The sequence below is a fragment of the Rana temporaria genome, chromosome 3 (genome assembly GCF_905171775.1).
Source record: "Rana temporaria chromosome 3, aRanTem1.1, whole genome shotgun sequence".
NCBI lineage: Eukaryota > Metazoa > Chordata > Amphibia > Anura > Ranidae > Rana > Rana temporaria.
Window position 1 is genome coordinate 349,538,823 of NC_053491.1, and position 72,089 is coordinate 349,610,911.

Genomic DNA, 72,089 nt, shown 5'->3' on the forward strand with positions numbered 1-72,089 from the left:
GTGTGAAAGGGGCCTTACTGCTTCTATTTTCCTCTTACAGAGTCTCTGCTTCTACTCCCTGCTCTCCTCCTACAGAAGTACTGCTCCTATTCTCTGCTCTTCACTTACAGAGTCACTGCTTCTACTCTCTGCTCTCCTTCAACAGAGTGACTGCTCCTATTCTCTGCTCTCCTCTTACAGAGTCGCTGCGCCTACTCTCTGCCCTCCTTCTATAAAGTGACTGCTGGTACTCCCAGCTTTTCTCTTACAGAGTCAATGCTTCTACTCACTGCTCTCCTCATACAGAGTCACTGCTCCTACTCTCTGCCCTCCTTCTACAGAGTCACTGCTCCTACTCTCTGCCCTCCTCATACAGAGTCACTGCTCCTACTCTCTGCCCTCCTTCTACAGAGTCACTGCTCCTACTCTCTGCCCTCCTTCTACAGAGTCACTGCTCTTACTCCCTGCTTTCCTCTTACAGAGTCACTGCTTCTACTCCCTGCTCTCCTCATACAGAGTCACTGCTCCTACTCCCTGCTCTCCTCTTACAGAGTCACTGCTCCTACTCCCTGCTCTCCTCTTACAGAGTCACTGCTCCTACTCCCTGCTCTCCTCTTACAGAGTCACTGCTCCTACTCCCTGCTCTCCTCATACAGAGTCACTGCTTCTACTCCCTGCTCTCCTCATACAGAGTCACTGCTCCTACTCCCTGCTCTCCTCTTACAGAGTCACTGCTCCTACTCCCTGCTCTCCTCTTACAGAGTCACTGCTCCTCACTCTCCTCATTCTCGTTCAACAGTCATTGCTCCAACTCCTTGCCCTCCTCCTACAGAGGCACTGCTCCTACCCCCCACTCTCTTCCTACAGAGGCGATGCTCCTACTCCCCACTCTCTTTCTACAGAGGCACTGCTCCTACTCACTGATGCTATCATTCCGTCAACTACTTTTGTTTGAAGTTTCTAAAAATTTAGTCCAGACCTGCTTCTTGAATGGATTCCCAGATGTAATAAACAGATTTAATTTACTGCTTATGAAATGAACAAAAGAATAATGCAAAGCAAAGATTATTTAAACTGATAAGTATATTGCATATTTAGACGCATGTACTTAGAAATCCAATTTTAATACACTACATAGAAAACTTTGATTGTATTGCTCTTATATATTTCATACATTCTTATACCATACATATTCATTTAAAAGACTAAATATTTGTATAAATATTCTGTATGTAAAAATTTCTAATTCTTGGTGACATTTTTACTAGCACATAACATAAAGCAGAGCTCAACATTTCAAGTTCGGAGCTACTAGCCAGGCCTTAAGGGTTACTCGTCACAAGTTTCCCTACCCAACCCCTACCCTGCCCCACCCCTAATTTCACCCTAAACACACCCTCATAAATTATCTCATGAAATGACAATTAACTGTTTTATGCAGAATTAAGTTAGAAAAATAAATATTAACAACAACTTTATCAGTGCCCATCAATGCAGCCTCACCTGTGCCCATCAGTGCAGCCTCACTTGTGCCCATCAGTGCAGCCTCACCTGTGCCCATCAGTGCAGCCTCACCTGTGCCCAACAATGCAGCCTCACCTGTGCTCATCAGTGCAGGCTCACCTGTGCTCATCAGTGCAGCCTCACCTGTGCGCATCAGTGCAGCCTCACCTGTGCTCATCAGTGCAGGCTCACCTGTGCTCATCAGTGCAGCCTCATCTGTGCTCATCAGTGCAGACTCACCTGTGCCCAACAATGCAGCCTCACCTGTGCTCATCAATGCAGCGGCCTCACCTGTCTCCATCAATGCCTCTTTACCTGTGCCCAACATTGCAGCTTCACCTGTGTCCATCAATACCAATTCACCAGTAGGGATGAGCTTTGTGTTCGAGTCGAACTCACGTTCAACTCGAACATCGTATCTTCGATCGTTCGTCGAATTACGACCGTTTTTGGCTGTACGCTCCAAATTCGAGTGGCGTGTCACCGCCCATAATTCACTGCGGTATCGCAGTGCATTGCTGGCTGATGATTGGCCAAGCATGCACTATGACCCGCATGCTTGGCCAATCACAGCGCGCAAAACACGGAGAGCCATAATTGACCAAAGCCAGGGTGGCTTTGGCCAATTATGGCTCAGGGGGTTTAGTACACTATATAAGGCTGCCTGGAAGTCGGTCTTGTGTAGTGTGTTGGTAGTTTACAGAGAGAGACAGAGAGAGAGAGTGTCATTTTTTGGAGTTAGATAGAGCAGGCAGGCAGGCAGGCTAGTCAGTTAGAGTTACAGTTACAGTGTGTAGAGGATATATATGCATCCCAGGTGTTGTATATATATTTATACACTGTATTGAGTTTATATAGATCCGCTCTTCCTAATATACTGACAGGCAAGCAGGTGATTGTGCTAGCTGCAGTATTTTCACGTGGTGTACTGTCTGTGTCCTCTGCACAGTGTGCATCTAAAGCTACGTCAATAGATTTGCTGGTGTTTCTCATATTAATTCCTAAAGGCAGGGATCTTCTCATATTAATACCACAGGCAGGGGATCATTCTGCAAGTTTTTTTTTTTACGTGGTGTGTTGTGTCCTCTGCACAGTGTGCACCTAAAGCTACGTCAATAGATTTGATGGTGTTTCTCATATTAATTCCTAAAGGCAGGGATCTTCTCATATTAATACCACAGGCAGGGGATCATTCTGCAAGTACTTTCACGTGGTGTACTGTGTCCTCGGCACAGTGTACACCCAAAGCCACGTGATTACAAATGCTGTTGTTGTCATATTAATATCACAGGCAATGGCTGATCAGCAAGTATTTTCACTGTGCCCATTCCTGCCCGCACCAAGACTAACTGTGAGGGCTTACAGTGTTGTGGCAACACCAACACCTAGGGCCCAAATTTCTGCTGAGTATATAGACGGCAGGCCCCTACTTTCAAACATCCAACTTACAAACGACTCCTACTTGCAAACGGAAGGAGACAACAGGAAGTGAGAGGAAATCTACCCCTAGGAAGGGAAATTCTCTTCTGTAAGAGGTGTCTCCTGTCCACTGATGCTTTATCACCAATCCTTGTTTCACTAAAAAACCCAAATTTTCAAAAAAAATTGTCATTGGGACAGAAAGTGAATTGCAATCTTCTGAACAGATGTGCACAGACAGCAAAACAAATGTTACAGGGGTGATAACCCTTCTCTATGTTTTCAGAAAAGCTTAAAATTAGATTTTTTGGCTGGAGCTACACTATAAAAAAGTACCAGTCCCTGTCTTGTTTGCACCGCCTGTAAACTGCTGTTCAAAGTATATAGTGCCAAAGGGGCTGGTAATGACCTGGGGGGAGGGGGGCGAGGAAACCCATGCTATTTTTCTCAGTGATTTTCATCCATATTGCAGGGACAAGACATTACATTAAAGCCGCAAGCAGTTTTAAATGACTTTTTTCCTATAGTAATCTCATTTTGTGCAGGGACAGTTCTAAACACGTGCCACCTCACAGGCATACTATAGACACCCAGCAGGTACGATATTTAAAGGAATTTTAAAAAAAAAATCACTTTAAGCATCATTAAAATCACTGCTCCCAAAAAAACGACCGTTTTTAAAACTTTTTTTTCCATTGATACATGTTCCCTGGGGCAAGACCAGGGTTCTCAAACCCATTTTACGACAATAACTTGCATATTAGCCTTTAAAATGAGCATGTTTGAATTCAAACGTTCGAGTCCCATAGACTTCAATGGGGTTCTAAAGTTTGCGTGAACGTTCGATCCGTTCGAAGGTTCTGGTGCGAACTGAACGGGGGGGTGTTCGGCTCATCCCTATTCACCAGGTGTTCAACAATGCAGCCTACACGTGTCCATCAATGCCACTTCACTTGTACCCAACAATGCAGCCTACCCATGTCCATCAATGCCACTTCACTTGTACCCAACAATGCAGCCTACCTGTGTCTTTTAATGCCACTTCACCTGTGCCAAACAATGCATCCTACCTGGGTCCATCAATGCTCTTCACCTGTACCCAACAATGCAGCCTACCAGTGTTCATCAATGCTCTTTACCTGTGTCCATCAATGCCACTTCACCTGTGCAGGGGAAAAGAGGAGAGAAAGAGGATTGCCAGCCAGATCATCGGAACATCACTGTAGCAGCTTTTATTTGAATTGCCGAGTGTTCTCCGTGCTTGCCGCAAAATACAGACCAGCTTCCTGGCAGGGGTGGACTGACAACTCATGGGGCCCCCGGGCAACAGAAGATTATGGGGCCCCCGGGCTTACAGATGACCACCAAGCCAGGAGGCATTACAGAGGCAGCTAAAATCTCAGGATTTTCACATCAAAAGCATGTCGGTTTTGGACATATCAGGGACAGATGTAAAAAAAAAAACACCTATTTTTTCATGCTGTCCCTGGTTTTAATGAGCCTGGCAACCCTGGTGGGGCCCCCTAGTGGCATGGGGCCCTCGGGCAGTGCCCGAGTGCCTCAATGGTCAGTCCGCCCCTGCTTCCTGGGTATCTGGAGACTGACGGTTCTAGGATTGATTGCCACAAACAAGTGATTTTTTCAGGCTTTCATTCATCATATGTTTGTGAGTAGTTTTTTAACTGTTTTTTAATAATAAATTACCTTGGGATAATGCACAAGGCTGGTGGGCCCTTTTCTTTTTATCTTTTCTGTGACCACTAAGATATCCCCTATTCAGGAGGGCAGCCAGGCTAAAGACACTACCCCTTCAGTCATTGATCACCTGGTCATCACATTAATGCACAGGAGTGTTTTCTTTGCTATCCTTAGGCCCCACCTAATGGCCTGGGTACTTTGATATATGTTACACGTCCCGGGATTAGACGGGTGTTCTGTCCATCAAAGTACCCGGGCCAGGAGACGGGGGTGTATGTGACGGCGAATGTGGGGAACACTCAGCAATTCAAATGAAAGCTGCTGCAGCAATGTTCTCCTCTCTCTAATGATCCCACCACCTGCTCCCCTCTCTCTTCCCCTCGGTGATCGCTGGGAGAATGGCTCCCTTTCAACCCTGCCTGTTGGCGGTGCTCGCCCCCCTGCTCCCAGGCAGCTTGCGCTCGCCAGCCATCATTTTACACATGCAAAATGCGAGTGGAAATTTTGAGGGCTGACATAAAGTACGTGTTTCCTGAATAAGAATCACACTAACAGAGTTTTGTTAGTTCAGATAAGGAACAAGAAATCATTTCCATCTTAATCGTAATTTTTTTTTTCTTGTCACTGCAGGCAAGAACAATCATCAGTTTCGAATTACATTCTAATAAAGTATAGCCAGCTTTAACCACTTGCTTACTGGGCACATAAACCCCCTTCGTGCCCAGGTGAAATTTCAGCTTCCGGCACTGCGTCGTTTTAACTGACATTCGTGCGACGTGGCTCCCAAACAAAATTGACGTCCTTTTTTCCCCACAAATAGAGCTTTCTTTTGTTGGTATTTGATCACCTCTGCGGTTTTTAAACAAAAAAAGAGCGACAATTTAAAAAAAATATATATATATTTTTTCCTTTTTCTATAATAAATATCCCAATTTTTTTTTTTTATATTTTTTTTCTCAGTTAAGGCCGATACGTATTTTTGTAAAAAAAAATAAAAAATCGCAATAAGTGACTGGTTTGCGCAAAAGTTATAGCACCTACAAAATAGGGGACAGAATTATGATTTTTTTTATTATTTTTTTTTTTACTAGTAATGGCGGCGATCTGCTATTTTTATTGGGACTGCGATATTGCGGCGGACATATACATTTAGACAGCGATCAGTGCTATAAAAATGCACTAATTACTGTATAAATGTGACTGGCAGGGAAGGGGTTAACACTAGGGGGTGAGGAAGGGGTTAAATGTGTATCCTGGGTGTGTTCTAACTGTGTGGGGGGAGGGGGGTGACTGGGGGAGGTAACCGATGCTGTGTCCCTATGTACAAGGGACACAGATCGGTCTCCTCTTCTCTGACAGCACGTGGAGCTCTGTGTTTACACACAGAGCTCCACGTCCCTGCTGTCACCTGCTGTGTTCCCGCCGATCGCTTGTACCCGGCGGACATCGCGGCCGCCAGGTACACGCATCGGCTCTTCAGCGATGCGCCGGGACAGTGTTTACCTGCTGCGCGCCACCGAGTGGTGCTGGCGGGTAATGCACTTAAAAAGGAGTGAGCCCGGAACTGTGCCCCTATAGCAAGCGGCTTGCTATGGAGGCACACTCAGGAGGGGAAGAGTGGACAGCACTGGCAGAAGACCCTAGAAGAGGAGGTTCGGGGCCAGTCTGTGCAATACAATTGCACAGAGCAGGTAAGTATAAGTATAAAAGAAACAGCCTTTACAACCACTTTAAATCATTCAACCATTTATGAAAATACATATGTTCTTCACAAACTCTTTATTGTCAATGTAACAGCACTTAAAGGGTTAATTCACCTTTTCAGAAAAAATGAGAAGGTGAACTAACAACGTACACCCTCCCCATCCCTGTAGTCCCTACTGTACTTACCTGTGGGTTGATCATCCTGATTGGTCAATGAAGGCACAGAGAATCACAGAGAAAAACTGGAGGCTGGTGTTGAGGGTGTAGCAAAGAAACAGACCCAAAGCATGTTTCCACCTTCGTGCTTGACTGTAGGGATGATGGGCCAGATTCACATACAGATACGTTACGCTGCGGCGGCGTAACGTATCCCATTTACGTTACACCGCCGCAAGTTTACAGCGTAAGTGCCTAATTCACAAAGCACTTACCTGTAAACTTGCGGCGGTGTAACGTAAATCCGCTCGGCGCAAGCCCGCCTAATTCAAATGGGGCGGGCACCATTTAAATTAGGCACGTTCCCCGCGCCGAACGTACTGCGCATGCTCCGTCCGTAAAATTACCCGACGTGCATTGCGCAAAATGACGTCGCAAGGACGTCATTGGTTTCGACGTTAACGTAAATGGCGTCCAGCGCCATTCACGGATGACTTACGCAAACGACGTGAAATTTAAAATTTCGACGCGGGAACGACGGCCATACTTAACATTGGCTAGGCCACCTAGAGGGCACCCTTAGTTTTACGCCGCGTATCTCTACGGAAATGACGTAAATTTAGAGCGACGGGCAAAGCGGACGTTCGCGAATCGGCGTAACTAGTCATTTGCATATTCTACGCCGACCGCAATGGAATCGCCACCTAGCGGCTGGCCTAGAATTGCAGCCTAAGATCCGACGGTATTAGTCAATTACACCTGTCGGATCTTAGGGCTATCTATGCGTAACTGATTCTATGAATCAGCCGCATAGATACGACAATCGTATCTCAGACATACGACGGTGTATCAGGAGACACACCGTCGTATCTCTTTTGTGAATCTGGCCCGATGTTCTTAGGGTCATAGTCAGCAGTTTTCTTCCCAGTCGAGTCGAGTTAATGCCAAAAAAACTTAAAGGGGAGGTTCACCCTAAAAAACAGTTTCTCTAATTACACTGGCCCCCCACATTACAATACGATTATGCCCGTTATGTTTTTTTTGATGCTGTACATACCTTCGTACAGCTATTCACCCGTGGCTTCAGGGTTGCGAGTCCCGCGGGAGTGGGCGTTCCTTACATGCTGGTGATTGACGTTTTGACAAAAAACCAGCTCCCCCCCGTCGCGTAAGCTGCGTCACGACTGGCGAAAGGAGCCAAACGGCGAGTTGGCGCTATACTGCGCCTGCGCATCGCCGTTCGGCTCCTTTCGCCAATTGTGACGCGGCTTACGCGATGGGGGGAGCTGTTTTTTTGTCAAAACGTCAATCACCAGCATGTAAGGAACGCCCACTCCCGCGGGACTCGCAACCCCAAAGCCACGGGTGAATAGCTGTACGAAGGTATGTACAGCATCAAAAAAAACATAACAGGCATAATCGTATTGTAATGTGGGGGCCAGTGTAATTAGAGAAAGTGTTTTTTAGGGTGAACCTCCCCTTTAATTTTGGTCTTATCTGACCACAGCTCTTTCTCCCAATCCTTTTCTAAATCATTTAGATGTTCATTGGCAAACTTCAGACAGGCCTGTACATGAGGAGGGGGACCTTGCGGGCGCTGCAGAATTTCAATCCATGTGGCGTATTGTGCAACCAATGGTTTGTTTGGTGACTGTGGTCCCAACTGTCTTGAGGTCATTCACAAGCTCCTCCCACGTAGCTCTGGGCTGATCCCTCGCTTTTCTCATGATCATCCTTACCCCATGAGGTGAAATCTTGCATGGAGCTCCAGGCCAAAGACGATTGATGGTTATTTTGTATTTCTTCCATTTGTGAATACTCGCTCCAACAGTTGTCTCCTTCTCACCAAGCTTCTTGCTGATGTCCTTGTAGCCCATTCCAGCCTTGTGTACTTCTACAATCTTGTCCCTGGCGTCCTTTAATAGCTCTTTGGTCTTGCCCATGATGGTGAGGTTTGAGCCGGGCTGTGGGAATGAAGCCTTGCGAGTTCAGCTGAACGCGCATGATTTCACTCCCGCTTGTCAGTCCCGCTTTCGGCCGTGATTACAGAGACATCTGTACAGTTTTTGAAATTGCAAAAAGTAGTACAGTACAGTACAGAAACTACTTTTTGAAATTGCTTGGTGCTTCGATGAGGCTTTGGTGGGGCTTTGATGAGGCTTCGGTGGAGCTTTGATGGGGTTTCGGGGAGCTTCGATGGGGCTTCGTTAAAGCGGAGGTCCACCCGAATTTTTTTTTTAAAAGCCAGCAGCTACAAATACTGCAGTTGCTGACTTTTAAAAAATGGACACTTACCTGTCCAGCACGCCCGCAATGTCGGCAGCCGAGGCCGAGCAATCGCTCGTCTCTCGGCTGCCCCCGTCACCATCCTCGGTGAGGGAATCAGGAAGTGAAGCATTGTGGCTTCACTGCCCGGTTCCCTACTGCGCATGTGCGAGTAGTGCGGCATGCCCTCACTGGTCCCCGCTCTGTCCCGGGACCAGTGTGTTTTCCAGGAGACAATGGATGGGGTGGGGGGGGTAAGTGGCGTGACTCATGTGACACCGGAGGGGGGGAGGGTTCCGAAAAGCAAAAGTTCAATTTTTGGGTGGAACTCCACTTTAAGGCTTTTCGGGGCTTCAAAGAGGCTTCAGTGGGGCTTCAAGCAAGCTTTGCCTCAGACTTCTATAGAGGCTTTGAAGACACTTTGAAGCACCACTAAAGCTACATGGGGTATAATTTTTTAAAGCGGTGGTTCCCCCTTAAAAACAACTTTTTTTTATTCCACTGCCCCCCCACATTCCATCACGATTAAGGCTCTTATTATTTTTTTCCTGCTGTACATACCTTAGTACAGCATATTCACCCGTGCATCCGGGTTGCGAGTCCCGCGGGAGTGGGCGTTCCTCACATGCTGTTGATTGACGTTTTGCCCAAAAACGAGCTCCCCCCTGTCGCGTAAGCCGCGTCACGGTTGGCGAAAGGAGCCGAACGGCGAGTCGGCGCTATACTGCGCATGCGCATCGCCGTTCGGCTCCTTTCGCCAATCGTGACGCAACTTACGCGACGGGGGGAGAGCTCGTTTTTGGGCAAAACGTCAATCAACAGCATGTGAGGAACGCCCACTCCCGCGGGACTCGCAAACCGGATGCACGGGTGAATATGCTGTACTAAGGTATGTACAGCAGGAATAAAATAATAAGAGCCTTAATCGTGATGGAATGTGGGGGGGCAGTGGAATAAAAAAAAATTGTTTTTAAGGGGGAACCACCGCTTTAAGCAAAGCAAGGCAAAAGCAAGGTGTAAACAGGACTGTAAGCTGACCATTTTATTTAACAAAGCCTGTCCAAAGCCTTGTTTTGAAGCAAGTGTATACTAGCCGTTAGCCCTGGTTCACATTGATACTACTTTGAAATCGCGCTACTTCTCTTGAAGTAGCGTGATTTCAAAGTAGCAAGGTCAGCGCGATTTCAGATGCTACTTGATAGATGTCTGTGTGGTTTCATGCACAGATGTCTATTGAAATCGCACCTGAAATCGATAAAAGTAATGCAGGAGCTACTTTTGCAAATCATTGCGGCGCCGTAAAAACGTTATCGCACCGATTGGAACAGTGCCATTGCCGCCAATAGGCTGCGAATTGTCAAGCGATTTGACCTCTCAAATTGCATGACAAATCACTTCAACGTGAACCTAGGCTTAATGGGCCGGATTCAGATACATTGCAGTATCTACCGACGGGGCGTAACGTATGTTAGATACGGTACGCCGCCGTAACTTAGGGCGCAAGTTCCGTATGCAGAAAGGACTTGCGCCCTTAGTTACGGCGGCGTAGCGTATGTTGTGCGGCGTAAGCCCGCCTAATTCAAATGGGGATGATGTGGGCGTGTTTTATTTAAATCAACGGTGACCCCGCGTATTTGACGTATTTTTCGAACGCATGCGCCGTTCGTGAAAAAATCCCAGTGCGCATGCTCGAAATTACGCCGCAAGTCGTCATTGCTTTAGACGTGAGCGTAACTTACGTACAGTCATATTCGCGAACGACTTACGCAAACGACGTAAAATTTCCAAAACTCAATGCGGGAACGACGTCCATACTTAACATTAGCTACGCCTCATATAGCAGGGGTAACTGTACGCCGAAAAAAGCCTAACGTAAACGACGTAAAAAAAATGCGCCGGCCGGACGTACGTTTCTGAATCGGCGCAAATACCTAATTAGCATATTCATTGCGTAACTATACGGAAGCGCCACCTAGCGGCCAGCGTAAATATGCAGCCTAAAATACGACGGTGTAAGACACTTACACCGGTCGGATCTTAGGGAAATCTATGCGTAACTGATTCTATGAATCAGGCGCATAGATACGACAGCCCGCACGCCGTCGTATCTTGTTTCTGAATCCGGGCCAATGTGTTTTGAAGCCGAAGCAAGTGTAAATGAGCCCTAAATGCTGCCATGTGATTGGCTGATTAGCGATTTGTGTTACCAAGCAATTGGACAGGTGAACCTAATAAAGTAGCTGGTGAGTGTATACCTTCCATCTTTTTATGTACACAGCACTTCCACAATGCTTTATTATAATGTGAGGAGAGTTTATACACTAATGAACCATGTTTATGTTCCATATGCTGCCCTGGTAAGGCCCAGTCACCACATCATCTCCATCTTTTTAGGACACACACTGTACACAGCACTGTCTCTATGGAGAGTGACACGGACGGTGACGTCAGCAATCCCCCCTTCCTCGTCCCTCACGTCTCGCGTTTAACTATTGGCTGCAGACGATGTCAATCCAGGCGACACGAAGGCGGGATTAGCGCGGGGTGCTAGAGGGAAAAGGTGGCTGCAGGAGGAGGGGAGTGTGTGGTGCAGAGAGCAGACTGCCTCCCCAGCACAATAATAACATACACATCCATCCAGGGCAGCCCGCACATGCACACTCCAGGCTGTGTAAGAAGTAGAGAGGAGCTGTTGTGTGCAAGACGGAAGAGCTTCCCTAATATAGAGCCTGCAAGGGGAAGAGAGACAAGCTTGCTGCCCACCTGCCTTGACCTTTGGGAGAAGCCAGCACCTGCCTTGCTGGGTGAGTACTCGGTGCCTGCTCCTCTCATGGTGTCCTGTCTGAGGTACTCCTCTCATGGTGTCCTGTCTGAGGTACTCCTCTCATGGTGTCCTGTCTGAGGTACTCCTCTCATGGTGTCCTGTCTGAGGTACTCCTCTCATGGTGTCCTGTCTGAGGTACTCCTCTCATGGTGTCCTGTCTGAGGTACTCCTCTCATGGTGTCCTGTCTGAGGTACTCCTTCCTCTAAATAGGGTTCCCTTACTGTACACTCCTTCAATGGATATTTGTCTCCACAGCTTCTGCAATGCATTTTTTAGTTCAGTTTGCTCTAATTCCTGGCTAGATCTGCTATCTCATCTCATACAAGTGTTGACATGCTTTTTAAATATGCAGTTCCAATGAAAGGAACACCAGGTGACCATGCCTTGAAGGCCCTTCATAGGGTGACAACTGTAGCCTGGTTGCTTTTCTGCGTTGTCACTGTACCTCATGCACCCCTGGCAGAGGCTGTACTCCCACAAATTGCGTGGGTATGGTCCACTATCGCCGTTCAAGGGCAACGATGTGCTGCCGATGCTGGAGGGGATCAGCAGCATTAGGATGGGGGAGGTAAAAGTTGTATTAGCCCCTGTTCACTGGTCCCCTGGTGCGATTTGACATTGCAAATTTGCTGATTTCCGAAAGTAGTTTCTGCACTACTTTTGGTGACTCCAGGGGCGACTTTTCCATCGACATCTGTGCAAGAACCCGCACAGATGTCTTTCAAATCGCTCCCCGAAGTCGCACTGAAATGTGGGTTTGAAATCGTGCGATTTCAAAAGTGTGAAAGAGGGCTTATAGTACACAGTGGGAGATTTACTAAAACTGGAGCCCTCAGAATGTGGTGCAGCTGTGCGTGGTAGCCAATCAGCTTCCAACTTCAGCTTGTTGAATTTTAAGCTTTGACAATAAAACCTGGAAGCTGATTGGTTTCTATGCAGAGCTGAATGCTCCAGTTTTAGGCTGCATTCACACCTGAGCGAAAAAAAGCCTGAAGCGCGACGCTCAGATACGCCGGAGGGGAGAAATAACATTAATCTCTGTGGAGATGGTTCACATCTCCACGCCGATCGCGTGAAGCTCAAACAAGTCCCGGACCCTTTTTTGTCGCGCATATTCGGGCAGCGTCGGAATAGCCGACAATGACCTGTTAAAAACAACGCGTTTTGTCGCGGCAAACCGCGGTACAAAACGCCGCAATTTGTCGAGGTACAAAACGCCGCAAATCGCCTACGCAAAGGTGTGAATGCAGCCTAAGTAAATAACCCCCACAGTGCTTTAGCTAACTAAACGTTGTCTTCGGACACCTTAGGCGTTAGACCCCTTTCACGCAGAGGCGGTTTTCATGCGCTAGAAATGGCCTCTGAATAATGCTTGAAAGCCGTCTCCCATTCATTTCAGTGTGTCTTACAAAGTCCTACAAGTAAGGATGAGCTCTGGCGTGTTCGCACAGCCCATGTGCAGAGCCCGCCAGCAAGTCGGCACTGCGCTAATCACAGGCAGGGAGACATTTTCTGATCTCTGCAGCCAAACATCGGGAAATGTCTCCCTGCCTGTGATTAGCGCAGTGCGGTGCCAACTTCCTGGCGGGCTCTGCACATGGGCTGTGCGAACATCCCGGAGCTCATCCTTGCCTACAAGCAGCATCTTTGGGCGGGTTTGGGAGCGCTGTATACAGCACTCCCAAAACGCTCTTCACATTGAAATGAATGGGCAGCGCTTCCAAAGCACCTGAAAAGCAATTCGTAATTGATGCAACATGGGTGTCTTCAAGCGGCGCACAAGCGCTGCTTAAACGGCAATAAAGCGTCACTAAAACAAGCGTGTGAAAGGGGTCTTAGGCCCCATTTGCATCGTGTGTGGTTTTATTTTTTTTATGTATGCATGACAGCATAGGGAATAGGCTTTTCCTACGCGTGCCAAAGTTGCTTACATACTTTTTTTGGCAATGAGCTAAGCATGTTTTTACATTACACACTTTGCCGCCTTTTTTTTTTTTTTTTTTTTTTTTCATCAAAATACAGGACTGCTACTCATGTTTGGGGTGCTATTAAGAAAAAATGGCACCTTGAGTGAATTTCATGTTTGTTTGTTTTTTTGCTGGGATTATGGCTGGGTTCACATTGGTGCAATGATAGGCACTGCAGATCATATGCAATGTCTGTACAATGCAAATTCAGCCATACAGATTGAATTTGCATCGCATTCACACCAAAAGAGTGCAGGACCCTTTTTGTGGTCTGCACTGGAATCCGATCGCATGGGTGTTCAAACCCATGCGATCCAAATCCTGCACCATTTGGCAGTTCGCACTGCAATCTGCGGGTGCCGTTAACTTTGCATTGACACCTGCAGCGGTTCGAAAATGTCAGTGTGAACCGCTGGCAGCTGATATGCGATGCAGGAACCCCGCACTGGAATCACTCTGGTTCCCGCATCGCATATATGTGAATTGGGACTGACACATTTTTGAAAACGCAAGCAAAAAAAACACTTTTTTTCCCCCACTGTCTAAGTGTGAATGCAGCCTTAAGCTGGCCACCCATGATGCAATTTTCTTGTATGATTTACCTCCAACTTTGTAGTGCAAGGACCTGCCTGATTGGATACAAATTAAAAATGTTGTTTATAGGGTTTAACCTCATGGTATTTGGTAGATCTAACACAGAGCTTTCCCTCCTGTTTGTGTTTTTTATTTTTACATGTTAGTGGTTTTTTTTCTGCTGTTGAAGAAAATAGTCATAGGTGACAAAATGGTATAATCCAAAAATGTTTTTTGCCTAAAAACGGATGGTATTTGTTGCACAAAAAGGCAAGAGGATACAGACCTATTTTATTTATGCAGACATAAATGTTTGTGATATAAGCAGATGTATGTCCGTCAGAGCAGCCATCAGGAATTATGGGGCCCCTTACACAGCTTCAGGCATGGGCCCCCTGGAGCAGAGAACCGGGGGGGGGGGGGGGGGCTAAAAATTATTTTTTTTTTAATAAAAAAAAAAAGGGGAGTTGCCATCCGCGCCCCTTACAGGTGTACTGCCTGTACCCCCCTGATGGCGGCCCTGATGTCCGTTTACATCCGCCTGCCCATGGACATATTTTGTGAACCAGATGCAGACTCAAAGCCTGTGCGAAAAGTCCCTTTACAACGTATAAACCTGGCTATATCACACCAGTTGGCAGGTGTTACAGAAAAATGTCATGGAAGCAATCTAAGAAAACACATGGTATTATTAACCTGTTTTTCCATTATAGGCCAGTTTCAGACAGCCTTCGCCTTGTATAAGAGCAGTATGAACAGTAGCAGTATGAACAAGCTTTCACAAAGCTTTGTTGAAGCTTTTAAAGTACCATGCAGCTCCAGTTTAAAAAACGCAGATCCTAATGGAAGTGCTGATTGCCTTTTTAAACCAGTTGCTAGCAGGCTTTAGCACTTCTTGAGCCCCGGTCACACTGGTGCGACTTGTCATGCGATTTGACAGGTTCAAATTTCCATGACAAGTCGCACCCTATTGTCAACATTGGAAGCAGTCAAAGCAGTGTGACTCCGTCAGTCGCACAGATTTTGAAAAGGGTTCCTGCACTACTGTTTGCATGTTCAGGTGAGTCTTGCATAGACATTTGTGCATGAAGTCGCACAGATGTCTTCCAACTCGCACAAAAAGTAGCACTGATATGCTATTTTGAAATCATGCTACTTTAAGTGAAGTAGCAGGATTTCAATGTTGTGACCGGGGTGTGAAGCTTGTTGAAAAACTACTAGCAGCTGTTCAAAGCATTTTTGTAAACCGCTGGTTGGTTGGGTTTTTACTTTTTCCAGACCTACAAGGTAAAGGCATATTGTGCTAGCACACATTGTGAAACTTGCCTGAAAACGAAGCAGTGTCCATCTTCACCCGTCTGTCTTTCGGGTCCGTGGACTCCGGCTGTGTGATTGGCCGGAGCCGTGATGCTGTCACTCCCACGCATGTGCAGAGGAACCGTCATTCACAGTACAGGTTTCTGAAAGAATGGATGGCTTCAGAGCGCATGCGCCAATGAGGTAATCGGCTGCATATATAGTACGTGCGCCGTTTAGGAGATATTTACAGTACCTCTAGGTAAGCTTTATTATAGGCCTACCTATAGGTACAAACTATGCATGGGACTTTAATTCCTCTTTAAAGTGGCAATAAGCACTCCTATAAGGATCTGTGTATAACATTTCCAAACAGGAGTTTAAGGGCACTTTTAGGCTGGGTTCACACTTATGCAAATCTGATGCGGATTTTCCCCGCACCGCATCCAGTTCGCAAAGCAGGATATTGTGACCGGCTCTCTATGGAGCCTGTTCGCACATCCCTGCAGCAGCTCTGTGAATTGCACAGGAGCCCTGTGCGTCTTTTGGTCTATTTTAGGTCCGAATTCGGTCTAAAGTTGTACCTGGAACGGTGAATGGAAACGCACCGGACTCCTGCTGTGAGCCGCTGCATGTTGTAGTGTGAACCCAGCCTAAAGGCTTAGTGAATGCTGCATGATGCTTGGCAAAAACTTGCTGAAAGTTTTATGAAAATGTGATGTTCACACTTATGCAAGCTAAATCCCATGTGAAACAGGCCTTAGCCCTGGATGGGTTTCAAGATCTGCATTCTGTTTAGGCCAAACACGGACACTGTGGCCCACATAGCATAAATGGGATGTCTATTTGTGCAGCTTGAGCTGGCAATCTACGTTACTCTATAGAGACACAGCGACTGTACAGACACTCATCCTAATTTGACAGGTTTGCCGGGGTGGGTCTGCGTTCAAAGGCACTTGCACACCTATCAAATATAGGACATATGACTGTGTCCCCATAGAGTAACACAGGCTGCTTGCAGCTCCAGCTATATGAAAAAATGGCCACTCATGAGCCTGTCCTACAAGTTCCCAATTGTGAACAGAACTAGATGGGAAATCTCCCAATGGAAACATCTGTTCCAGTAACCTCTGTCTTAGACTTGATTTAACCACTTAAGCCCCGGACCTTTAGGCAGCTAAATGCCCAGGCCAGGTTTTGCGATTTGGCACTGCGTCGCTTTAACAGACAATTGCGCGGTCGTGCGACGTGGCTCCCAAACAAAATTGGCGTCCTTTTTCCCCCACAAATAGAGCTTTCTTTTGGTGGTATTTGATCACCTCTGCGGTTTTTATTTTTTGCGCTATAAACAAAAATAGAGCGACAATTTTGAAAAAAATTCAATATTTTTTTACTTTTTGCTATAATAAATATCCCCCAAAAACATCTAACATTTTTTTTGTCCTCAGTTTAGGCCGATACGTATTCTTCTACCTATTTTTGGTAAAAAAAATCGCAATAGGCGTTTATTGATTGGTTTGCGCAAAATTTATAGCGTTTACAAAATAGGGGATAGTTTTATTGCATTTTTATTAATTATTTTTTACTACTAATGGCGGCGATCAGCGTTTTTTTTTTTCCGTGACTGCGACATTATGGCGGACACTTCGAAAATGTTGACACATTTTTGGGACCGTTGTCATTTTCACAGCAAAAAATGCATTTAAATTGCATTGTTTATTGTGAAAATGACAGTTGCAGTTTGGGCGTTAACTACAGGGGGCGCTGTAGGAGTTAGTGTTCACTTAGTGTGTGTTTACAACTGTAGGGGGGTGTGGCTGTAGGATTGACGTCATCGATCGAGTCTCCCTTATATAAGGGATCACTCGATCGATGCAGCGCCATAGTGAAGCACGGGGAAGCTGTGTTTACATACGGCTCTCCCCGTTCTTCAGCTCCAGGGAGCGATTGCGACAGAGCGGCTATAAACGAATAGCCGTGCCGTCGTCCCGGATCGCTCCCCGCGGGAATCCGACCGCCGCATGTAGCAGGGGGGGTCTCGATCGGACCCCCCACCCGCTAGAAGGCAAGGACGTACCTGTACGCCCATTTGCCTGTACGTGCCATTCTGTGGACGTACATATACATGCAGCGGTCGGGAAGTGGTTAAACGAATGCATTTTTTGATGCTTTTTGCAGAAATGCAGGGATTTTTTTTTTAACATCAGTTCCTATGGAACACGTTAACATAAATGCTTTTTTGTGCCTCTGCATTTTTGGAAAGGGTCAGGGACTTTTTTTGTAATAGACTTCAATGGACCTGCATCCAAAACGCTGCTTTTTTACCGCAACTTTTGCCACTATTTGAGATTTGTCTTTTTTTTTTTTTCCACTCACTTTATATAGCTGGTTGCTTGGCAGCAGATGAGTCATCAGCTAAATGTAAGAAAAATAATACAATTGCCGGCTAAAAAAATCACAAAAAAAAAAACCGGCATATGGTCCCCCCACCCAGTCCATACCAGGCCTCAACATGGGGGGTGGGTGTTGCTGGGGACAAGGGCCTCTTCCCAATAACCATGGCCGGTGGTTGGCAGGGGTCTGCCCCCAGATCTTGCCCCCTCCTATGTGAATGGATATTGGGTGAAATGTTAAAAAAAAAGTCCTTTTAAAGAGAAATAGCTGTCTCCTGGTGGTGCTGTCTTCCTTGCTGCCGGTTACCCGCTAAAAACAAAAAGTCTGTTCTTGTCCTGATGCTGTCCGTTGTGACATCACAGGGGGCAGACTCTCGGGGGGTGATGTCATCGGATGGCCACGCCCCATGGCTACATAAGAGATGTTAGACAGCAGGGGATGCCACAACGGAGGAGGAATACAGCCTCCAGAGAAGACTGCTCAAGGAGAAGACGGAGCAATTTCTTTTGATAAAGGACTTGTCAAAAACGGGCTCTTTCTCTGCTTTTTTGGTGAATGGGTAGGGATACAATGTACCCGATTTACCCATTCACATAGGGGGGGGGGCTGGGGGCCCAAGATTGTGGGGGAAGAGGCCCTTGTCCTCAAAGTACCCCCCCATGTTGAGGGCTCGCTGTCTGGTATGGTTGAGGGGGGGGGGGGGCTTGTCTCCTCCCTTTTCTGACCTGCCGGGCTGCATGCTCGGATAAGGGTCTGCTCTTTTGAGGGCATGAGACACGAACAACTAGCACCCAGAAGCGATTCAGTTCGCATGCGCCGCGCTTTATAAGTTTTTCATTCATTCATTGTGTGTGTGTGTATATATATATATATATATGTATGTGTATATATATATATATATATATATATATATATATATATATATATATATATATATATATATATATATATATATATATATATATATATATATATATATATATATATATACATATATATATATATATATATATATATATATATATATATATATATATATATATATATATATATATATGTATGAATTTTTTATTTATTTTTTGCTGTGGGGTGTCCCCTCCAAATCCATACCAGACCGAAGGCTCAATGACTCACCCCCCCCCCCCCCCCTTTTTTTTTTTTTTTCTTCTTGATTTTAGTTTTTTAGCTGCCATTTTTTGACTTGGCTATTGCTAAAGACGTGGTGGCCGGCTTCCCGACCCGCTCCTTAACAACCAGCCATATACAGGGAATGTATTTAAAAAAACAAAAAGTAAAGGCGCATAAAGTACTGCAGAAATGCTCAAAAGCAACATACATAGATGTGAATCGAGCCTAAGGGATTATTTACTCATAAGGGGGGGGGGGGGGGAGAGAGTAAAACTAGGCAGTTAAGACACCTTTTATCGTTTCCCCTCCACCCTAATCTATATATGGTGCCAAACTCGACTTCTGTGCACATGCGTGGGAGTCGACCAATCATTTCATTTTGGATATAACTGACCTGGAACAAGTTTAGAAATGGAAGGCACTGTAATGTTTTTCTGACATTAGTATTTTGTAGACAAAAATTTTCATAAGCAGCATGTTTCCAGTAAGGATAACTAAATGAAAATTACCCCAAATGTTTGTCAATTGACAAACTATGACGGAAATCGAACAAAAATGTAGCAAATATTGGAGGGAGGGACATTTACCCACGTGAACTTCCCATTTCCTCTGAGCTCTGCCTGCAAAGCCTGTGAGTGTTTCCCCTCCCAGCAAGCAAGGTAGTGACCGTAGTATGCTTAGTGGTGTAGCGTGCTTGGCACTGTGTGCATTACAGTCCTCCTCAGACCGCAGTCTAGAGCACTGTGCAGCTCTTAAAGGTCTCCTAACCGTCTAGAGCACTGTGGAGCTTTTACAGGCCTTCTCGGATCACCGTCCAGAGCACTGTGCAACTTTACAGGCCATCTCAGTTCGCTGTCCAGAGCACTGTGCAGAATTTACAGGCCTTCTCAGACCGCCGTCCAGAGCACTGTGCAGCATTACAGGCCTTCTCAGACCGCCGTCCAGAGCACTGTGCAGCATTACAGGCCTTCTCAGACCGCCGTCCAGAGCACTGTGCAGCATTACAGGCCATCAGACTGTGCATTACAGGCCTCCTCAGACCCAGTGTTAATTTCGTAGAAAATATTATCGTTTACTAAAATAACACTTTTAGTTGACTAAAATATGACTAAAACTATTCAGATGACTAAAATGCAACAAAAACTAAATCGAAATTTGACATGAAAATAACATTGACACTGTTTCAACATGTATGTTCCAGATTTATGACTCAAAGTATATTGGACTAAACCAGGCAGCCCCCAGAGTCGCTTTACAATACAACATGGGGCAGATGACTCCCATAACTAGATGAGTTTTGTGTGTGTATCTGTGGGGCGAGAGATGTACACCAATTTTAATTTATCCTTTTCCTCCAGTTCTTGCCACCTCCTGATAGTCTGTTAATATTTGTTGGCAGTCAACTATTTAAAAATTCAAACAAGCTCATGATAAATGAATAAACATTTTGTTGTGTATAAAACCGTTCTGGTTGCCTGGGTAGCTTGTTTATACGAGCTTTGCCAACAGTTGTCCTTCGTCATTATTTTAAAAGCGTTGGCATGTGTGTGTGTGACGTTTTTCGATATGTGCCTAATGAAGAAGAGGCGGAAAGTATTATTTTTCGTGTCATCTTGGTGTCCAATGCATTTGTCACTTCCTTGCATTCACATCTGTGTCGGTCCCCCCCTCCTCCAGGGGCAGAACAGGAAGTCTGCGTGTCATGTTTATAATAGCTGGTTTAAACCTCGTTTGCTGCATCTTGTACATTCTGCAGGTGACAGATTGTTTTGGTGACGAACACTGTGTCCTGTCTACAAATTTGGCTTGTATATTGGGATTTTATGAGGATGGCTATTGAAACAGAACTTTTTCCTTTTTAATCACTTTCCCAATGTTTTTTAATCAAATTTAATTTTTTTATTTTTATTTGCCCTCTCTATACTCCAGTACTGTGTTCTGTGTCCTCCACTACCTCTCTCGACCCCCTTCTTGTAAGTCTCATTTACCCCCTTCCTGTAAGCCCAGGTTGTCATAGACACACCGATGTGCATCATCATGCTTGCCTGGCGTTGCAGTATGGCAATACTGAATTGGGCTCAGATGTCCTTATGTGAGCGCCCTTTTGTGCTGCAATGAGGAAAACCCACCCCAGTGTAGAAGAGGGAAGAACCTATGATGTTGCCATACCAGCCACAGGACAAAATGAAAGTACAGTATGTATTTAGGGAATTAAAAAAAGAGAGAGGGACGACTGTAGGGTTGGAGGTACTTTAGCTGTTACAACCAATGCATCTAATGCTGACGGTTATTGCCAATCCTTGCTAGTTATGGCTTTAAAAATGTCACTGCATGATGGTGCACATGCTTTGTCACAACATAATCGGGTCTGTGAATGTCGGTTTTACAATGCCTCATGGGACTTGTAGTTCTGCAACAGCTGGAGGGCCATAGTTTGAAGATCCCTGGCTTAAAGTGTCCATTGCTACACAAAATGTTTTCAAACTTGTAAAAGAACCGTGTACATGTCCAACCTGTAGCCTAAGACCACTATTAAAGGGGTTGTAAACCTTCAATGTTTTTTTCCTTCATGCACCCCCCCCCCCCCCTGTCAGAACATAACGGCTCAGTGGAGGAGATGGCTGCACTAACATCGGACTGTTGGTACAGCAGCTCTGTTCAGAGCTGTGAGGTCCCCCCCCCCCCCCCCCCCAAGACCATTCCTCTTCTTCCAATGTGGCCCAGGAAGGTCAAAGTGTTAGAAACCCCTCATGTACATCTTTTTCCACTGGCCAAGCCACCAAACATCTTGAGGCATTGTTTCCCTGTAAAACTTTTGGAAATGCTAATCTCCTGGGGGCCCCCTGCAGCTGGTTCTCCTTGGTGACTTCCACATCATTACAGGAATGAAGTGATTTGGGAAAATTAATAAACACGATATGGGCAAACATTTGTGGACACCTGACTATAACGCCTATAGGAGCTTGTCGGCCATCTCATTCCAGCTTCATGGAATTGGCCTCACCTTTGTGTTTATAACAACTTTTACTCTTCAGTACTGATGTTGGATGAGAAGACCTGGGATGCAATTTGCATTCAGTTTATTCCCAAAGGTGTTCAGTAGGGTTGAGATCAGGGCTGCAGGCCACACAAGTTTCTCCACACCAAATTCATCAAACCATGTCTTTATGCACAGGGCACAGTCCTCCTGGAGTGTGACTGTTACCACAAGGCTGGAAGTGCACGTTATTTAAAATGTCTGTATTATGTACAGTAAGCACTGCAATCTTCACTGGAAACACCTGTACATTTGGAGGAATATCCACATAATTTTCACTGTATTGCTAATAGTATACCAATGGTATTTTAACACAAAGTAACATACATTTTATGGTCACTGTTGTCTTAATCGTGCCCTGTTGTGTATGCAATTCATATGTAAAGTTTGTGTTCTGTGGAGTGTCGAATGTGTTTCCATTCACCCTTGGGCTTCATTTTAATCGGTCATTTCAAATACAACGAGCTGGTTTGCAACTGGATTCTGGCAAATGCTCTCTTGCTTGTATTGGATTTATAAAATTGCTTGTGTATTTACAGTAACATGGTAAATATGCCTATACCAATGCTCTGCTATCTGGGTGTCAACAAGTGAGGTCATAATCATTGCTGAAGAAATGTAGTGAGAAAATCCTCTATGGAAAAAAACACTTTGAAAGTCAGAATTTAATTTGCGTCACTTCAGGGCAAGAATGTAGGATTAAATTATTGGTTGCCATGAGCTGTAATGCTGTTCTTACTTTTGCTGTTCATTTGCATAGATCAGACACTGTGTAACTTGAACTGAAAAAAGTTTGCTTACAGTGGTAGTAAAGTCTTTACTACCACTTTTTTACTTACAGGTAAGCCTTATTATAGGTTTACCTGTAGGTATAAAGAATATCTCCTAAACCTGTACGGTTTAGGAGATAATCCCCTCGCAATGCGCCGCTGATTGCCACGGATTCGCAGCGGGGATCCTCGGCTAAAGGCCTGGCAGCCGCCGGACCTTGCCGGAATGAAGTCTCCCATGCACGGGAGTGACGACATCGCCGCTCCAGCCAATCACAGCGCTGGAGCCGCGATACCCGGAAGACACACCGAGGCAAGATGACATCTCGCTCGGCGTGGACTAGGTAAGTTCTCTACACCTCGTTCCAAGGTAAGTATTTCATAATGAGCTAGTATGCGGTGCATACTAGCTCATTATGCCTTTTCAGGTGTAAAAAAATGTAATTAAAAAAAAAAAAATATTGGGTATACAACCGCTTTAAAGTGATTTGTAAAGGGTGTTTTAATAAAAACAAACATGTTATACTTGCCTACTCTCTGCAAAGGTTTTTCCCAGAGCAGCCTTGATACGCCTCCGCAGACTCTCTCCCGCAGGCGCTTCTGGACACACTCCATAAGATGCAGCCTGCGATATTGGCTCTGATTGACAGCAGCGGGAGCCAATGGCCTCCCATTGCTGTGTCTGGGCCAATGAGGTTCCTATTTGTAATGTGCTTACAGTGCCAGCAAAAGTACGGTCATTGGACAGTGCAGATCACAAGCAAAATCCAAATAGCCTTGTGATCCCTGTTCGTCCCATCTCTTCAGAGCTCTGTGCCACGGCCGAGACTCTCGCATGCATGGGAGTGACATCATCGCCGCTCAGCTGATCAGAAGGCTGGAGCACTCGAACCCGGAATATTTATCGGCGTATACCGCGCACTTTTTTGCCCTGAAAATCAGGGCAAAATCGTGGGTGCGCGGTATACGCTGATACCCGCGCCGAGTTTGAATACTGCGCTGACATATACAGAGCGCAGTACACTCGTGTATTGTCGGGCAGTCTCGGCTCCTCCCGCGCTGACATCCTGGACGTACAGGACGTCAGCGCGAGAGTAGCCGAGCCTGCCCGACAATACACGAGTGTACTGCGCTCTGTATATGCCGGCGCAGTATTCAAACTCGACGCAAGGACGCCGGACTCGACGAAGAGGACACCCGAACCCGATGAGGCCGCCGATGGACGCCGCGCAAGACACCAAAACTGTAAGTACAAAAAACTTTTCCACAGGAATTCGGGGCAACTTTAGGGGTGCGCGCTATACGCGGGAACGCGCTATACCCCGATAAATACGGGATGGTGAGAAGATGGAAGCTGTGGCAGCGTGCAACTGGAAGGCTTTGTTATAAGGTAAGTATTTCATAATGTGCTAGTATGGGATGCACACAAGCACATTATGCCATTGTCTTGGTTGGGGAGGGGGGTGTTTTTTTTGTTGTGGTTTACAATACTTTAAATGGTAAAAATTCATAAAAAAATAAAAAAAAAAGTGGTTATTAAATACCACCAAAAGAACACCCTCTATGGAGGATATTTACTAAAGCTGGAGCACTCAGAATCTGGTTCAGCTGTGAATAGTAGCCAATCGGCGTCTAACTTTTTTAGCTTGTTCAATTAAAGTTTGGCGATAAAACCTGGATGCTGATTGGTTTCTTTACAGAGCTGCACAAGATTTTGCATATTTCAGTTTTAGTAACTGGAATACATTGTTGTACGGTATGATTAACTGTCAATCAAAGTGTCATAGCACTTCAGCTTTCAGTGAGCATATAACCAAGCCTTGGCCTTCCTGAGTCACTTTTGGTTCCATTTCAGCAAGTGTACATTTTATTTATTTATTTTCCTTTCTTTGTCAGGTAACATCTTCTGAATAAGCTGAAAGTTCTCCTGGAAACTGAACACCACAGTCAACATGTCAAAATATAAATTGGTCATGCTGAGGCATGGTGAAGGTGCCTGGACCATAGAAAACCGATTCTGCAGCTGGGTGGATCAGAAGCTAAGCGTGGAAGGGATTAAGGAAGCGGAGAAGTGCGGAAAGTATTTAAAGTCTCTGGGCTTTGAGTTTGACATGGTCTTCACTTCCATCCTTAGTCGTTCTATCCAAACAGCATGGCTGATTTTAGAAGAGCTTGGTCAAGAATGGGTTCCAACTCGGAGTTCTTGGAGGCTAAATGAACGTCATTACGGGGCTCTTATTGGCCTCAACCGAGCAGAACTTGCTCTGAATCATGGAGAAGAGCGAGTAAAGATCTGGAGGAGGGGCTACGATGTGGCACCTCCACCAATAGATGAGAGCCACCCTTACTACCAAGAGATACACACTGATCGCAGGTATACATGTTGTGACATTCAGAAGGATAAGCTGCCAAAATCTGAGAGCCTGAAGCAAGTCCTGGAAAGGCTTCTTCCTTTCTGGAACGAGGAGATTGCACCAGAAGTAAAGCGTGGAAAACGTGTTCTTATTTCAGCACACGGAAACAGCACCAGAGCATTATTGAAACATTTAGAAGGTATAGCATTTAATTTTAAATGTGTTTTTGCAGTTTAAAGGGGAGATCTATTTAAAACTAAGGCCACCCCACCCCTTCCATTTTTTATCTGTAGAAAATGGGTATCGCAGGTGACCTCTCGTTTGTACCCGCTTCAAAGAAATGTCTTTTTAAAAGGCAGGAAATAGTTAATCTCACCTTTTTCTAAAGAGAAGCCAGTGAAATATTTCCAAGAGCTCTTATGCTGCTACTATTCGACACAGATAAATGGCGTGTCCCCCTGGTGAACGCTGTGGTTCCTCTGTGGGTTGGCAGACAAAGGCACAGCAGCCAGTGGTGGAGGACATGAATATCTGACACACCTGGAAGTGTCCAGATAGCAGAGGTGTTAGGTTTTAAATCTTCTCCGTATAATATTTCTTTCACACCCACAGTTTACAGAGTTGCTATAGTGGCTTTTTTTTTTCTTTTTCCTAAAGCACTATAGGCAAAACTTTTTTTATTTATTTTTTGGATAGGGTAAGTGAGGGTTTTAACCCCCCTGTCAAAATTATTTTTAGCATCTGTGTCCTGTTGGGGAGATTTCCCTTCACTTCCTGTCCCATGGTCAAAACAGGAAGTGAAAGGAAATCCCTACATATTTCGGATATTTCCAGAACTAGTGTCCCTCCAAGAAGATTCTCCCCCCCCCCCCCCTTACTGTTCTGGGTGACAACCCAAAATTTGAGATTTTCTTTCACGTTCACTTTTGATAAACTGTAACTGGGACAAATGGAGAGGGCATTTCTCTAACGAAGGCAGGCAGAGGTAACAATAAAAACCTACGCAGGGGTTCCAATACCTCCCCCACTCTATCCAAAACTGAAAAAAAAACAAAATGTTGCCTTTTATTTAAACTTTAAGTTAGTTGCAGCTCACTTAGTATTTTTTTTTTTTGTTTTTTTTTTTTTTTACTAACAAATATGTCATACTTGCCTGCCCAGTGAACCAGTGCTCCTTGCGCTTCCTCTTCTTGGTGTGCCACCATAGGAAGCCGCTTCTGTTGTGGCACACGTGGGCTTGATCCCGACCAAAGCTGCCTGTGTCCCTAGACCCACGCAGCCCTGTCCCATCCCCCCTCCCCCACACTCCTTCCTTACTGAATTTGACTGACCACAGCAGGAGTCAATGGCAATAGACTCAGACAGGGAGGCCAGGAGTGAGCCCGCAACAAGTGCATCCATAGAAAACTGATTTCTATAGGGGCTTTTGCCGGAGGGGAGGAACCAAGAGCGCCAGCAGGGGACCTGAGAAGAAATGGTTCGGGGCACTTCTGCAATTCAATTGCACACAGCATGTAAGTGTAAACCTGTTTTTTAAGTTGTGAGCATTTACAATCACTTTAACCGATTACTGGCTGGGCCATAGCTGAACGACGGCTACAGTGTGGTCTGATAATTCTGAGAGAACGTACTATAACGTCCTCCCAGAATCGCATGCCCCAGGGAATGTCCGTGACTGACGGGTAAAGGGCTGATGACAGCGGCCCTTTACCACGTGATCGCTCCATTTAATGAAGGAACTATCAGTTGTCAACAAGCCAGTGCATGCCGGTTCAGCTCTTCCCCCTTTTTGTACCGATCAGTACAGTGTGCGAGGAGAGGGAAGAGTTCCAGTGCAGCAGCACTGTTGGCTGGATCTGAAGTTCCCACTGTGCTGATCTGTGCTAATTACTGCCTCCTCCATCCCCATCCATGGCTTATTTATTCCTCCTTCATGCCTATAAGTGCCTCATAAAAGTGTGATGGTCAAATTTGGATTTAGAACACCTGCTGGTGCTCCTTGCATGGTTGGACTCTGTATGTGGGGGAAATAAAATCTTCAATTTGCAAAGAATTGTGAAAAAAAAAATAACATTTAAAAAAAACTCACCATGCCTCCTTACTAAATACCTTGGAATGTCTACTTTCCAAAAAAGGTGTATTTGGGGGGCATAGTGGTACTTCCCTGGCTCGGTGTCTCAAATTTAGATTAGGCTGTTAGTACATCCAGGTGTGATCAATATTAAGTGATTGGCACTATTATTATTATTATTATACAGGATTTATATAGCGCCAACAGTTTACGCAGCACTTTACAATATGAAAGGGAGACAATCCAGTTACAATACAATAAATTACAAGAGGATTAAGAGGGCCCTGCTCAGAAGAGCTTACAATCTAATAGGGTGGGGCAGGTGGTACAAAAGGTGGTAACTGTGGGGAATGAGCTGATGGAAGTGGTAAAAGATTAGTTGGAGACGTGATGGGCTTCCCTGAAAGGGTGAGTTTTCAGGGATCGCCTGAAGGTAGCAAGAGTAGGGGATAGCCAGGCAGGTTGACGTAGTGAGTTCCAGAGGATGGGAGAGGCTCTGGAGAAATCCTGGAGACGAGCATGGGAGGAAGAGACGAGAGCTTGACAGTAGGAGGTCTTGAGAAGAGCGGAGAGGACGGATTGGGATATGTTTAGAGACAAGATTGGTGATGCAGCTTGGGGCAGGGTTGTGGATGGCTTTGTTGGTTGTGGTTAGTATTTTGAATTTAATTCGCTGGGTGATAGGAAGCCAGTGTAGGGATTGGAGGAGAGGTTTGGCAGATACTGAGCGGTTGGTAAGGTGGATAAGTCTGGCAGCAGCATTCATAATAGACTGAAGAGGGGATAGCCTATAGAGAGGCAGGCCAATAAGAAGGGAGTTGCAATAGTCAAGGCGAGAGATAAGGGAGTGAATGAGGAGTTTGGTGGTTTCATTTGTTAAAAAGGGGCAAATTTTAGAGATGTTACGAAGGTGAATTCTACAAACTTTTGACGATTGGACTTGAGGCTGAAACGATAAGTCAGTCTAGGATTACACCGAGTACCCTGGCCTGAGGGGAGGGACTGATGGTTGCATTGTTGATTTTGATGGAAAAGTCATGGAGGGGGTCATGGGCAGGGGGAATATTAGTAACTCAGTTTTAGAGAGATTTAGTTTAAGGAAGGGGTGCGACATCCATGCTGAGATGTTGGTAATGCGAGAGGAGACTGAAGGAGTGAGGTGAGGAATAGACAGCTAGATTTGGGTGTCATCGGCGTATAGGTGGTATTGAAAGCCATGGGAGGAGGTGTAGATAGAGAAGAGAAGTGGTCCAAGAACAGAGCCTTGAGGGACCCTCACAGAAAGGGGCAATGGAGAGGAGGAAACAGAGTTGTAGGTAACACTGAAGGAGCGCTGTGATAGATAGGCAGAGAACCAGGATAGAGGCCAAGGGAATGGAGTTTTTTGAGAAGGAGCGGGTGGTCAACGGTATCAAAGGCTGCAGAGAGGTCAAGTAGGAGTATGGAGTACTGGCTGTTGCACCATAGCTTTTAGACTCTATATAACTTTCACATAAGACCAAATAATATACACTGATTTGGGTTATTTTTACTAAAGATATGTAGCAGTATAAATTTTGTGCAAATTTTTTTTGTAAAAAAATTACTGATTTGCTAAATTTTATAACAAACGAAAATATATAAATTGTTTTATTTTTTTTAAATGTTCGTTTTTTTTTCATTTATAGCGCAACAATAAAACGGTGGTGATTAAAGGGTCACTAAAGGAATTTTTTTTTTTAGTTGAAATGATTGTTTACAGGGCATAGAGACATAATAGTTAACTGATTCCTTTTAAAAATGATTAAAAATAGATAAAAAAACAATCATATTATGTGCCTGCAGTGTAGTTTCGTTTTTGCTGTTGTTTCCTGGTTCTCTGATGTACAGAGAGCCACTAGAGGGCAGTCAGCCAATAGAGAGCAGTGATACTTTGTCTAAAACTCCTCAGCACCAATCCAGTTTCGTTTTACACACAATAATCACATTAGTGACCACCGTGAGAAATCTCCCAGCACTGTGGTTATCAGGAAACAGGCAACCAGGAAGTGTCCAGAACAGAGAGGATTTACAGCAACATTAAAAGCAAAAACGAACAATGAGGACATGAAACCAGGACTGCAGTAAGGTAAAGGAAGCTATTTAGCTAAAAAAAAAAATTCCTTTAGTGACCCTTTTAAAGGTGTAAAGGCAGTTATCCCATTACTTTTGACAATTTAGTGTATATAAACGTGCTGGGCAGCAAGTGGTTGTACAAGGATTGTGGCTGCAGCCGCAGCATTGATCCTGGTCTTGTCTTGTTTTGTTAGAGCTGGCTTTATTGTAAAAGTACTTTTGCAGGGTTTGGAAGGAAGGTCCCGCACGCATTATGATTACAGCACCCGCGAGGCATTGCCACGAACGTCGGAGCAAGACCAGTAATTCTAGTGCATAGCTCATGTTTAACTCCTAAACTGACTCTAAACCTGCAAAGGCTTTTAGGTGTGGCCTATGGACAATTTTAGGTACTGTAGTTTTTTGCCATCTCGCAGGCATGTACAATTGCTTACACTAAAACTCATTTAAGTGTATTTTTTCCTGAAAATTGTTTAACTGGCTGTGCAGATATCGTGCCACATTAAAATTCTCAACAGCCATCATTTCATTCCTTAGGACCTGTGCTTTCAGAATTATTTATCTATTATATATTTCAAGGGGATATAGAGGATACATGCAGAGAGAGAGAGGGAGATCTCTAATGTATATTCCAAATAGTAGTACATAAGACGTTTGCAAGGTTAACCACTGGCCAACCAGTTGCCGTCATTATACTGCAGCAGGTTGGCTCCATTAAGTGAATCGCTGTAGCTGTACGTTGGTTCGTGCAATAGATACAGTGGGCGCGAGCATGGCGCTGGAGTGGATGCATGTGACTGGTGGTCACAATGTCCACATGCCACCCGCGATCGCTCCAGAGGGCCAGAGCAGGAATCTGTCAATAGAGAGAGATTCTCAAGGAGAGAGATCGTCTGTTCCTAGTGATCTCTCTCCTCTGCCATTCAGTACACGCCCCCACAGTTAGAAACACCTTCCAGGGAACACATTTAAGCCCTTGATCACCACTAGTGTGAACCCCCTTCCCTGCCATTGTCATTTATACAGTAATTGGTGCACTTTTTTATAGCACTGCTTGCTGTATATATGTCACTGGTCACAAAGTGTGCGCTCTGTCTGCCGCAATGTTGCAGTCCCGCTAAAAATCGCTGATCACCGGCATTATTAGTTAATAATAAAAAATGACATAAATCTATCCCCTATTTTGTAGACGCTATAACTTTTGCGCAAACCAATATAGGCTTATTGCTATTTATCTCTCTATCTCCTGTGATGGCGGCCATCAGTCTGGTGCTGCTCCACTTCTGGATTGAGTGACATCCAGCATCATCTAATCCACTTCCTTCAAGCCCAAGGTGTCAGGGCCCACCCCCTAGCCCTGGACTGGAGAATGCTGCAGTATTTTAGGGTCTGCCCACTGCCAGAGACAGAAAAAGGCAAAGAGGACTTGTGATGTTACTTAACCAAGGACACCTGGGGGGGGTATGTAGATAGACAGCTACATAAGGCTATAAAGAATTACATGTGCACTACTAGAGAAGGGCGCATTGCATTGTTTACACTGGTTTTCTAGATATAATTCTGTTTACAATTGGGAGAGGATAGTAGTGGGGGGGGGGGGGGGGTCAGAAACCAGATCAGCCATAGTAGCTCCCTAATCCTCACAGGTTTCAATTTTAAAACTCAGAGTATTGCAATGAGCAGCAGTGTCCACTAGTATGATCCATTACATGCCAGGTATCTTGTTGGAACATAATTTGCTAAAGCAACCCAGACTTGGCATGAGAATACACTTGTCAACCCATTGGTGTGTGTTTTGTTTGTAATTCATCCCCACTTTTTTTTTTTATTTTTTTTAACCAAGACCAGTTTTGATTTGCAAGATAAATTGGTGTCTTCTTTCAGCTCTTATGGCAGCTGGCACGGGCATGTGGGTGTCTACGAAACTTTGCTTTGTTTGCTTCTTTATGTTTTAATGCTTCTTTTGTTTTGGATGGCAGCAGAACACATGATTAAGCTTGGGTGATCATTGAAACAATTTGGAGACAGACCATGTACAAATTCCTGGCATGCAGCAGACCACAAGTGCTGACACATCTTTTTAATTGTAATCGTTGCTGCCACTGGTCACGTTATAAGTTTAAGGAGAGTCTGTAGTATTTTGGGGTTTATTTTTAAACTTGTATAATTGTAATTAACTTGCTTCTGGTAACCTTGCCAACGTATCTATAAGTAGACCCTAATTCAGGGGTTGACAAATTTGCTTGGAATCTAGGAGCCAGAAAACGCACCCCGTCCCGACGAACTTGCGCGCAGAAGCGAACACATACGTGAGCAGCGCCCGCATATGTAAACGGTGTTCATACCACACATGTGAGGTATCGCCACGATTGGTAGAGCGAGAGAAATAATTCTAGCCCTAGACCTCCTCTGTAACTCAAAACATGCAACCTGTAGTTTTTTTTTTTTAAACGTTGCCTATGAAGATTTTAAAGGGTAAAAGTTTGTCGGCATTCCACGAGCGGACGCAATTTTGAAGTGTGACATGTTGGGTATGAATTTACTCGGCATAACCTTATCTTTCATAATATAAAAAAAAATGGGGATAACTTTTTACTTTTTTTTTTTTTTTTTTTTAATTAAAAAAAGTGTAATTTTTTTTCCCAAAAAAGTGCGCTTGTAAGACCGCTGCGCAAATACGGCGTGACAAAGTATTGCAACGATCGCCATTTTATTCTCTAGGGTGTTAGGATAAAAAATATATATAATGTTTGGGGGTACTAATTAGAGGGAAGAAGATGGCAGTGAAAAGAGTGAAAAATGACATTAGAATTGCTGTTTAACTTGTAATGCTTAACTTGTAATACCAACGCCTCACCACCAGATGGCGCCAGCTCACCAAAACATTTTTTTTTTTTTTGCCCACCTTCCAAGCCAAGTCGCCAGGACACTATTTCTAGTCGCCCTGGCGACTGGGATTTGTCGATCCCTGCCCTAATTCCAATGATAACAGTCCGCTTTTCTGGCAAAACTACTGCTCTGTACAGGGAAGGATCAGGTCACTTAAACTCAGGTCTTCAACGTCATTTAAAAATCGTGTGACCAAACAGCTAGGCTTTTGAGCATATGGCCAGCAATAGAGACTGGATCTTTGCTTCCAGTAAGGAATACATTTCAGTCTTGCTAATATATACATTCTAGAAATGCTCTTAAAGTATACGTGCACCCTCACCTTGCAAAACAACCCATTCCGCTTAAAATTGAAAAGCAAAATGTATGTGTAGATCTATTTTATTACGTTGGTAGTCATGCAAATACTCCGATACTAAACTAAAATCCATACCTTCAATTTGCAGAAACTTTGAAAGAGGTTCTTGCAGTACTTTTTTTTTTTTTTTTTTTTTTTACTTCTGTTAAATGAAGTTTGGAGGTCTAAATCGCACTGCTCTGAAGTCGTGTGTGTGTGTATGTATATATGTATATGTGTGTGTGTGTGTGTGTGTGTGTGTATATGTGTGTGTGTGTATATATATATATGTGTATATATATATATATATAATTTTTATTTCCTTATTTGTAAATTCATACTTGAATAATCTCTGTTCTCAGCTGTGTAAGGGGCTTAGAGATCTAGGGGTGTAGAAACAGCAGTACACTAACCATCTGGTCTTCCCAGAGAATGGTGCTGCAGGGGGTCTTATCAGCACAACTCTTCTCTTTGGACAGGCAGGCTGTACTCCGAGCAGCCAGAATACTGACCTCTCTGAGATAATCTGCTCCCATGTCTAGCGTTGTCAGCTTGAAATAGGAAAGCAGGCTCACCAGTTATTTCTCACAAAGGAAGAAATACAAACGGAAAGGAATAAATTGCAAGTACATGGTACAACAGGCACATATTGGGAATATTAAAGGCCAAGTTAACCTTTTTGTAAAATAAATGCACATGATTTTGTGTATAAAAAGGTGCATTTATTTTAGCATGGAGATTGCAAAAGTTAGATCAAGAGTGCAATGTCGGGCTCCTGCAGACACGCTGTCTGCCCATAACTCCATACAGACAAACAGTTTACTCAGCTGCAGGAAGTGTCAGTGAACTAGTGGGTGCTAATGAGCACCCCGGTAGGCCATTAAAGAGGGAATAAACCCACCAAAACAAAAAATACACCCTGCAAGAAAAAGACATAATGAACTAGTATGCCTGAGATTGAAGCCCCCGCAGCAGCCCTCGTTCCACTCCTCCACCCCCGCCATCTCGCTTTCTTGTATCACGGCTCCGGCGATGTGACTGGCCGAAGCCACGATTACGTCGCTCCCGCGTGCATGCGTGAAAGCCGTCAGGGATGGCATGGTCCCATTCAGAAATGGCATGCTCAGTGCACCTGCGCCGTTTCCGCAAAAGTTATAGCTTCTACAATATAGGGGATTGTTTTTATGGCATTTTTATTAATTACATTTTTTTATTTTTTTGAGCTGTGGACACATCAGACCCCTTTGACACCATTTTGGGACCATTGTCATTTTTACAGCGATAAATGCTATAAAAATGCACTTTTTACTGTAAAAATGACACTGGCAGTGAAGGGGTTAACCAGGTGGCGCTGCAGGGGTCCCTATGGAGTGATTCTTACTGTTAGGGGGCATGGCTAAACGTGACACGTCACTGATGACTGTTCCTGATCAAGGGGAACGTTCACCAGTGACCGTGTCACAAGGCAGAATAGGGGAATGCCTTGTTTACAAAGGCATTCCCCTGTTCTGCCCTTGCTGACTGCAATCGCGGGCCTTTCCGGGAACATCGCGTTCCATAGGCCGAACTCGCGAGGTACGCGGTGGGCGCCTGCTGGGTGGCAGATTTAAGGGACGTATCTGTATGCCAATCTTCCTGCCCGTGCCATTCTGTCGCCGTAAATAGACGCACGTCAGTCGGCAGGTGGTTAAGGAGATATTTCTTGCACCTACAGGTAAGCCTAGAATTAAGGCTTAGCTGTAGGTCTAAGTGGTCTGTAATGCCACGTACACACGGTTGTTTTTTGTCTTGGGGGGGAAAAAAACATATTTTTTTTTCTCATGGGGGGGACGGACTACGTTTTTCAAACTTAATTTAAAAAAACGACGTTGCCTACACACCATCGTTTTTTCAAAATGCTCTAGCAAAGCGCGGTTACGTACAACCGCACTCTGTTCCATTCAAGCTTGCGTCATAACTTGCTTCTGAGCATGCGTGGGTTTAAAAACATAGTTTTAAGCGTCATTTTAGCCCACACATGATGATTTTTTATGACACAAAAAACGACATTTTGAAAAACTACATAAAAAATTGAAGCATGTTCCAATTTTTTTTGGGGTCGTTTTTTTAGAAGACAAACGACGTAAAGCCCACACAAGATCATTTTAAATGACGTTTTTTAAAACGTTGTTTTATTTCATCACAAAAAAACGACCGTGTGTACGCGGCATAAGGGTTTACAACCACTTTAAGGACTACGAGCCGTCTGACGCAGATGGGACTGTAAATGAATATGATTAACGATGTATGTCAACACAGAGTGGTACTGTGGACATAACCTCATCAACTGTGCCTCGTCCTCAATAACATAGGGGCTTTTATTTACTAAAGGGAAGTTCACTTTGCACTCCAAGTGCACTTGGAAGTGCAGTTACTTTAGATCTGAGGGGGCATGCAAAGGAAAAAAAAAAATTCTGTTTGTACATGATTGGATGATGGAAATTAGAGTGTCCCCTCATTTCAGATCTTCCCCTTAGACCTACTGTGACTGCTCTTCCAAGTGCACCTGCAGTGCAAAGTGGATTAGCCTTTAGTAAATTGACTGCATAGGGTCTGGGGGGGGGGGCTAGATTTTAATGGGGCAACAAACTCTAATATTAAAATGTAAATATTTTATTGAAAATACAAAAGATTAAAAATTGTTACATTAGTACCATCACACATTTTCTTGATAGACAACAGTACACATTACTGGTACCACCATTAGCCGTTGTAATTGGGATGGATTCCCCCAAGATAAGCAAAGCAATGGAGAGCATGGGAGACAGGTACCCAATGGTAGCTGCTTAAAGGGCTGATGATGATGTCAGTTCATAGTCCTGCTCGACATGTTTCGTGACAGATGTGCTTTTTCAGGAGTTTAGGGCAGGGTTTCTCAACTCCAGTCCTCAAGGCGCCCCAACAGGTCATGTTTTCAGGCTTTCCATTATTTTGCACAGGTGATTTGATCAGTTTCACTTCCTTGTAATTACCACAGCTGTTTCATCGGAGGGAAATCCTGAAAACATGACCTGTTGGGGCGCCTTGAGGACTGGAGTTGAGAAAGACTGGTTTAGGGGTTAAAAAGGAAATTTTTCTAAACAAGTTAAGAATAGTACAATAAATACCCCATAAAACCAAAAATGTAGATACTATACAAGCCTTCCAGAAAAAATGGTTGTACTCACAATGTTGGTGTATAATGCACTAACAAGGCATGTACAGCCCAGGTTCACCCGAAAAAATTGATATGGGGCACTTGAATGAATTGCACTTGTTTTTGTAATATGACAGTTGTCTTCACTGTAGTAGATTTAGCTTATCTTGTGTTTCACAATAGTCTTATCCCATTGCATGGGCTCCTGGGTCTCTTTTTTTTTTTTTTTTTTATCTTTTTAGACAGAACTTTTTTTTCTTTCAGGGTGTGCAGTGTAGACAGCACAGCAATCAATTTTGGCAGACTGTTCACTGGGAAGAACAGAAGAGAAAACCGTAGATGGCAGATATGACAGAAGGCCCAGGTGTGACCATTCTTGGGCTTAAAGGGGTTGCAAAGTTTTTTGGGGTTTTTTTTTTTTTTTTTTTTTTTAACCTTCATGCACTCTGCAGCACCCCCCCCCCCCTGTTTTACTTACCTGAGCCCCACATCTGTGTGCGCGATCCCCTGATGCTTTCCCCCAGCTTGAGGCGGCTCTTCATTGGATGATTAAAAAACGCAGTCATTGGCTCCCGCTGCTGTCAAACAAATCGATGACATAGCATGCTGGGGGGCAGGGCTGAGTGATGCACTCTGTATCGCACGGGAGTGCGCCCGCAAGCTAACCCCCTTGGGAGCTCGCTTCCCAGAGGGGGTTAGCACTTGCGGGGAGGGACCCCAGAAGACGAGGATCAGGGCCACTATGTGCAAAATGAACTGCACAATGGAGGTAAGTATGGCATGTTTGTTTAAAAGACTATTTGAAGGGAAAAAAAACCCACCTGTAAACGAAAGGCGGCTAAACACGAGTTTCCGGGTATTTCATATGCCTCTGAACACATCTGTCCTGAACGCCTGCCTTTTTTTTTTCTTTTTCCTTTTCAAAAATTACTTCTAAACTCAACTGCCTAGAAACGACTATAAAACGACTATAAACAACCCTGTGTACATGTACTGATAAGATAACATAGATGAGAGTTCAGTGGCAGCTGAAAAAAGGCCCAACTGCTCCTAAACATCCATTTACCAGCAGCGCAGTGTACATGAGGCCTTATAGTTCAAGTGTGCACCACCTCTGGCACTGTTCTTATACTTCTCAATATACTGTTAGGCCAATTTAAATTAGCCTTTATCATCCTATTTTTTTTTTATAAGTTTCCATGTACCACAATAGTGGTCAACTTACTTGATATAAGGAGCCTCAAGGATGGCCCCTGGAATCTCCAAAGGCGCCACATGTAACGTTTTAAAGGGTCAATAAATGAAAAAAAAATGTTTTCTTTAAAATAACAAACATGTTATACTTGGTTGTGAGTGTCACCGGCGCAAAAGGAAATAAATAAATAAATGTGAACTGTGATCTGCTGCAGTACGGTGTGCCCTTAGTGGGGGTCAATAGTGCTCCAAGAAGAAAAATGTTACTGCGCTGATCTAATTATCCAGAGGTATTTAATCTCTGGGAATATGGACATAAGTGAAATATCAGGGCCACAATGTACCCAATCTTAAGTGTGAATAACCTGAATACAAACAATAAAAAATATAAGAAATATATGAGTCATACAAATGTGACACAGTGATTTCAAACTTAAATCATATATCTAGATCAGTGTGTCAGCATACAATCCATATGCCACAGTGCTTCTATGAGAAAAATGGCTGTTGCTGCTACTGACCAACCAAATAATGAAAACAATACGAAAGATATTACAAAAAATATATATATATATATATATATATATATATATATATATAATGTGTGTGTAAAAACCCAATATGCAGTATGCCAACTGCACCGTGAGTTGTCCAATAACCGCTATTGGAACAAAATAAAATAAATATCAATAAAAGTGAAATAATTATCAAACAACCATACAAATGTCACTGTGCAATGTGCTGGCTGCACTTAAAAATAGTCCAAATGACAGGCAATCTTGCTCTTATACAATAGGTTCCAGCAAACACAAGGTTCAATGTTGGTAATGCTGTGTACAGGAAAGTGCCGGTATCTCTTCCACCCGACAAAGATGTGCCACCATCACCAATGGTTAAAATCAACACTCACCAGACCCCAGATATTATTGGGCTCCAAAGTGGTGTCTTTTCTTTGTCGGTCAGTGGGTGTTGCCTCCTTTTCCCTTTTACAAGGTGTCATCAATTCCTCAAAAACAAGGGGCTCATCATGGTGTAGTATATTAAAATATGTATTTATTTAAAAAAGGTAAAAAAATATAACACTTACAATATAAAGTGCCTCTGACCGGCACTGAGTGTCTTTGGCAGTGTCAACCGTTAAAAGCCGCTGACCAGCATCTAAGTGGCGTCCTAAGAGGTGTGCTTGCCCCGCTGTGCTCCGCATGTATTGCTACAAGGGGTCCGTGCGCGCTGGTGTGCTGCACCCTCAATGTGTGTGTCCAAAAAGCCTCTACGCGTTTCGCTAGTTGCGTCGTCAGGAGAGCTGTGGACACTACTGTTTAGGCTGTATTTATACCCCTGTGGATTCCCTGAAATGCTGCAAGCACATTGCACATTTGTATGGTTGTTTGATAATTATTTCACTTTTATTGATATTTTATTTTGTTCCAATATCGGTTATTGGACAACTCACGGTGCAGTTGGCATACTGCATATTGGGTTTTTACACACATATATATATATATATATATATATATATATATATATATATATATATATATATATATATATATATATATATATATATATATATATATATATATATATATATATATATATATATATATATATAATATATTTTTTTGTAATATCTTTCGTATTGTTTTCACTATTTGGTTGGTCAGTAGCAGCAACAGCCATTTTTCTCATAGAAGCACTGTGGCATATGGATTGTATGCTGACACACTGATCTAGATATATGATTTAAGTTTGAAATCACTGTGTCACATTTGTATGACTCATATATTTCTTATATTTTTTATTGTTTGTATTCAGGTTATTCACACTTAAGATTGGGTACATTGTGGCCCTGATATTTCACTTATGTCCATATTCCCAGAGATTAAATACCTCTGGATAATTAGATCAGCGCAGTAACATTTTTCTTCTTAAAACATGTTATACTTGCCTTCGTTTTGCACAGTGTGGCCCCCGATCCACGCCTTCTGGGGTCCCTCGGCGGCTGTCTCTGGTCCTCCCCACAAGAACTCGCCACAGTCATGTGAGAGGGCTCGCATGGTGATGAGTCCTTGCGGCACGCTCCCATGATACAGCGAGCGGCCATAGCCATCTCACTGTATCACTCGGCCCCGCCCTTAAGCGCACCGAGTCACTGGATGTAATTGACAGCAGCGCCAGCCAATGGCTGCGCTGCTCTCAATCCTTCCGCTCTAGCCAATCAGCGGCCAGGCTGAGCAGCGAAGAGTATCGCGGGACTTTTGAGGGGTCAGGTAAGTCAAACAGGGGCTCGGGGGGGGGGGGGGGGGCGGCATCAGATGTTTTTTCACCTTAATGCATAGTTTGCATTAAGGTGAATTTTTTTTTTTTTTTTTTTCCTTTCCAACTTCTTTAAGTCTCGTTTTATATGAACTACTACTAATAGTGTACATGCATGCGAGGGACATGTTTGCCCGGAGAGGGATGCACAAACGTTCTTGCATCCCTGTGCAAGCAGTTCATTTTGTGTCAGTTGGCACAGACACTGCCACTGCTCCCAGTTTGCCAGCCTTGCGGGTGCACTGAACACACACTGTCTGCGTTTGGGGCTGCGCACCCACTATCGCATGACTGTCATTTTGAGAGCAGCGTCCTTTTATTGTATTGAATGACAGTATGTCTACAGAAAAGTGGTTGTAAACCTCAAACAATAAATATGAACAAAGCCTATTCCGGATTTCAAATATGTTTTTATTTTAATATAAAACATTAACCCTTACTGTACATTAAAAAAACACCATATATACAGAATTTTTCAAAAACAAGAATGGATCACTCCTGACATATATCCCCTTACAAGGAATGGCAGTGGCAGCACCCGCGAGCCAATCAGAAAATTGGTTGGGGTGCTGACATTGTGGGTTCCCTGGATCGGTAAGTTTCCTAATATTCAAAGTCAGCAGCTACAGTATTTGTAGCTGTTGACTTTATTTTTTCACGGGGTGGTGGAACAAACTTGTTGCAGTGGGCACTGCGTTGATTTAACTGACAAATGCGTGTTTGTGTAATGTTGTACCCCCCCAAAGAGCTTTCTATCCCCCCTTTAAAAACAAAAAAAAACTTTTATAGCAGAAAAAAAAAACATATCCAATATAAAAAACCTAATTTCTTCATCAATTTACACCAATATGTATTATGCAACATATTTTAAAAAATCCCAATAAGCGTATATTGATTGGTTTGCGCAAAAGTTATAGCGTCTACGAACCATTTCATGGGGGAGCAGATGCCTGTCTCATACAAGTATTTGCTCCCACTTCTAGAGAAAAGATTGCCGCAGTATCTACGCCATGTCCGGCTCCTCCTCCACCCCCCCGCATACTAGCAATGCTGGCGCCTCCACCCAAAGCTGAGGGATGGGTCGGCTTCAGATGAGGACATCGCGGGTGCCCTGGACAGGTAAGTTCTAATTTTAAAAGTGGGCAGTTGCAGTATTTGTAGCTGCAGACTTTTTTTTTTTTTTTTTGGCGGAACTCCGCTTTAAGGGGTTAATCCTCTCCATTGTGTAAAATCTGATTTATCCTGTATGCACAGATCCCCCCCCCCCTCCTGCACTGTCTATCGGGGAGGCCGGCTAACACAGGTAAATCAGCCGACGTGTGTGTGTGTGTGTGTGTGTGTGTGTGGTTTTTTTTTTTTTTTTTTTTTTTTTTTATAAATGCTGGAGAGAAGTTTTTATTGTTTCGGAGCTAGCCAGGTTACATGATATTGACTTTACACATGTGGGCGTATATACAGGCAGTAGTGAAAACCTCCTCCCTCCTTTACCCTCTCAGCACTAGAGTAACGTTGTTACATTCTGGTGTGTCCCCCCCCGTCTTCTCTATTTGGCTTGGCTTCTTCCACCCCGGGCAAGACGGCCTCATAATTAGTAGGCCCCTGACAGGGTTCTGGGCTTGCATGCAGAGCTCAATTTAGCAGCACCTCCTCAGGCTAGTGGGACCTGAGGCAGGAGAGCGAGCACATGGCCCAGCCCAAATATATATCCTCTCCCAGTATGCACCAGTAGCCAAGAACCTCCTAATGGGCTGGCTAGAAAAAATATAAATATTCATAACTTTGTCTAGTTCTATCTCATACTATAGCCCAGTGATATGCAATTAGCGGACCTCCAGCTGTTGCAAAACTACAAGTCCCATCATGCCTCTTGGTGTCATGCTTGTAGCTGTGGCTGTCTTGCTATGCCTCATGGGACTTGTAGTTCTGCAAAAGCTGGAGGTCCGCTAATTGCATATCCCTGCTAGCCTGTGGTACCAGCGACACCTACTGGCAACAGTGAGAAATGCACAACCCAATTGAGCTTGGGGAAAGACCAGATATAAACTGTACAATCGGTTTGAGCGGCCTACAGCCCAGTCAGAAACAAAGCTTGCATTCTAGCCCCAGTTTAGGGCCAGGGGCCTACATTGCTATGACGGCACTCTCCCACTGCTCCTTCTTGTGACACTGCAATCACAGAATACCCATTTCTTCTGGATATGGGGGTGTCATGATACAGTGCTCAGGCCTAGTGGGCAAGTGCTAGGCCTGACTACTGTCAAATGAAAAAGTGCTGGGTTACATCTCTGCTCCAAGTTTAAATTACCAGGTGTGTAACCCTGTCAAGGTGAGTATAACATGGTCAGATGAATGGCAAGGCGACAGGGTCTCTTTAAATGCCCCTCTCCAAAAAGAATAATTAGCTTGTGAGATCTTTTTGCCAAAGATCTGACAATCGGATGTCTCTATCAAAATCATACAGTAACCCTCCATTTTTTTTTTATTTTTTCGCCCCAGTTTTCATAGGCAAGCCTCTTTCTGTAACGTGTGTCAGTAAACCTATCTTCTGAGAATCTTGGAATCGTAGCCCTTCAGCTGACCTTGCAGTTGTAAAGAAATGTTCAAGGTGTAACTCAATCCGCAGAAGCTCCCATCCCTCCCAAGTGACCTTTCTCAAAGTCAAGTTTGACCTCTCCTGAACTTTCAAACCAAATTATGTACGCGTTCTGTTTGCACACAATTATCAAATGTAAACGTTAGTGTATGTATAGTCGTATAATGCCAAGTGCAATATTAGAAACAATCCCATACAAATGTTTATTTTCAGTTTTTACACACTGAACAGCTACTAAAATGTAACTGCAAAACCTAAAAGTTTTGAGCAGGCATCAATTGGATAATGCCCACTGCTCTTTCCTTATGTTTTGTAGGCATCTCTCCCTCTCTGCCTCTCTCTCTGCCTCTCTCTCTGCCTCTCTCACTCTCTGCCTCTCTCACTCTCTGCCTCTCTCACTCTCTGCCTCTCTCACTCTCTCTGCCTCTCTCACTCTCTCTGCCTCTCTCACTTTATATTTTGGAGAAATATAACACATTATTGACTTTTGTAATGGCAATGTTTACAGCACTGAGAATTTTGATGGCAAGATCTCTGGAGTCTCTAAAGGTCTAAAATGACGGCATTTGATTCAGCCTGCCAGTAGCCATGTTAAACTGGTGTTTAAAGGGTACCTGTGCTCACAGGCAGAAAACTTAACCAGTCATCAGTTTTACCTGTGGTCTCCCTGCAGCTGATCTTTTCCTCATAACTAACGACAATGCCTTGTTCTCCAGTGGAGACTGCCATCTTGGCAAAGGCAGGGTATGCTTCCTCATATCAGACTTTCCCCCTGATAAATAGTGTTCTGATGACTGGAATGGTAATAATCAGGAAGCCACAGGACAGGTAAACAAAGCACGGGTGTACAAAATGGTTAGATCAGAAGCAAGGAGACCCCTGCACTGCAGTTTCTCTGGTACAGCTTCTTCTCCAGCATGGAGAATTCTGGACAGCACAATGACATCGCCAAATCTCACTCCTAATCTGGTTAGACTAGTAGTTAGAGGCAACAGTGCTTTAGATAATCGGTCACCACACTGCAGTTCTACAACCCAGGAGGACCTTGGGTTAACTGCTATTCTTTTAAGAAGAATTCAAGAACGGGGGGGGGGGGGGGGAAATCATCTCTTTGGTTTTTGAGTTCAGGTCCACTTGATTGACTGACTTTGTTTTTCTCTGCAGCATTTAATGCATTCTTGTGATCTATTGTTTGTTTCACTTGACAGGTATTTCAGATGAGGACATTATAAAGATCTCTCTTCCCACTGGGGTTCCAGTGGTTCTAGAACTTGATGAGAATCTCCATGCCGTCAAACCGCATGAATTTTTGGGTGACCAGGAGGCCATTCAGGCAGCCATTAGGAAAGTGGAAGATCAGGGCAAAGTCAAACAAAGCGAAAAGTAAAGTTTTCCTGAAGGTCGACTGGTGCTTAAAGGACCAGTCCAGGCAAAACAAATTTTCTTGATTTGTGTGAACATCAATGGACTCGATTACCTGGTAAAGAGACCCTGTCATGTGTAAAAAAAAAAATAATAATAAAAAAAAAAACAAAAGTGACCGCCATTGCAGGCTTTCTTCTATAAATACTTGTTGTCTGTATGACATCACGATATATATATTTTTATTTTTTTCGTGTCAAACAAACCAGCTGTATGAACAAGTGTCAGAAAAGTGTCTGAATCCTCTATCTCTATACTTTGTTTAAGGTTAGTAGTACAAGAAACACTGAAGCCCAAGCATCTGCATGATGGTCAGACAACTAGCATTTTGAGAAGAAATGGTCAACAATGGCAGTCTTTATAATTCTCACAAGATAGCTTTTCTTTAGTCTCTTGTAACCCCCGAGGACTTCAAGAGTCCTGCAAGCCCTTCTCTATGATGTTCCTCTCTTAGACATGGATTCTTGCTTCTCCTTCTTGATTCTCTGTTTGAATGTATAAGATGAAAACCAGTCTTGTAAGATTCCCTTGGACGTGGCTGATGGGGCAGAGCTGGGAACTTTGATGAACAGATCCTACCACTGGAGTTCCGGGGTGATAAAAGAAGTTGGGGTGATTCAGCTTCTGGTTTCTGCTAAAAGCAGAATTCTCAGTGATTGGTAGACAAAACACTTTTTAATATAAAGTGATAGCAAGCAATGTAAGGTTACACATTACAACCAAACTAGATTGGGTATGTTACATTTGGCAAATTTTAAAGTGTATGTGAAAAAAAAAAAAAAAAACTATGCAGTACGTCTCTGCCAAACATTAACATTTCCTCTTGTTTTGTCACTATTAATGTTGCAAGAACAGAAAAAAATATCTATCTATTTGCCTCTGCTGCACCAAAATCTCAAGCCGTGCTGTCAGCCCTTCTTAGTTCTCCTCTGCTGGACTGCAGTACCCATTCCCCTTATTTATGGAGATGAGGAAACAGGGTGGCTATTCTGTAGTTTAGCAGGGGGAAACTGCCAATGCTGCTTGGGATTTTAGCAATAACACAAAAACCTCCTGCTCTCTGGTGTTGCGCCAAAACCGGGTACAGCAGTATAGTCTAACGGCAAAGTCTGAAGTCTTGCAGCCCTCCACAGAACAAAGGGTGTTCATATGGCTAAAACAAAAAGAAAAGAAAGGGGGGCGCACCGACCTTGTGCATTACCACTTAAATTTTTATTAAAAACAGAATAAAAAGCAATGGTCCTACTCACAAGGAAATTTAAGTAAGCGCCGTGGTCAGACCACTTAGGCTTTGAAGAAGGGGGTACACCCCAGAAATGCGTCGGCCGTCCAGATGTCTGAGGTTCTACTGGCATGTGCCGTGAGGTCCAGCTGTCTGAAAAGCGCTTACTTAAATTTCCTTGTGAGTAGGACCATTGCTTTTTATTCTGTTTTTAATAAAATTTTAAGTGGTAATGCACAAGGTCGGTGCGCCCTCCTTTCTTTTCTTTTTTGCTTGGGATTTTAGTGCAGCAGAGGCAATGCTGTCAGCTCACTACAGGAAGTTAAGAGCTCTCTAGATTCCTGGCAGATGAGCAGGTATTTTTCTGTAATGGCAATTTTTTTTTTTTAAAGCCTAAAAATGTAGGGAAATGTGCACACATTGCAAAGATGTACTGAATGTTCTTTGACTTGTAGAAATTATTGTGCTAAATGTTTTATTAGCAGGTACGTCTGTGACCTAAATAACTTTTGCCCCTTATCATGACCCTTATTCCATTGGTGTTTTCTTTTGTGGAAATTTTACTATTAACTTTTATTTTTAATTATTATTATTTTTTTTATTATTATTAATTTGCAAACTTACGTTTCTGAGAACCTAAATGTTTTAAGGGAAGACGGTGAAATAAATGTTATACATAGTATATATTCACTATCTTGTTTTTTAATAAGTTTTGTACTTTTTCCAGTGACTAAAGTGGTTCTCCAGCCTCCCCATATTTATTTGAATTTTTTTATTAAATTGTGGTGGATACTGAATGTTTCAGATACTCACCCGCCCAGCAGTGTCTTACAGAATCCTGTCAGAATTCTGCCCCCCACCACCATCTTTTGTGTGACGTCATCCTGCGGCCTGCTGGCTCTTCCAGGTTTAGCTGACAGTCCTCTGGATGGTGGCCCGCTAAGCCCGCCTCCCTGCTGCTTTTGCTATGATGCTCTGTGCTTCTCCTGGGATATCTACGTGCTTTTCCCAGGAGCAATGGCAGGCATATTGCCTGTGATATGCCTAGGTGAATGATGGGCATTAGGGGATGGGACAGAACTCCTCTTTGAGGAAAAAACGAAGAAAAAAAAATGCACGCTTTACATGGGTAGGAGGGAACTTCATAATAAGGGTGAAGTTCTATGTTCATGTCTAATTTTGATGCTGGTTGCCCTGCAGCTGTGTCTCAGAACTGCAATGTGTGCTGAGAGCTGTTGGGAGTTTGTTTGGTAGACCCAGATGTGTCTGCAGTTTCCCCTTTTGGCAATAACCAAAGTTCACATTTCTCTTGTACTACAGCTGGGGCTTCAATAACCTTACAGTTGGAAAATAAACAAGATCGCTAGTATATACAAACTTTAAATTTCTCTGCCCTCCATTGAAACATCAGATGTATCAATAAGGTGAAATGGCATCAAAAGTGAAACTTCAGCCAAATCTAGGCATGGGGAGAGATTGAAGCTTTTGATATATATTTATTGCTGGTCTGTTTTCCATTTACACACGATGATGCGTGCCTCTGAGACACAAGTGTAAGTAATACAGGCCTTAGATTATACAGTTTTTTTTTTTTTTTTTTTTTTTTTTTTTCGGCAGCCAAGGGTTGCAGCAGCACAAATAATTGCTTGATTCCCCCATCAACACAAATCAACACAGTTGGCATTGATGGGAGAATGCCTCCCTGGGGAGCTATTGTGTTCAAGCGGGTTAAGGAGGGCATGGTGAGCCATCTCTGCCGGGAGAACACCATGATTATTGCTAGAGCCGCTGGCAATAATCTCATGCTGAAAATCCAACATGCTGGTTGTACCCAGGTCAGTTAATGGATCGACTTTGGTACAATCAGCCTGCCCATAGATGGATCCAATCTCGACTGGTCCCTGCTTAACCGGCCGAGATTTGATCCATCTATGGGCGACTTAAATCTTATTAGTAGGTGAACAGCAATAAAAAATCCTCCTATTCTTCCCATTTTATTTTAAATAGTCTTTCTATTCCCTTTGCCACAAGTCTTTATTAGCGTCAAGTGCTACACTGGCTGAGAATTCCTCATCTGACGTGTGATGTGGTTGCATCTGTCGGCTTTCATCACTACAGGACACAGTAGTGGCCAATGGATGTATAGAATATCGCTCAGTGGGAGGACAGGCAGCCAATGCCCCTCAAAGTGTCAGATGCTGAGGACTTTTCAGCCAACATACTACTTGAAGATAAAGGCCAATCACAGGAAGGGGAATTTTTTTTTTCAGGAAGTGCTTTTATTTAAAGTTATTTTAAAGCGGAACTCTGAGATGAGCACATTTTGTCTAAATACAAGAGGCATGCATATTCTTGCTTGAATGATCTTGGTGTGTTTTGTGTGTTTCTTCCAGATCTGTGCAGTAATCCATTGTGAAACTTTACCTCTGTGTAGGTGCTTCCTGTATTAAAGACTGGTTGCTGCTGCTGTTTCCTTGTGCAGGGTAACTGGTCTTGTCTCCGCCCCCTCCCATAGTTTTCTGCAGTCAATGTGTTGTGGCTGGGCCTACTAGGCCCCTCCCACAGCTCCGTTCTCTTCACAAGCTTGGTGCAGCACAGTGATGTCATTGCTACTTTTACCAGGTATTATCTATGTTTGCAAAGACATTTGGGGCACACAACGTAAATTTCTGTCCTTTTGTGGCTATTAATAAATATATTTAAAGTGGTAGTAAACCCTTACATATACCCAGTGAAATGACTGGCCTCAGGTGAGACACAGATGAAACCAATGAAGTAAACAGACGATTTCCTTTACTAAGTGATATGGCTGCTGTGAATGCTGTATCATGATGCAATGCACCTACATGCCGTTTGCAGAGCTGTTTTTCAGCTTTGTCTCGAGAGGCTTCCTATCTGCTGCTGGGGAAAAAAATCAAGTGCTTCTCCGAATAAGCCTTGTATGTCTATCAATGAATGCCAGGTTTTCTGATTGGCCGAGGTGGCGATTGTGATGTCACTTACCCGCTTCTCCCCCTTGGTCAATCAGTGAAAGCCTTGTATTTACTGATTTTAAAATGCAAGGCTTGCTCTGAATTAAGTAACACTTAAGCCGTGTACACACGATCGGTTTGTCCAACGAAAACAGACCGATGGACTATTTTCATCGGACAAACCGATCGTGTGTGGACCCCATTGGTTTGTTTTCCATCAGTGAAATAAAATAGAACATGTTTTAAATTTTTTCCTATGGATAAAAAAACGATCGTCTGTGTGGAAGTCCATCGGTCAAAAATCCACTTATGCTCAGAATCAATTCGACGCATGCTCGGAAGCATTGATTTAAATTTTTCTCAGCACGTCTTAGTGTTTTACATAACCGCGTTTTGGGACGGTCGGATTTTTGACTGATGGTGTGTAGGCAAGACTGATGAAAGTCAGCTTCATTGGATATCCGACGAAAAAATCCATCGGATTAGATTCCATCTGATATCCGATCGTGTGTATGAGGCTTTAGGCCAATTTGCTAATTTTGTTTTAACAGCAGACAGGAAGTCTTCAGAGATGCTGGAACACAGCTCTGCATATTGTATGTAGCTGATGCTACTACAGTATGATACAGCACTCCCAGCAGCCCCATCACTTCAGTAAATGAACATTTTTAACCACTTAACACCCGCCGCACGCCTATATATGTCCACAGAATGGCACGTACAGGCAGATGGGCGTATATATACGTCCATGCCTTCTAGCGGGTCGGGGGTCCGATCGGGACCCCCTCCGCTGCGGGCGGCTTACCTCCGGGAGCGTTCCGACTCGAGGGGACGGCTGTTCGTTTCTGTCCGCCCCCTCGTGATCGCTTGCAGCCAATCCTGTGAGCTGCCGCCGTGTCACTTTCTCTGCCTGTAAAATGTAAACATAGGCAGAGGAAGTAATGCAGCTCTCATCTCGGCGGTATTTTCAAACCGCCGAGATGAGAGAAGAGTCACAGTAAGTCGCACCGAACACTACACTGACACCAATACACATAGGCACATTTAACCCCTTCAGATCACCCCACCCCCTGTCACACTGTCACTGAATGCAGTGATCATATATGTACTGATCACTGCATTTAGTGTCAGTGTGACAGCCAGTTAGTGTTAGGTCCAGGGTAGCCCCGTACCCCCCCCCCCATAAAGTTTTAACCCCTTGATCACCGCCCTAGTTAACCCTTTCACTCCCTATTGCCAGTGTCACTAAGCGATCATTTTTCTGATCGCTGTATTAGTGTCACTGTTGCCGCTAGGCAATATTGCGTATTATTTTTTTATTTATTTTTTACTAAAGACATGTGGCTGAATAACTGTTGGCCTAAATGTTTGACTAAAATTTAGTTTATTCAATTTTTCTTATAACAAAAAGGTAAAAATATTGATTTTTTTTTTTTCAAAAATGTCGCTCTATTTTTGTTTATAGCGCAAAAAAAAAAAATCGCAGAGGCAATCAAATACCATAAAAAAAAAGCTCTCTTTGTGGGAAGAAAAGGACGCAAATTTTGTTTGGGAGCCACGTCGCACGACCGCGCAATTGTCAAAGCGACGCAGTGCCGAATTGTAAAAACGCCTCTGGGCATTTAGCAGCATATTGGTCCGGGGCTTAAGTGGTTAAGGACCGCGGCAGAATGGCACGGCTGGGCACAAGCACGTACCTGTACGTCCTCTTTAAGTGCCCAGCCGTGGGTCGCGGGCGTGCGCCCACGACCCGGCCCGAAGCTCTGTGGCCGCGGACCCGATCGCCGCTGGAGTCCCGCGATCGGTCCCCGGAGCTGAAGAACGAGGAGAGCGTGTGTTCCCTGATATAGGGAAACACGATCAATGATGCCACGCGTCCAGCCCCGCCCCCCTACAGTTGGAAACACATATGAGGTCACACTTAACCCCTTCAGCGCCCCCTAGTGGTTAACTCCTAAACTGCAATTGTCATTTTCACAGCAAAAAATGCTATAAAAATGCATTGTTTACTGTAAAAATGACAATTGTCCCAAAAATGTGTCAAAATTGTCCGATGTGTCTGCCATAATGTCGCAGTCACGAAAAAAATCGCTGATCGCCGCCATTAGTAGTAAAAACTATTATTTTTTTTTTATAAAAACTGCAATAAAACCATCTTGTAAACACTATAAATGTTGCGCAAACCAATCGATAAACGCGTATTGCGATTTTGGTAAAAAAAAAAAAAAAATAGATAGAATATGTATCGGCCTAAACTGAGGGAAAAAAAACGTATTTTTATATATTTTGGGGATATTTATTATAGCAAAAAGGAAAAAATATTGCAATTGTCGCTCTATTTTTGTTTAATGGCGCAAAAAATAAACCGCAGAGGTAATCAAATACCACCAAAAGAAAGCTCTATTTGTGGGGAAAAAAGGACGCCAATTTCGTTTGGGAGCCACGTCGCACGACCGCGCAATTGTCAGTTAAAGCGACGCGTGCCGAATCGCAAAAACTGGCAAGTAAACTTTAACGTGACAATACCTGAACTTTAAGTTTTAAAGTATATTTAAAGCCAAAACGTTCAGTTCTGAATAGACGTGAGTTGGAGCTTTTGTTAATTTTTATTGCAAAAATTGCAGAAATGGCACGCACTCCAGAAGTAACACATCTTAAAGTGTGCAACCAACTGATTTGAGATCTGTTACTTCTGGTGTGTTGGCCATTTTTTCTATTATGGATTTACTTTGTCTGTTGGCCATGCGGCTTCCTGAAGGTGTAAAAAAAAAAAGGGGTTCCGGGATGGATTTTTGTTTGGGTTTTTATAGCTGCCTGTATCTCCGCTGTGGAGATTCACCCTCACTAGTCTCTGGTACCGGTGTTCGGTCAGATTGGGCGACCCGTGAAAATCGCACAACGGAAGTGACGTTTCATCACGGCCATCTTGGTACACCTGCACTCCTTTACACCCACCGAAATCTTGCATTTCACACTTCTTTTCACCACTAAAACCTGCTTATACAGTATTTAAAAGTCCTTGACATTGTTTTGATGTTGAATTTTAAAAGCCACGGTCTTCTGTCAGATTATCAAATTCGTGAGATCGGCAGGCTTGCTGCTGCTTTCAAAATTCAACATCAAAACCGTGTCACAGACTTCTAAATACAGTATTTTATGATATAATCTCAGTTTAGTGGTAAAATGTGAAAGGCACGATTTCGGTGGGTGTAAAAAGATGTCCGCTTGGCGACTTCAGACTGTAGGCTTAGTGTGGCAGAGTGCAGTGTGTACCAAGATGGCGGCGACAGATCACTTCCGTCAGATTTTGTAACGGAACACCGGAAGTGATAGGAAACCCATCACTTCTTGGTTGTCAGAAGAACTGGAAATGAGGGGACATCTTTCTTTTGGGAGACTTGTTCTCCCATACACAAATTGACATAATTTTTTTTTTTTTTGCAGGACTGTGGCGGACAGATTGGACAATTTTTGACACTTATTTTTGGACCAGTGACATTATTACAGTGAACGGTGCTGATCCCTGTATAAATGACACTGGCAGGGAAAGGGTTAACATCAGGGACCATCAAGGGGTTAATTGTGTTCTCTGGATGTGTTTTCTAACTGTGTATGGGGGAAGGTCTGACTGGGACAACAGAGATTCAACTTCCTGCATAGCAGGAAGACCAGATCCTGTGTCATCCCCTGATAGAACGGATGTCTGCCTTGTTTACATCGACAGATCCCAATTCTGTCTCAGTAGGGAAATGATCGCGGTTGGCTGGCGGACATTGCATTCGCTGCACCTGCTGATCCCCTGCTGGCCAATTGGCCTGTGCCCACACAGGCTAGTGCACGAAACGACGTACCAGTACGTTGTTTCCTGCAGCCAAGCTACCTTGCCACAGTATAACTATGGGGGGTTGATCGGCAAGTGGTTAAAGCCTGGTACACACCAAGGTAGGGGTGCCCAACCAGTGGCCCGGGGGCCACATGTGGCCCGCGGAGCCCTCTGATGTGGCCCGCGGAGCCCTCTGATGTGGCCCGCGAAATTCTGCTCTGGGATGGAAATCACTGGGGGTTATTTACGAAAGGCAAATCCACTTTTCACTACAAGTGCAAACTACAAGTACAAAGTGCACTTAAAATTGCAGTGCAGTCGCTGTAAATCTGAGGGGTAGAACTGAAATGAGGGGAAGCTCTGCTGATTTTATCATCCAATCATGTACAAGCTAAAATGTTGTTTTTTATTTTCCTTGCATGTCCCCCTCGAATCTACAGCGACTGCACTTTTAAGTGCACTTTCAGTGCAAAGTGGATTTGCCTTTCGTAAATAACCCCCACAGTGTATATATGGGCATATCTGTTCTGCAGTGGTTACTGGGCTGTTTTCAAACTGATCTGCAGGTGCAGAGCGGTTATCTTCACTGAGCCATAGACTTCTGTTATTACCTGCAAGTTTTGTAAGCTTTCTGAAAGTGCACCAAACCTGCAGAATATAATAGAAGTCTATTGCAAAGTGCAGGAAAGCCAAAGGTACACTGCGTTGCACCCGCTGTGCGGGTAAACCGCAGAGAATCAGTGTGAAAGCGGCCTTGGTCCCCTTTCACATAGTCAGTTTGACAGCCCGACCAATTGGACCCTCCATTCACCTCTAAGTAGTGGCAGACATAAACCAACTTGTGTCCTACCTCCAATATGATCTGCTAAAAAGTATAGTGGGCTGTGTCTGTGTTCACTCTGCATATGCAGAGCAGACATGGACATGCCATGCACCTGCTTCTGCGTTTTATCAGGGTGTTTGAGCCATAAGCTTTTGTGGGAGTATAGTTTTGCTAAAAAAAACACTGAAAAATGCTGCAAAGCTCATTCTACTAGTGTTTTTATAGGCCTAATTTGTGTGGTGGTTTTTTTTTTCTTCCCTTCAATCCAGCTCTGGTCTGAGCTGCTGTGCCAATGATCCAATGTCAGTACAGCGACCTCCCCCTCGGACTTGTGTTCTGACAGGCAGACATCCCCCTAGCCAGAACACTCAGGTCAGCGCTCTCAGCCAGTTTTCTGCTGTTTTTACTTCCTGCTGTGTTTTTGTGGATGGGAAGTAAAGGGGAATCTCCCAGTGGGGACACAGATAATAAATGGTACCTGACAATGGGTTTTGCCCATCCCCCTACTCTATTCAAAACAAAACGAAAAAAAAAAAATTGGCTTTACATACATTTTAGCTAGCAACAAAGTTGCTTTTAGTAATAGTACTTGAATGCTTTGATCCAAAAAAAACTACTTAACATCAACCTGTAGTAATTATGGGGATTGCAAAATAATGTAAAAATCCAAAGAGTAGGTGTCATAATATACCACAATACAATACCAGGACCTCTCCTAACTAATGAGAAATGCCACATGCAAAAGGGAGGAGCGCCCTCTGGCCGGCTGTCATGTGACCGGTAGAGACGGTGTATGTAAATTACATTGGCATCTTATGGTGCTTGCTGCACGATCATTTGTTTTTATCTTTTGCAAGTTGTGTTTAGTTGCTCTTATAAAAAAGATTCATATATTGTGTAAATAGTTTTAAAATAACCACTTAAAGGGCAGAACTAGGTGGCCTAGTACATGAAAATGAATGCAGAGTAGAGTTGCACTAATTATTATTTTTTGTCTCCTGTGGAAAAATCTTTTTAATATTTTTTTTTTTTTTTTCTCCCTCTCTCCCCCTAACTTTAAGAGGGAAGCTTCAGAAAAAAAAAACTTTCCACAGCCCCCTGCGTATAACACGCAGGCACAGTTTACCCTCTATTTTGAGGATAAAAAAGTGAGTATTCTACGCCAATAAATACAGTATATAATATTAATACAGCACTTCAGTTTGTTTGTCTCTTGTCTGGATCTTGCAGTGGCACCTCGAAATTTTAGCTATATATAATGATTAGTTCTGTTTTTGTTCTCTACTTCAAATGCCAAAGCTCTGGGAATTGCATAATCTGCAAAAAGTCTGCAGTTTTAGTTAGCACCTGCAATTTTTTTTAGATTTGGAAAATCGGAAAATATATTTGATTCTCAACTGCTTGGAAAACGAGGACCTTTATAGACGACAATGTTGCATGTTTTGTTTTGGTTGTTGTTTGTTTTTGCTTTTTTCTTTGTATTAGAACTACTTTAGCTTTGTAACTGGCTTGGGTGTTTAACATTCTTTCCCCACTTCCAGTTCCCTAAATAGAAGCACTTGGCCTCCAAGGCACTTTTTTTTTTTTTTTCTTCTTTCTTTTGCTTAAAACCCCATGTGCAAGTTTGCCTTTTTTTTAAATAGTTAAATAAATGTAGCATTATTTAAACAGATATGTTATGTTATTTTAGTGTTTGAGTTTAGGAAAGTATTTATTAAAGAGGGGGGGGGGACATTTACAAATATATTGAACAAAGTAGTTAACTAATATGTGTTGATACAGTTTTTGCTGGATAACTTTTGTGCTGTTTTTTTTTTGCCTTTTTTTATATTTGTGTACAAGTTGTTTTTGTTTTCTTACTGTTTATTGCTGGCTGTAGATTTGGCATGGGCATAGCCCAAACATATTAGGAAGTAGATCTAAGGCAGCCTTTAGACACCCCTGTCCAACCTATCGCAACAGAAGTCTGTCCACGATGGAACTTGCTGGGCAATGTCTATTGTTACTTTAGGAGGAACCTGGAAATTGGAGGTAAATGCTGATTATATAAATATGCACACACAGCCAATTTAAAAATTAAATAAATTATTTTACATAGTAAAAATATCTGAGATTTTTATGCCTGGTCTCTTGCACAGACTTTGGACATTTTAGAGGTCACTGCAGGGAATGGGGTCGATACAAGCCAAGAATGCCACTGTGATAGATGTCAGTCTGCAGGGCCATAAACATTAAACCACTGGATCTTCATAGCTTTGTAAAGCCCCTAAACTGTGGTGCAATGAACTTATTAAAATAGTCATTGTTTTTACTGCTGTCCTGTTTGTGTAATAAAACTTGCAAATCTACTGTAATTGCTGTCTTGTGTGTTTTTTTTTTTTTTTTTTCTAAGTGGTAGAATTTTTTAATATATAATATATTATTACAGTGGGGCAAAAAAAGTATTCAGTCAGCCACCAATTGTGCAAGTTCTCCCACTTAAAAAGAGGAGAGGCCTGTAATTGTCTTCATAGGTATACCTCAACTATGAGAGACAAAATGTGGAAACAAATCCAGACAATCACATTGTCTGATTTGGAAAGAATTTATTTGCAGATTATGGTGGAAAATAAGTATTTGGTGAACATGAAAAGTTCATCTCAATACTTTTATCTATCCTTTGTTGGCAATGACAGAGGTCAAAGTTTTCTGTAAGTCTTCACAAGGTTGTCACACACTGTTGCTGTTATGTTGGCCCATTCCTCCATGCAGATCTCCAGGTGGTGCGTTTGGGATCATTGTCATGCTGAAAGACCCAGCCATGTTTCATCTTTAATGCCCTTGCTGATGGGAGGAGGTTTGCACTCAAAATCTCATGATACATGGCCCCATTCATTCTTCCATGTACACTGATCAGCCGTCCTGTTCCCTTTGCAGAAAAACAGCCCCAAAGCATGATGTTGCCACCTCCAGGCTTCACAGTAGGTATGGTGTTCTTTGGTTGCAACTCTGCATTCTCTCTCCTCCAAACACAATGAGTTGTGTTTTCTACCAAACAGTTCTACTTTGGTTTCATCTGACCATATGACATTCTCCCAATCCTCTTCTGGATCATCCAAATGCTCTCTAGCAAATCTCAGACAGGCCTGGACATGTACTGGCATAAGCAGGGGGACACGTCTGGCACTGCAGGATCTGAGTCCCTGTCGGCGTAGTGTGTTACTGATGGTAGCCTTTGTTGCGTTGGTCCCAGCTCTCTGCAGGTCATTCACTAGGTCCCCGCAGTGTGGTTCTGGGATTTTTGCTCACTGTTCTTGTGATCAATTTGACCCCAGGCAGTGAGATCTTGCGTGGAGCCCCAGATCGAGGGAGATTATCGGTGGTCTTGTATGTCATCCATTTTCTAATTATTGCTCCCACAGTTGATTTCTTCACACAAAGCTGCTTGCCTATTACAGATTCAGTCTTCCCAGCCTGGTGCAGGTCTACAATTTTTTTGTTTCTGGTGTCCTTCGACAGCTCTTTGGTCTTCATCATAGTGGAGTTTGGAGTGTGACTGTTTGAGGTTGTGGACAGGTGTCTTATTACTGATAACAAGTTCAAACAGGTGCCATTAATACAGGTAATGAGTGGAGGACAGAGGAGCCTCTTAACCACTTACCCCCCGGACCATATTGCTGCCCAAAGACCAGAGTACTTTTTGCGATTCGGGACTGCGTCGCTTTAACAGACAATTGTGCGACGTGGCTCCCAAACAAAATTGGCGTCCTTTTTTTCCCACAAATAGAGCTTTCTTTTGGTGGTATTTGATCACCTCTGCGGTTTTTATTTTTTGCGCTATAAACAAAAATAGAACGACAATTTTGAAAAAAATGAATATTTTTTACTTTTTGCTGTAATATCCCCCAAAAATATATAAAAAAACATTTTTTTTTCCTCAGTTTAGGCCGATACGTATTCTTCTACATATTTTTCGTAAAAAAAAATCGCAATAAGCGTTTATTGATTGGTTTGCGCAAAAGTTATAGCGTTTACAAAATAGGGGGTATTTTTATGGCATTTTTATTAATATTTTTTTTACTAGTAATGGCGGCGATCAGCGATTTTTTTTTTTTTGGTATTGCGACATTATGGCGGACACTTCGGACATTTTTGACACATTTTTGGGACCACTGGCATTTTTATAGCGATCAGTGCTATAAAAATGCATTAGATTACTATAAAAATGCCACTGGCAGTGAAGGGGTTAACACTAGGGGGCGGGGAAGGGGTTAAGTATGCCTGGGTGTGTTCTTACTGTGGGGGGGGGGGGGGTGGCCTCACTAGGGGAAACACTGATCCTCGGTTCATACAGTGTATGAACCGAAGAAAAGCATTTCCCCTGCTGACAGGAACGAGAGCTGTGTGTTTACACACACAGCTCCCGTTCCCCGCTCTGTACCGAGCGATCGCGTGTGCCCGGCGGCGATCGCGCCCGCCGGGCACACGCACGGGAGTCGGGGGCGAGCGGGGGGCGCGTGCGCGCGCCTCCGGCGGCGCGCGTGCGCCCCTAGTGGCGGCTAAAAGGTAGGACGTCATAATACGTGATCTCGCCTAGGAGAGCCACCTTGTGGACGTATTATGACGGTGCGGCGACGGCAAGTGGTTAAAAAAGAAGATACAGGTCTGTGAGAGACAGAAATCTTCCTTGTTTGTAGAGGAGACCAAATACTTAATTTCCACCATAATTTGCAAATAAATTCTTTCCAAATCGGACAATGTGATTGTCTGTCTGGATTTGTTTCCACATTTTGTCTCTCATAGTTGAGGTATACCTATGATGACAATTACAGGCCTCATCTTTTTAAGTGGGAGAACTTGCACAATTGGTGGCTGACTAAATACTTTTTTGCCCCACTGTGTGTGTGTAATATATATATATATATATATATATATATATATATATATATATATATATATATATATATATATAAAATCCTGAATCATACTTGCCTAGGTGGATAAGGCATTGGTCTGATGCTGCATCTGTCAACTGGTGCCTCTCCACTGAGAACCGAGCGATGGAACAAAGCAGATTGCTCGGTTCTCACAGTTCCCTAAGAAAAGAGCTGCTGACTGTCATTCACAGCTCTCTGCTCCCTCCTCTCTCATTGGAGTGCTGGGCTGTGGAGGGGGCTCTCGCTGAGCCGGGTGTCGGTCCAGGGATCTGGCAAATTCAGACTCCATTGTCGTGATGATGTGGACCCTGGACCGACTTCCGTGAGGTCAGCAGTGAGTGGACTTCAGCCTGCTCGCTGCTGAAAACCATTCGCAGAAGTGCAAAATGAACTGCATTCCTGTGATCCATAGAACTACAGCCAAACAAGCTTTGGCTATACTTCTCCTTTTAAGGTAAAAAAACATTCTGTTTTGCAGCCCGCTCCCCTAGTTATTCTTACCTGAGCCCCATTTAATCCAACGATGTGCACGGGAGCAGTGACTCTCACCACTGTGTCGCTTCTCATTGGGCAGATTAATAGCAGCAGCCATTGGCTCCCGCTGCTGTCAATCAAATTCTGTAAAGAGGGGTGGGGCCAAGTTGCCCTGTCTGTCAATAGATGCAGACTGGATGGCTCGGGAGCAAGCATGCACAGATTCCCCCATGGAAAGTGGTGTAATGGAAAGTCCCACACTCTGCTTGAGTGCTTCTGTCAGTATATCGCTTCCTAAGCTCTGGAACACGAACAAGACCAGTGAATCTGGCTAAGTTACCCCAAGAACTAGGCAGTGCCAGTTTTGGAGTAAACTAGAATAAGAACTGTTTATTTGAACACAGGTACAGAGATATACACTCGGACAACCCCCCCCCCCCCCTTCTTTGCATAATGACACAGGGCGGGGTAAACTTTACCTCCACCAGTAGCATGACACTGGTGTATTTAACTTTCCAATAGTAGACCGTCTTTGGGAAGGGCTGCTGGAGAAATCTCCCACCTTCTCGCACAGCTAATCCACATAGACATGTACATCCCATAATAGGTTGCTCCCAAGGCAGACACAAGCAAAACAATGGGATACAGCCACACCTCAAACGATCTAATAAAAGTATACCATAGCCCCAAGTCAAAAAGCCCCTTCCTTCTCAGCACAAACCACACATATAGAACACTGAAATGCTGAGTCCGGTGTGGTTATACAGTGAATGAATGAATGAATGAAAACTTATATAGCGCAGCACATGCGAATTTAATCGCCTCTGGGCGCTTGTTGTTCCTGTCTCCTTTGGTATCAAAAGAGATGAGTCTTGATCTTTCTCCTGAATGCTAAGTGATTCTCCTCCAACCGAATGCTGGTTGGTAAAGCGTTCCATAGTCTAGGCCCTTGGACCGCGAATCTCCTTTCTCCTTTGGACTTGTATCTGGCTTTGGGTATCTGGAGGAATATTTTGATTGGTGGAACGCAGAACGCGATTGGGTTTATGAGCTTTTATTTTTTCGCATAGATAATGGGGAGCATTCCCATAGATACATCTATGCGTTAGACAGTGCTTTAAAAGTGATTCTGTCTTTTACTGGTAACCAGTGAAGGGCTCTCAGTGAAGGTGAGATCGATTCCCAAGGTTTTTTCCCAGTCACAAGTCTAGCGGCCGTATTTTGAACGACTTGTAGACGAGCGATTTGGTACTTGGGGAGTCCGAGGTAAAGGGCAAAGTGAGTCGTATTGGGCAGACCTGACTGGGTTTCTTGGTCACCCTTTGTTCCTAATAGACATAGGGTGTTCTACACATAGGAGGGGCCAGGGAAGCTTTACAAGGAGTTTCCAGAGCTCTCCTAGGTAAGCTGGGTTCCCCAAGCCCTCCGCTCAAAGTGACTCCCGTCACAAGTGGCTTTCTAAGGGTGCACTTGCAAAAAAGGAGGGGCCTGATGCGCCAGCAGGGGACGCCAGAAAAGGAGGATCAGGGCTGCTCTGTGCAAAACCATTACGATAAATATAACTTTTTTTTTTTTTTTTCTTTTGGAACTACATTTCCCATGATGTTCAACTACGCTGCAGAGTGCAGGAGCGTCATGGGAAATGTAGTTCCTAAACATCTGGAGTGCCAAGGTTTGCCATCACTGCGATATGCTGTGTTTACACATACATGTGCAGAAAAACACAGCTCAAAGGACATGGTGGGAATAGAAAATCAGCATTGTAATAATTGTCAAAAAAAATAAATAAATAAAAATTGTATTGCCAAGTATAAGCTTACTTCAAAGAAGAAATAATCTTTCATGTTGAGTGCTACATGCCTGCTGGTATTCTCCCTCCACAACTGAATTCCTTGCAGCTTCTTCTCTGCCGTTTACTTTCAATTTATAAGGACCACATATCCCATGGTACCTTGCTGCCTGCTAGCAGTGATTCCTGTACTGACTCCGCTTTCTGAAACGCCTCTTCTTTGCACCACTGTAGTTCTAAATGCAGGCTCTGTGAAATCTGCGACATTTTTAACAGGGTTTGGGTACGTGTCACAGAATTCATCGAAGTTGTGTTGTGATATTCACAAAGTAAGTTTACAAACCTCAAGATTGTTCAGAATTAGGGATGAGCTTCGCGTTTGATACGAACGTATGTTCGACTCGAACATCGGCCGTTCGATCGTTCGTCGAAATTTGAACAAAACCGGTCATTCGTGCAAAATTCGAGTGACGCAAAACGGCCCATAATTCACTGCGGCGTTGAGCGCTGATGATTGGCCAAGCATGCTGTATGTCCCGCATGCTTGGCCAATCACAGTGCGCAAAAAACGAAGAGCCATAATTGGCCAAAGCCTGGGTTGCTTTGGCCAATTATGGCTCAGGGCTTTAGCACACGCCCCACACTATAAAAGGCCGCCTTCCGGGTGGCCTCGTGTAGTGTGTTCCGGCTTGTTACAGAGAGCAGTTAGAGAGACAGAGAGATTATCTTTTTAGATAGATAGAGCAGGGTAGTCAGTTTAGCTTGAAATACAGTGTGTAGAGAATATATATACTGTACATCCCTAGGAGTTGTACATATATTTATACACTGTATAGCTTAGCTAGATCTGCTCTTAGCATTTGTCAGGCAGGAGATTGTGCATAGCTGCAGTGCTCTAACGTGTTGTATTGCCTGCCTGTGTGCTGTGTAGTTTACACCTAAATGTACTGGGTGTTACTGCACGTGTCCTGTTTATTTGCAACTAAGCGCATTTTGTGTAAGTGCAATTTTGCTCTTTAATAGCACGTAAGCGCATTTACTGCAAGTGCCATTTTGCTCTTTAATCGCACGTAAGCGCATTTACTGCAAGTGCAATTTTGCTCTTTAATCGCACCTAAGCGCATTTACTGTAAGTGCACGTGTCCTGTTTATTTGCAACTAAGCGCATTTTGTGTAAGTGCAAGTTTGCTCTTTAATAGCACGTAAGCGCATTTCCTGCAAGTGCAATTTTGCTCTTTAATAGCACGTCAAATCATTTACTGTAAGTGCACGTGTCCTGTTTATTTGCAACTAAGCGCATTTTGTGTAAGTGTAAGTTTGCTCTTTATTAGCACGTAAGCACATTTCCTGCAAGTGCAATTTTGCTCTTTAATCGCACGTAAGCGCATTTACTGCAAGTTTGCACTTTAATCGCACGTAAGCGCATTTAGTGCAAGTTTGCTCTTTAATCGCACGTAAGCGCATTTACTGCAAGTGCAAGTTTGCTCTTTAATCGCACGTTACCGCACGTGTCCTGTTTATTTGCAACTAAGCGCATTTAGTGTAAGTGCAAGTTTTCTCTTTAATAGCACGTAAGGGCATTTAGTGCAAGTGCAAGTTTGCTCTTTAATCGCACGTAAGCGCACGTGTCCTGTTTATTTGTAACTAAGCGCATTTAGTGTAAGTTTGCTCTTTAATCGCACGTAAGCGCATTTACTGTAAGTGCACGTGTGTTATTTATTTACACCTGAACGCATTAAAATGTCTGGAAGGACAACAAACAGAGGCAGAGAGTCACGAGGGCAAGCAGGCTCTGCATGTAGAGGCAACGCTGGTGGTGGACGGTGCATTCTCTTCAGCACGTGGCCATGGCCGCTCGTCCTTCTTTTCGGGAGCTGGCCGTGTTGAGCCTCAACATGCAGAGAAATTAGTAGAGTGGATGACCAAGCCGTCCTCATCCTCTCTCACACAGACTGATCTTAGTTTGTCTGGCAAAGCAGCTGACAAGGCTTCCTCTTCCCTCTGCACAATGGCATCACACAATCCTTCCCTAGTCCCACCGTGTCCTCCTGAGGAGTCCCCCGAAATGTTTCAACACAGTGTTGGGTACATGCTGAATGAAGATGCGCAGCGTTTTGAAGGCTCCGATGATGGAACACAGATAGAGGAAGGCATTGATGTGAGCCCAGGAAGAGGGGGTGGCCGAGAGGGACAGCAATCTGGCAGTGATGTTCCCCCAGCTGGAGCATACTGCCAGGTTTTCGACAGTGATGAGGAGGGAGGGGATGATGAGGTCACTGACTCTACCTGGGTGCCTGATCGGAGGAGGAGGACGAGGCACAGGCACATCTCCAAAGAGGCAGGATACCCTCCAGGGGTCGGGTTAAGGGCACACCAACTGCATTACATCGCATATCTACGCTTGTGCATGGCGCTGCTGTGTCTAAACGGTACAGCAAAATTTCTTTGGTGTGGGCCTTTTTTGAAACATGTCCATCAGATCTTACCTTTGCTATTTCCAAGCGTATCTCGCGTGGCCAAAACATCACCCGCTTGGGCACCACATGTTTGTCCAGACATATGTCGAGCGCTGCCATGCAGCTCGTTGGCAAGCATACCAGAAAGACCCACACCAAAGACCAAAGCGGACCTCCCCTTGCCCTTCTGTGACCTCCAACCCCACTAGACCCCAGTCCTCTCTGAAGCCTACACTGAAGGTGTAGAAATAGGTGTGTCACAACCTAGTAGTGGTAGTACATGCGGGCAATCTACTGATGGTACCAGACAAATTTCCCTGCCCCAGCTGTTGCAGCGCCGAAAGAAGTATGCTCCCAGCCATCCACATGCCCAGCGGTTGAATGCTAGCTTAGCAAAATTGCTAGCACTTCAACTGCTACCTTTTCAGTTGGTAGATTCTGCCCCCTTCCGTGAGTTTGTGGAATGTGCAGTACCTCAGTGGCAAGTACCCAAACGCCACTTTTTCTCACGGAAGGCGATTCCGGCTCTCTACCGGCATGTGGAAGGCAATGTCCATGTCTCGCTGGACAGGGCGGTCAGCGGTAAGGTGCATCTTACCGCTGACTCATGGTCCAGCAGGCATGGACAGGGACGTTACCTGTCTTTTACGGTCCATTGGGTGACTCTGCTGGCAGCTGGGAAGGACGCAGGGCAAGGTACAGTAGTTTTGGAGGTTGTTCCGCCACCACGCCTCCAAAACACTACTACTGGTTGTGACACACCTCTCTCCTCCACCCCCTCCTCTTCTTCCTCTGTGGCCTCTTCCTGTGGTGATGTTTCCTCAGAACCAACCATGCTCCGTAGGCGTACGAGGGGCTACGCAGGAATGCAGCCCAAGAGATGCTATGCGGTGCTAGAGCTGGTGTGCTTGGGAGACAGGAGCAACACTGGGGAAGAGGTTCTGTCAGCCTTGCAGGGGCAGGCTCAGAGGTGGTTGACGCCACACCAGCTGAAGCCTGGAATGGTGGTCAGCGATAATGGCACCAACCTCCTCTCTGCCCTGCGACAGGGAAAGCTCACCTATGTGCCCTGCTTTGCGCATGTCCTGAATTTGGTGGTGCAGCGGTTCTTGGGCAGGTACCCGGGCTTACAGGATGTCCTGAAGCAGGCCAGGAAAGTCTGTGTGCATTTCCGGAGGTCATATAATGCCACTGCTCGGCTGACAGACCTCCAAAGGGAATACAACCTGCCCAAGAACCGCCTAATCTGTGACATGCCCACCAGATGGAACTCTACGTTGGCCATGCTGCAGCGGCTGCACACGCAGCAGAGGGCCATCAATGAGTACCTGTGCCAATATGGCAGCAGAACTGGGTCAGGGGAGCTTGGTTTTTTTCACCACGCCAGTGGGCCTTGATCAGGGATGCATGCACTGTCCTGTCACCATTTGAGGAGGTCACGAGGATGGTGAGCAGTGACCGTGCATGCATCAATGAGACTGTCCCTCTTATTCACATGTTGGAGCACACGCTACGTGGAATAATGGACAGGGCCCTTGAGGCAGAACAGAGGGAGGAAGAGGAGGACTTCCTTACCTCTCAAGGCCCCCTTTATCCAGACAGTGGTCCTGCTTGCCCACCTAGCACACAGGAAGAGGAGGATGAGGAGGAGGAGGATGATTGTATCAGCAGCATGGAGGTGGAGCCTAGCACTCAGCATCAGCAGCAGCAGTCTTCAAGGGATCATTTACAGTCCCAAGGAACATGTGGACTTTTACGTGGCTGGGATGAGGTGGCTGCGGATCCTGTCGTCCTCAGTGACCCAGAGGACTGTGCCCCGAATGCCTCTGCAAACCTACGCTGCATGGCCTCCCTGATCCTGCAAAGCCTGCGTAAGGATCTTCGTGTACGTGCTACCAAGGAGAGGGATCATTACTGGCTGGCAACTCTCCTTGATCCACGTTACAAGAGTAAGGTTGCGGACCTTTAGGTAGATTCAGTAAGAGTTAGGCCGACTTATCAGTAGATAAGCCGGCCTAACTCAGAATCTACGCCAACGTATGTTTAAGCGTATGCTCAAACAGAGATACGCTTAAACATATCTAAGATACGATGGCTTGCGCCGTCCTATCTTAGATTGCAATTTTTCGGATGGCCGCTAGGTGGCGCTTCAATTGCGGTCGGCGTAGATTATGTAAATTAGTTGTTACGCCGATTCCCGAACGTACGCCCGGCCGCCGCAGTCGATTTACGCCGTTTCCGTAAGGCCTTAGGAGGCCTAAAGTTATTCCACCTATTTTGCAACAAAACAGAAGAAAAGAGGGGGGTGGGCATACCTAAAAACAATGAACATAACAATCAAGCAGCACAACAGTAGTGAGTGTAAATCCGTAGCCTTTATAAAGGGCCTAGGAGGCCGTAGCATGCAGGTCTCACCCTCCGGGGACTTATGTACTATCTACCTCTAATCAGCCTGCCCGGGTGTGGCATTAGATGGTGTCTGCATCATGTTAGACGTATAATGTATCCAGGTGGCCCAAATAGCATAAAATGTATCATACCTGTCCTTGCGCTTCGCCATCCACTCCTCTGCTGCCATAGTAGAGTTAAGCAAGCGTACCCAGTCAGATCGCCCCGGAACATGGGCCGATATCCAATGTATGGGAATTGGATGCCGAGCAGCGTTTAAGAGATGTGGAAGAATTGATTTACGGTAAAGGCTGAGAGGGGTGGATGGCATGTGCAGCAAGAACTCTAATGGGGAATCCTGTAAATCCACATCTAAAATTATTTTTATCTGGGCCCTGATATCCTGCCAGAAGGGCCGAAGCCTCGGGCATTCCCACCAGATATGTAGGAAAGTGCCTTGAAGCCCACAGCCCCTCCAACAGGCAGCAGAAGCCGTTGGATATATCCTAGCTAGTCGTTAGAACCCTATACCAGCGGGTCAGCAGCTTAAAGCTATTTTCTTGCAGCTTAGTATCCACCGAGCTATTGTGAGTGAGATGATATAGATGACTCAGCTGAGTCTCCGTAAATATATGCTGCAGGTCCCTCTCTCATTCCCGTATGTATATTGGTTGCCCTGGGACTCCGCAGACTGCAACATCCCATATAGCCAAGAAAAAGAATGAGGAATAGGGTCCGTAGATTTGCATAGCTTTTCAAACGGGGTCAGGGAAGAGGGGGTAGGACAGGGTGAGGCAAACTGCAGATAAAGTGATGTAAATGTCTATAGTGCCATTCGTCCATCGGGAAGTGTGAATATTACGTTTTGCCCCTAGATGCACATTAATAACTGACTAATTGCTTTAGGGTTATGAATCTATATACAAATGTGCAGGGCCGGGACAAGTGGTAGGCAGGAGGGGCAGCTGCCCTGGGCGCAGTGGTTTACTGTATGGATGGGGTGCCAGTGAGCTAATTCTGATATAAGGCATTAGCTTCTTTGCCCTGGGTGCCAGATGACCTTGTCCGGGCACTGAAAATATGGTATCACACATTGTTTGACACTAGGGGGAGATTTAATAGATGCATTCACCTTTTAGTAACATGTTAGGAACAGGCTGGCCCCCCGCTTGCCTCACTCTGGCAGCTAGCTGGGATCTTTAAACCCCTCCTCTTCTGCTAGTTGTCACAATTGATATGGGCTCAGCCTACCCGGCCAAGTCACTTATTCAAAGCCCCTTTGCGACTGTCAGGCTTGTAGTTTTCAATTAAACAAGGTCATCAAGTCTCCCTGTCAGATTGCATCTACTTGCCCATGGGCTGTACCGATACACTGGCACGTCTGCAGGAGACCTGGCTGACATCAGCGATTTGCTGATCACTGGTGCAATGCTTTTACAGGCTCCAGAAACAAAAAATAATAAATGCATATTTTTTTACCTGCGCAAAATTGCATTTATTATTTTTTGCTAAAAGGTGAACTTTAATAAAACTGGTACACAGAATCTGGTGCAACTGTGCATACTAACCAATCAGCTTCTAACTTCAGATTGTTCAAGTAAGCTTTGACAATAAAAACTAGAAGCTGATCGGTTACTATGCAGATTGTGTGCCCTAGTTTTAGCAAATCTCTCCCCCACCCCACGGTCCAAACCCTAAGCAATTATAGACAGACTTTTTTTTACATGGTACATTTTTAAAGTCCAACTAAAGACATGTATGTGCCACTAATCCGACCCACCATACTATTTTATTATGCTGGGTTTTATTTAACCTGGAAAAGTAGCAGTGCTAAATCGGTGATCAGCACTGGAAGTCACCCGAGTATAGTATCTGGAGCTGCTTTTTTATTTTATTTTTAGGCTGTGCTGGAGCCTGAACTTTTAAAGCCCTTTGCTACTAAGAGATTTAACACCTCTCCTTATTAGCATCAAGTTGGTTTCAGGGTGCTGCAAATGAGGCAATGGTGAATGTGCAATTAAAAAACAGTAGCCAAGAGATCTAATCACCTGTGTTCTAGCCTAGTTACATAGTTAGGTTGAAAAAATACACAAGTCCATCCAGTTCAACCTTAAAAAAATAAAATAATAATATCATACAATTCCATATACCCACAGTTGATCCAGAGGAAGGCAAAAAACCTCAGCAGAGCATGATCCAATTTGCTACAGCTGGGAAAAAAAAATTCCTTCCTGTTCCCCAGAGAGGCAATCTGATTTTCCCTGGATCAACTTTACCTATAAATCTTAGAACCCAGTTATATTATGTACATTTAGGAAAGTATCCAAGCCTTTCCCAAAGCAATCTACTGAGCTGGCCAAAACCACCTCTGCAGGGAGTCTGTTCCACATTTTCACAGCTCTTAGGCTTCATTTCCACTGGCGTTTTTACAGCCACTTTTCTGAGCGTTTTTTACAGCTTAAAAACGCCTGTCCATGTTATTCTTTGGCATCATGCCCACATAGACGTTTTTGAGCTGCAAATGGCATAGGCGTTTTTGAGCTGTAAAAAAAACGCAGGACCAGGGCGTTCTGAAGCTCCAGAGTAGAGCTGTAAAAACGCCAGACGTTAAAAAACGCGCAAAAACGCTCAAAAACGCGACATGGACAGGCGTCTTTAAGCTGTAAAAAAGCCTAACAACAGTGGCTGTAAAAACGCCAGTGGAAATGAAGCCTTACTGTGAAGAAACCTTTCCTTATTTGGAGGTAAAATCTCCTTTCCTCTAGATGTAAAGAGTGCCCCCTTGTACTTAGTGTTGATCGTAAAATGAATAACTCAACACCAAGTTCACTATATGGACCCCTTATATATTTGTACATGTTGATTATATCCCCCGTTAATCTCCTCTTAAGAGTGAATAAATTCAGTTCCTCTAACCTTTCCTCATAGCTGAGCTCCTCCATGCCTCTTATTTTTGTTTCCCTTAATCAATCAATTGCTGTTTGGCCATTAATTCTTAGAAAGCACTTTCATATCTTGCTACTATCGGCTCTATATACATTAGCTTTACCTTCCTTGGTATAATCCTCCCATCTTCATTACGTTGAGTGGGGGATGACCGACTGCGATCGGAGCAAATCAGCAGCCAAGAACTGACAATAAAGAAGCTCACCACTTGGTAATGAAGCACGTCCCAGAAGAAGCTATGCTATAGCGCACGGTGAAACGCGTCAACGTCACTACCCGACGCCAGTCACGTGACGTTACTGTCGGTGTGTTGCGGACAGGGACGGAGGAACGGAGGAAGAGACGGGATCGCTGCCATCTTCGGAGGTAGCTACGGAAGGCTGACACCATCCTTAAAGTTGAATCGGACACTTGACGCATCAAAGGACCATCCAGACTTCTATGAGCAAACACGCATGGGACGATTGACCATCTGGTATACTATTGCCATCCGTGCTGCATTCACGCGGCCAAGCCAACATTCCATACCTAAGGTCGGTAAATGTTATGCAATACACTTGGATGACCTGAGACACATATACCTTGATGTCTACCAACGACTTGGTAATGTACTAACAACTTGCCATCCATAATACCAGCACAGCTCAATTGAACCTGTTATAAATAGTCCAGTATGCGTTTACCCAGTGTCATTAATTCCATGAACAAGTATGTGATTGCCATGATACCAACAGTGTACTCTATGGCCAACTTGCATATAGCTATTCACACTATATATAGTGCACTACTTAAGTCAAGCACCCTCAGTGATTTACTTGGAGGATACTCAGCTGCTTAATTGCACAGCACAATTTAACCCCTTGACGCTTTTGACAACAACAGATATTGCAATATTTTGAACCATTTTTTTTTCTTTCTTTGGTTTTCAAATCATCTACGAGGAATCTTAAACATACAACTTCTTCTAGGATCCAAGTCATCTTGATCAGCACGATCACATCCAATCATTATACCACCCCTCCGCCTTGCTTCCTCTCCCCCCCTCCCCACTCCCTTTCCCACACACCAGACTCAGTCACCAGTCATTGCACCATTTGATTTAACCGGGTTGCGATACATAGCTTGGTATACCTAATTACTGACTATTACCACTCAACAACCCATTTCTTTCTGTATTACAGATATGAAATTAAACTATTATTTTTTCTCAATATATACGGTGCATGTCACTGGTGCCTGATACATCTAATAACGTCCGGACAGGTGTTGTTGTTACATGTTGTCTTTTGTGAGTTGTAACGGCTACCCAGCTAGGGAGAGGGTCTCAGCCGTTGGAGAAGTCCTTTTCCCTGGCGAGCTGCGATATGCAAGTACCGCCGGTATCCTCGTCCAATAGATCCAGAGAGAGAGAGAGAATTCCCCTTCCCGAACGAGACAAGGCTACGTTGAAGGGTCAAACAAGACTGTCCTTTATTGCACATTTCACCTCGCTTTTTATATGGTTACAAACTTACATGAACAATGACACTCTCCGCCCCCCCCTTCACACACATACTTTGAAATAATGACATTCCCTTGAATCAATCAGTCTCTAGACGTTCGGCTCCAACCTTATATTTAACATGACTTGATCAGACAATAGAATTCAATTAACCTTTAAAACAATTATACACTCCCACATAACAGCCTCCGTATGTTGAGGGGATTAACTACACAAAGGAGAGTCCATTAGCTATGCAAAGGGAATATTACCATTCAGCAGTGAAAAAGTACCTTGTATAATTAACCCTTTGAGCTCAGAGTACAATGTGGTAAATCCAATTGTAACGAGCCATGTAGTTCTTTGTAGACCTCACTGTAGGAGTATTATAGGATGTCCCGGCAGAATAGTTCATACGTCCGTTACATGAGTCTTTTGTCAGTTATTTTTGTATTTATATAGCCTTCTTTGCAACTATATGAATTTTTATACCAACTCTCTACCAGAGTCTGTACATATATAAAAATATTTTCTATTTTTGATACTACCATTAAATAATTTATCAATTTACCTCTGATCATTTATTGTTGCCATAAGTAACCCCTTCCTATATTTTGGTCTTCACTTAATAATAATAATGTTCCTATCCCCACACATTTTCCTCTATATTTATTTTCATATGACATTATGGTTACAGCAACTAACCATCACTTGATGAGTGATCAATTATAGATTATTTATAATCTATAAATATTCCAACACTAGTGGTTTAACTTGCATTCCCCTTCCCCATCCTCCCAATTTCTCTTATCAGTTTGGTTGCCCTTCTCTGCACTTTCTCCAGTTTCTCAATATCCTTTTTGAGAACTGGGGCCCAAAACTGAACTGCATATTCCAGATGAGGTCTTACTAATGATTTGTACAGGGGCAAAATGATATCTCTCTCTCTGGAGTCCATACCTCTCTTAATACAAGAAAGGACTTTGCTCTAAGGATACATTACTGAATAACACAGATATATGCTTATTGCAGTGCCATTATGACAAAATGCCTTCTAAAATGATGGCTACCCCATTTGCATGAGAGCTATAAAGCTCAGAATCCCAACTTTCTACAGATGATATTGGGAAAGGAAGATCCAGCGCCTTTTGCACATACATTTTAGATTTAAACTAAATGGCTGTCCTAATGCAACTTACCTCAGTTCACAAAAATGAAGGTACCCCCAAAAGGTTCCAACGAAGGGGGGGGGGAGTAAACAAGTGGAGCTTTCCCTTTTGGGTGGAGCTCCGCTTTAAGGGGTGACTTCATTTTATCTCTAACTTTGAAGCACTTCTCAATTTCTTGCCCAACTTAATTTCCCCTGTACTAAAGTTCCTCTTTCTTTTACTTTTTTTACTTTACAACACTGGGGTAAAAATAACCTATCCACCGCTGGAGCCAGGGATAGAGGTTCACAGGGGTGGGGGGAGGAGATATGCAACAGAAGGGCCAGGGGCATGCAGAACTTGTATGCTTTGTCCCAACTCCTGGCATTTGACAGAAGACATTGGCACTCCCTTGCAAAACTTTTTTTTTTTTTTACACATTACTAGAAGTGCTTTATTCATTAAAACATAGCAAGCCACTAATGTAAATGCATTGCGATCTTTGGTGCACATCAGAACTCCAAGCCCGAAATGGGTACCAGTGCTGCATTAGCCAGTCAATGGAGTATTACCACTGGACTTGGATTTTCATACCCACACTAGAGCCAAGTTTGACAGAAGCCAATCTATCTAACAGCATGTCTTTGGAACGTGGGAGGAAACCCAAGCAAGCAAAGGAGGACATACAAACTCTTTGCAGATAGTGTCCTGGCCGGGACTTGATCCAGGAACCTCAGGGCTAATAGGCTGCCCTAGCTGTGTAATGTGCACTAACCTAAAATAGTAGCAGGAACATACTTTTTAGAATGCTATGTTTTTAAGAAAAATATCTGTAATGCATGAAAAGCACTTTACTATGCATGTGAAACCTGCATTCAAAACTCCCAGATTTTCAAACGCTCAAATGTAAATGAATACACCCTCAGGTTACTGAAAGATTATTTTATAGTAGCCACTAGAGGGTTCACTATTGCTATATTTAGAGGAAGCTCTGCATGGGATTTGGGCTCACTCATCTCGTTAAGTTATTAACAACAAAAAGGACTAGTACATGAGTTTTCTCTGAGACAGTAGTCTAAGGCCTTGTGCATATTGGACGTTTAGCCATGGTGCATGAGAACCCAGTGTTTTGGTGTGGGCAGAAGGCACAGGTGCACCCTCCAGCCCCACAAAGCCAACAGCCTTAAAAGCTATGAGAAATTGCAAGCTGCTGTGGCTGAGGGGGGCTGGACAGTGCACCAAGTGGTATTAACATTTAGGGCAGTATGCACCCATGGATGTATCCCGGAAAAACAGCAGTCCAAGCAAACCAAAGACACCTGGATAAAAAAAATGATGTATACATAGGGTTGCGGCCTCATTCCTTTAACACTTTGCATATTAATTACACAGGTTCTGTAGCTGGAGATGGGGTGGGGGTCTGGACAGTGCACCAAGTGGTACTAAAATTTAGGGCACAAAAAAAAAAGATGTATACATAGGGTTGCCACCTCATTCCTTAAAAAAACCATTCATGACTAAGCCATTTGTTGCTAATTAAAATCCTTTTTTTTTGCTAGGAAATTACTTAGAACCCCCAAACATTATATATAATTTGTTAGCAGAGACCCTAGAGAATGAAATAGCGATCTTTGCAATATTTTATGTTACACGGTATTTGAGCAGCGGTCTTTTAAACGTAATTTGTTTTAAAAAAAGACCCTTTCATGAACTAAAAAAAAAATTAGTTAGCCCTGTTTTTTGTATAATATGAAAGATGATGTTACGCAGAGTAAATAGATACCTAACATGTCATGTTTTGAAATTGCGCACACTCTTGGAATGGCGACAAACTACGGTACTTAAAAATCTCCATAGGGGATTCTTTAAAAACATATACAAGTTACTAGTTTAGAGTTAGAGGAGGTCTAGTGCTAGAATTATTGCTCTCGTAACGATTGCGGCGATACCTCAAGTGTGGTTTGAACTCCGTTTACATTTGCAGATGCGACTTACGTATGCGTTCGCTTCTTTTGGAATACTAGGGATTTTTTTAAATCGGCGCCATTGGCAGCCGAGTAAACCAGACGCGATATCATGACATCGCTTCCGGGTTACTAGATTGGAGACCTGACTGAAGCCGATTCTGCTTGGGCCTCCCGGTGGGACGGGAGAGCCGCGGGAAGGGGCTTCTAGCCACATCGGTTATTATTACTAGAAAGCCAACCGTTGGCGCTAAAAACAGTACCGGGGTGATGTCTGCAACTGCAGACATTACCCCGGTATAACCCCTTCAAGCCGAGAATGCATATTTGCGTATGGTTGGCTTGAAGGGGTTAAGGTGGTAATTAAACTCAGTTCCTTATCTGCAATAGCCACAGAACCTGTGTAATTAACCGCTTCCAGACCGTCCCACATACATTTAGGCAGAGTTCACACTGGTACAGCAAACGCTCCGACATTGGGAGCTCATGTCACATGACGCAGCCCGGCCGGTCAGGAAAGGGTGTGGGG

The 72,089-nt window shown here is 44.0% G+C and overlaps 1 protein-coding gene across 2 annotated transcripts; it reads left to right on the forward strand.

Moving 5' to 3' along the window:
- The first annotated feature begins 11,234 nt into the window (after positions 1–11,234).
- BPGM (bisphosphoglycerate mutase) lies at positions 11,235–43,967 on the forward strand. 2 transcript variants are annotated; one of them, XR_005748024.1, is made up of 4 exons: positions 11,235–11,528; positions 24,611–25,267; positions 41,641–41,749; positions 42,946–42,962. XR_005748024.1 is itself a non-coding variant. In XM_040345159.1 (3 exons), the coding sequence occupies exons 2-3, from the start codon at positions 24,667–24,669 to the stop codon at positions 43,122–43,124; spliced, it is 780 nt and encodes a 259-aa protein (XP_040201093.1). In that variant the 5' UTR covers positions 11,240–11,528; positions 24,611–24,666; the 3' UTR covers positions 43,125–43,967. The 2 variants fall into 2 exon arrangements, 1 of the variants encoding a protein (XP_040201093.1); XM_040345159.1 differs by lacking the exon at positions 41,641–41,749 and having other exon boundaries at positions 11,240–11,528; positions 42,946–43,967.
- Positions 43,968–72,089: the final 28,122 nt, after the last annotated feature.

Excerpts from the sequence above, each read along its gene's own strand:
- BPGM (XM_040345159.1), top strand. The coding sequence starts at position 24,667 with ATGTCAAAATATAAATTGGTCATGCTGAGGCATGGTGAAGGTGCCTGG. Across the intron at positions 25,268-42,945 it reads ATTATTGAAACATTTAGAAG|GTATTTCAGATGAGGACATT; the intron begins GTATAGCATTTA and ends TTCACTTGACAG.